General features: G+C 47.6%; 2 protein-coding genes and 1 non-coding gene across 3 annotated transcripts in view; all 3 read left to right on the top strand.

Moving 5' to 3' along the window:
* Positions 1-1,989: 1,989 nt before the first annotated feature.
* Positions 1,990-26,498, top strand: ZBTB43 (zinc finger and BTB domain containing 43). The gene is made up of 3 exons (XM_038745907.1): positions 1,990-2,057; positions 17,559-17,639; positions 24,993-26,498. The coding sequence occupies exon 3, from the start codon at positions 25,016-25,018 to the stop codon at positions 26,417-26,419; it is 1,404 nt and encodes a 467-aa protein (XP_038601835.1). The 5' UTR covers positions 1,990-2,057; positions 17,559-17,639; positions 24,993-25,015; the 3' UTR covers positions 26,420-26,498.
* A 22,506-nt stretch (positions 26,499-49,004) lies between these two features.
* LOC119927797 lies at positions 49,005-49,142 on the top strand. Its single transcript, XR_005450767.1, has one exon. It is a non-coding gene; the product is annotated as a small nucleolar RNA SNORA7 (small nucleolar RNA).
* Positions 49,143-54,967: 5,825 nt separating this feature from the next.
* Positions 54,968-60,948, top strand: part of ZBTB34 (zinc finger and BTB domain containing 34) — a 17,155-nt gene continuing 11,174 nt past the window's right edge. The window contains exon 1 of the mRNA XM_038745482.1: positions 54,968-55,005. The gene's annotated coding sequence lies outside the window, so the exon portion shown is untranslated. The remainder of the gene's footprint in view (positions 55,006-60,948) is intronic.

The raw sequence follows: 60,948 nt of genomic DNA, 5'->3' as shown, positions 1-60,948 counted from the left end.
ACAGTAAGCACTCAATCACTATGGTTGAATGAATGAATGAATGAGTGAATGAATGAATGACTGAGACTGTGAGCCCGTTGCTGGGTAGGGACCGTCTCTATACGTTGCCGACTTGTCCTTCCCAAGCGCTTAGTCCGGCGCTCCGCACACAGTAAGCGCTCAATCCATACGATTGAATGAATGAATATGATTGAATGAATGAATGACCGAGACTGTGAGCCCGCTGTTGCTAGGGACCGTCTCTAGGTGTTGCCAACTTGTCCTTCCCAAGCGCTTAGTCCAGTGCTCTGCACACGGTAAGCGCCGTCTCTAGGTGTTGCCAACTTGTCCTTCCCAAGCGCTTAGTCCAGTGCTCTGCACACAGTAAGCGCTCGAGCAATACGATTGAATGAATGAATGAGTAAGTGAGTGAATGAATGACTGAGACTGAGAGCCGGCTGTTGGGTAGGGACCGTCTCTAGATGTTGCCAACTTGTCCTTCCCAAGCGCTCTGCATACAGTAAGCACTCAATAAATACGATTGAATGAATGAATGAATGAATGAATGAATGAATGACCGAGACTGTGAGCCCGCTGCTGGGTAGGGACCGTCTCTAGATGTTGCCAACTTGTCCTTCCCAAGCGCTTAGTCCAGTGCTCTGCACACAGTAAGCGCTCGAGCAATACGATTGAATGAATGAATGAGTAAGTGAGTGAATGAATGACTGAGACTGAGAGCCGGCTGTTGGGTAGGGACCGTCTCTAGATGTTGCCAACTTGTCCTTCCCAAGCACTCTGCATACAGTAAGCACTCAATAAATACGATTGAATGAATGAATGAATGAATGAATGAATGAATGAATGAATGACCGAGACTGTGAGCCCGCTGTTGGGTAGGGACCGTCTCTCTATGTGGCCGACTTGTCCTTCCCAAGCGCTTAGTCCAGTGCTTTGCACACAGTAAGCGCTCAGTAAATATGATTGAATGAATGAATGAATACGATTGAATGAATGAATGAATGAATGAATGAGACTGTGAGCCCGCTGTTGCTAGGGACCGTCTCTAGATGTTGCCAACTTGTCCTTCCCAAGCGCTTAGTCCGGCGCTCTGCACACAGTAAGCGCTCAGTAAATACGATTGAATGAATGAATGAATAAATAAATACGATTGAATGAATGAATGAATGAATAAATACGATTGAATGAATGAATGACTGATTCTGTGAGCCCGCTGTTGGGTCGGGACCGTCTCTAGACGTTGCTACAACTCGTCCTTCCCAAGCGCTTAGTCCAACGCTCTGCACACAGTAAGCGCTCAATCCATACGGTTGAATGAATGAATGAATGAGTGAGTGAATAAATGAATGACTGAGACAATAAATACGATTGAATGAATGAATAAATACGATTGAATGAATGAATGACTGAGACTGTGACAATGAATGAATGAATGAATGAGACTGTGACAATGAATGAATGAATGAATGAATGAATGAGTCTTTTAGACTGTGAGCCCACTGTTGGGTAGGGACTGTCTCTATACGTTGCCAATTTGTACTTCCCAAGCGCTTAGTACAGTGCTCTGCACATAGTAAGCGCTCAATAAATATGATTGATTGATCGATACTGTGAGCCCGCCGTTGCTAGGGACCGTCCCTATACGTTGCCAACTTGTCCTTCCCAAGCGCTTAGTCCAGTGCTCTGCACACAGTAAGCGCTCAATAAATACGACTGAATGAATGAATGAATATGATTGAATGAATGAATGACCGAGACTGTGATCCCGCTGTTGCTAAGGACCGTCTCTCTACGTTGCCGACTTGTCCTTCCCCAGCGCTTAGTCCGGCGCTCCGCACGCAGTAAGCGCTCAATCCATACGACTGAATGAATGAATGAGTGACTGAGTGAATGAATGACTGGATGGATGGTGGCGCGCGCGCGCCTGAGGGGGCGCCGCCGGCGGGCGCGGAAGTGCGCGTGCGCGAAGGGGCGGGGCCGCGGGGAATCGCTTCCGGGTCGGCGCGGGGCAGGGGCAGCGGGCGCCGCGGGAAGGAGCGATGTGAGCACGGCGCCACCAGGTGAGGCCGCCCGGCCCGGTCCGGTCCGGTCCGGAGGGAGAGCCCGGCTGAGGCCCCGGAGCCCCCGGGGAGGCCCGCGCGCAGGCGCGCCGGCGCGCGCCGGCCTCCGGATTGGGCGGTTGGGGCGGGCGCCCCGCGCGCCGCAGCGCCCCCCCTCGGCCGCCGGCCGCCTCTGCAGACGCCCGCCGCCGCCGCCGCCGGAGGGAGGGGGGCAGGGCCGGACCCCCAGGGCCCCCTCACCAGCCGGCCTCTAGTCATTCCATCCTATGGATTGAGCGCTTACTGTGTGCACAGCACTGGGCTAATAATAATAATAATAATAATACTAGCATTTATTAAGCACTTACTATGTGCAAAGCACTGTGCTAAGCGCTGGGGAGGTTACAAGGTGATCAGGTTGTCCCACGGGGGGCTCACAGTCTTCATCCACCCCCCCCATCTTACCTCCTTCCCTTCCCCACAGCACCTGTATATATGTTTGTACATATTTATTACTCTATTTATCTTGTACCTATCTATTCTATTTATTTTATTTTGTTAGTGTGTTTGGTTGTGTTCTCTGTCTCCCCCTTTTAGACTGTGAGCCCGCTGTTGGGTAGGGACTGTCTCTATATGTTGCCAACTTGTACTTCCCAAGCGCTTAGTCCAGTGCTGTGCACACAGTCAGCGCTCAATAAATACGATTGACGATGATTGATGATGCAAAGCACTGTTCTAAGCGCTGGGGAGTTTACAAGGTGATCAGGTTGTCCCACGGGGGGCTCACGGTCTTCATTTCTCCCCCTCGCCCCCCTCTCCATCCCCCCATCTTACCTCCTTCCCTTCCCCACAGCACCTGTATATATGTTTGTACATATTTATTACTCTATTTACTTATTTTACTTGGACCTATCTATTCTATTTATTTTATTTTGTTAGTATGTTTGGTTTTGTTCTCTGTCTCCCCCTTCTAGACTGTGAGCCCGCTGTTGGGTTGGGACCGTCTCTCTGTGTTGCCGACTTGTACTTCCCAAGCGCTTAGTCCAGTGCTCTGCACACAGTCAGCGCTCAATCAATACGATTGATGATGCAAAGCACTGTTCTAAGCGCTGGGGAGTTTACAAGGTGATCAGGTTGTCCCACGGGGGGCTCACAGTCTTCATCTCTCCCCCTCTCCATCCCCCCCATCTTACCTCCTTCCCTTCCCCACAGCACCTGTATATATGTTTGTACATATTTATTACTCTATCTATTTTACTTGTACATATCTATTCTATTTATTTTATTTTGTTATTATGTTTGGTTGTGTTCTCTGTCTCCCCCTTTTAGACTGTGAGCCCGCAGTTGGGTAGGGACTGTCTCTATGTGTTGCCAACTGGTACTTCCCAAGCGCTTAGTCCAGTGCTCTGCACACAGTAAGCGCTCAGTAAATACGATTGATGATGATTGATGATGCAAAGCACTGTTCTAAGCGCTGGGGAGTTTACAAGGTGATCAGGTTGTCCCACGGGGGGCTCACGGTCTTCATCCCTCCCCCTCGTCCCCCTCTCCATCCCCCCCATCTTACCTCCTTCCCTTCCCCACAGCACCTGTATATATGTTTGTACATATTTATTACTCTCTCTATTTATTTATCTTACTTGTACCTATGTATTCTATTTATCTTATTTTGTTAGTGTGTTTGGTTGTGTTCTCTGTCTCCCCCTTCTAGACTGTGAGCCCGCTGTTGGGTAGGGCTGTCTCTATGTGTTGCCGACTTGTCCTTCCCAAGCGCTTAGTACAGTGCTCTGCACACAGTAAGTGCTTAGTAAACACGATTGATTCATCCTCATTTTACAGATGAGGGAACTGAGGCCCAGAGAAGTGAAGTGACTTGCCCAAAGTCACCCAGCTGACAATTGGCAGAGCTGGGATTTGAACCCATGACCTCTGGCTCCAATGCCCGGGATCTTTCCAGTGAGCCACACAGCTTCTCCAAGCACTTGGCTTGGAGAAGCGCTTGGAAAGGACAAGTTGGCAGCATATAGAGACGGTCAATCAATCAATCAATCGTATTTATTGAGCGCTTACTGTGTGCAGAGCACTGTACTAAGTGCTTGGGAAGGACAAGTTGGCAACATAGACGGTCAATCAATCAATCATATTGATTGAGTGCTTACTGTGTGCAGAGCACTGGACTACGCTTGGGAAGGACAAGTTGGCAACATATAGAGACGGTCAATCAGTCAATCAATCAATCATATTTATTGAGCACTTACTGTGTGCAGAGCACTGGACTAAGCGCTTGGGAAATACAAGTTGGCAACAGATAGAGATGGTCCCTACCCAATAGCGGGCTCACAGTCTAGAAGGGGGAGACAGAGAACAAAACCAAACATACTAACAAAATAAAATAGAATAGATATGTACAAGTAAGATAAATAGAGTAATAAGTATGTACAGACATATATACATATATACAGGTGCTGTGGGGAAGGGAAGGAGGTAAGATGGGGGGGATGGAGAGGGGGACGAGGGGGACGAGACGGTCCCTACCCAACAGCGGGCTCACAGCCTAGAAGGGGGAGGCAGAGAACAAAACAAAACATATTAACAAAATAAAAGAAATAGAATAAATATGTACAAATAAAATAAATAGAGTAATAAATCTTAAGAGCTTACTATGAACCAAGCACTACGATGGATACAAGCATATCAGGTTGGACACACGCTGTCATTCATTCAATCGTATTTCTGGAGTGCTTACTGTGTGCAGAGCACTGGACTAAGCGCTTTCTAGACTGTGAGCCCACTGTTGGGTAGGGACTGTCTGTATATGTTGCCAGCTTGTACTTCCCAAGCGCTTAGTACAGTGCTCTGCACACAGTAAGTGCTCAATAAGTACAATTGATTGATTGATTGATTGGGAAGTACAAGTTGGCAACAGAGACGGTCCCTACCCAACAGCGGGCTCACAGTCTAGAAGGGGGAGGCAGAGAACAAAACAAAACATATTAACAAAATAAAAGAAATAGAATAAATATGTATGAATAAAATAAATAGAGTAATAAATATTAAGAGCTTACTGTGAGCCAAGCACTACGGTGGATACAAGCAAATCAGGTTGGACGCAGGCTGTCATTCATTCAATCGTATTTCTTGAGTGCTTACTGTGTGCAGGGCACTGTACTAAGCGCTTGGGAAGGACAAGTCGGCAACATATAGAGACGGTCCCTACCCGACAACGGGCTTACAGTCTAGAAGCGGGAGACAGACAACAAAACAAAACATGTAGACGGGTGTCATAATCGTCCCATGTGGGGCTCACAGTCCCCACCCCCACTTTACAAGATGAGGCAACTGAGGCAGAGAAGTGACTTGCCTAAGGTCACACAGCAGACAAGAGTGACCTTGGGCGTTGCCTCCCTAACCTAGGCTCCTTCCACTAGGTCATGCGGACTGTCTAAACTATGAGCTCCTTGTGGGCAGGGAACACTTCGATCAACTCGACTGTATCGTTCCATCCCGGACACCTAGTCCTAGTTACCCGGTAAACACTCCAGTTCCATCAGCCAATTCCATTGCCTCTATCTGGTGCCAACTTGTCAATCAATCAATCAATCGTATTTATTGAGCGCTTACTGTGTGCAGAGCACTGGACTAAGCACTTGGGAAGGACAAGTCGGCAATGTATAGAGACGGTCCCTGGCAACAGCGGGCTCACAGTCTCATTCATTCATTCAATTGTATTCATTCAATCGTATTGATTGAGCACTTAAGTGTGCAGAGCACTGTACTAAGCGCTTGGGAAGTCCAAGTTGGCGCCATATAGAGACGGTCCCTACCCAACAGCGGGCTCACAGTCTAGAAAGAGTCCGTCCCAACCGCTTAGTCCAGTGCTCCGCACACAGCGCTCGATCAAGACGATTGGGATGAATGAATAATAATAATAATGATGATGGCATTTGTTAAGCCCTTGCTATGTGCAGAGCAATCAATCAATCGTATTTATTGAGCGCTTACTGTGTGCAGAGCACTGTACTAAGCGCTTGGGAAGTACAAGTTGGCAACATATAGAGACAGTCCCTACCCAACAGTGGGCTCACAGTCCAGAAGATAATTATGGTATTTGTCAAGCACTTACTATGTGCCAGGCACTGTTCTGAGCGCTGGGGTGGATACAAGGTTGTCGGGTTGACACAGTCCTGCTCCCTTATAGGGCTCACAGTCTTAATCCTCCTTTTATAGATGAGGGAACTGAGGCACAGAGAAGTTGTGACTTGCCAAAGGTCACACAGCAGACAACCGGCAGAGCCGGGATTAGAACCCATGACCTGATTCCCAGGCCAGTGCTCTATCCACTAGGCCACACTGCTTCAGTACTGTTCTAAATGCTCGGGGGAATACAGATGATCAAGTTGGACGGTTGGGACGGACCCCTTCTAGACTGTGAGCCCGCTGTTGGGTAGGGACCGTCTCTAGATGTTGCCAACTTGTACTTCCCAAGCGCTTAGTACAGTGCTCTGCACACAGTAAGCACTCAATGAATATGATTGATTGATTGATCAAGTTGTCCCACGTGGAGCTCACAGTCTTAATCCCCATTTTACAGAGGAGGGAACTGAGGCTCAGAGAAGTTAAGTGACTTGCCCAAGGTCACACAGCAGACGTGGCGGAGCGGGATTCGAACACATGACCTCTGACTCCAAAGCCCATGCCCTTTCCACTGAGCCACGCTGCTTCTCTATACTATAATAATAGTAATGATGGTGATTCATTCATTCATTCAACCGTATTTATTGAGTGTGGGATGGGGCAGGGGATGGAGCAGAGGCGTGGGATTCATTCATTCATTCAATCGTATTTATTGAGCACCGACTGTGTGCGGAGCACTGGACTAAGTGCAAGTACAAGTTGGCAACGTATGGAGACGGTCCCTACCCAACAGCGGGCTCACAGTCTAGAATGGGGAGACAGACAACAAAACAAAACATGTTAACAAAGTAAAATAAATAGAATAAATACGTACAAATAAAATAAATAGATTAATAAAGACGTACAAACATATATACTTATATGCAGGTGCTGTGGGGAGGGGAAGGAGGTAAGGCGGGGGGAATGGGGAGGGGGAGGAGGGCGAGAGGAAGGAGGCGGCTCAGTCTGGGAAGGCCTCCTGGAGGAGGTGAGCTCTCAGTAGGGCTTTGAAGGGATGATGATGATGGGGTGATGATGATGGGATTCGTTAAGCGCTTACTGTGCGCCAAGCAATCTAATAAGTGCGGAGGTAATAACAATAATGGTATCTGTTAAGAGCTTCCTATGTGCTAAGTGCTGGGGTAATAATAATGGCATTTGGTAAGCGCGTACTATGTGCTAAGTGCTGATGTAATAATGATAATGGTATTTGAAGCACTTACTGTGTGCCAAGTGCTGGGGTAATAATGGTATTTGTTAAGTAATAATGATGGCATTTATTAAGTGCTTACTATGTACAGAGCACTGTTCTACATGCTGGGGAGGTTACAAGGCAATCAGGTTGTCCCACTGAGGGCTCATAGTCTTAATCCCCATTTTACAGATGAAGTAACTGAGGCCCAGAGTTGTTAAGTGACTTGCCCAAAGTCACACAGCTGACAATTGGTGGAGATGGGATTTGAACCCATGACCTCAGACTCCAAAGCCCGTGCTTTTTCCACCGAGTCATGCTGCTTCTATGTGCTAAGTGCTGGGGTAATAATAATAATAATGGTATTTGATATTAATGATGGCATTTGTTAAGCACTTACTATGTGCAACGCACCGTTCTATGCGCTGGGGAGGTTACAAGGTGATAAGGTTGTCCCAAGGGGGGCGCATAGGCTTCATCCCCGTTTTACAGATGAGGGAACTGAGGCCTAGAGAAGTGAAGTGACTTGCCCAAAGTCACACAGCTGACAAGTGGCGGAGCAGGGATTTGAACCCATGACCTCCGACTCCAAAACCCATACTCTTTCCACTGAGCCACGCTAAGTGCTTACTGTGTGCTAAGTGCTGGGGTGATAAGACTGTGAACCTGTTGTTGAGTAGGGACAGTCTCTATATGTTGCCGACATGTACTTCCCAAGCGCTTGGTACAGTGATCAGCATACAGTAAGCGCTCAATAAGTACGATTGAATGAATGAATGAATAATGGTATTTGTTATGTGCTTACTATGTGCCAAACACTTATAAACGCTGAGCTAATAATAATAATTGTATTTGTTAAGCGCCTACAGTGTGCCAAACACCCTTCTAAGCGCTAGGATAATAATAATGATACAAGGTCATCAGGTTGTTCCACATGGGGCTCATAGTCTTAATCCCCATTTTCCAGATGAGGGAACTGAGGCCCAGAGAAGTAAAGGGACTTGCCTAAAGACACACAGCTAAGTGGCAGAGCCAGGATTAGAACTCACGACCTCTGACACCCAAGCCCGGGCTCTTTCCACCGAGCTATGCTGCGTCTCAGATACAAGGGAATCAGGTTGTCCTACATGGGGCTCACAGTCTTCATCCCCATTTTACAGGTGAGGTCACCGAGGCCCAGAGAAGTTAAGCGACTTGCCCAAAGTCACGGAGCTGGGATTAGAACCCATGACCTCTAACTCCCAAACCCGCGCTCTTTCCACTAAGCTGTGCTGCTGCTTTCCGGCCTTGGCGGGGCACCGACTGGAAAACGGGCCCGGGAATGGGGCTGCTCCGGAGCTGGGATGGGGGAGAGAAGGAAACTGACCCCCTGCCCGAGCGCTTGCAGTAAGAGAGGAGAACTACTGGCCAGAAACCGTCGCCACGGATTGGCACCTGGATTTCCGTGGCATTCCGTAACTGGCAACCACCGGGGCTGCGTATCCACAGGGAGAACTTCTCGGGAAGTTTGCTGGTGAAAAAGGGTCGCTTTCATGAAAAACCGCCGATTGGCCCCTTAGTAGTAATAGGGCCCGGGTTCCGGTACTTGCAGTAGAGTATGAACTGCTTGCCAAAAATCCGTAGCGACGGATTTCCATATCAATCAGTACCTGGGACCACCAATGATAAGGATCTACAGGGAAAACTTATCGGGAAAGTTGCTGGTGATAAAGGGTTGCTTTAATGAAAAACTGCCGATTGGCCCCTTAGTAGTAATAGGGCCTGGGTTCTAGTGCTTAGAAAAAGATACGAATTACCAGCCAGAAATTGTAGCAACGGATTGACACCTGGATTTCTGTATCATTCAGTATCTGGTGATCGCCGGTGCTAACTCGGATTGACACCCGTATTTCTGCACCGTTCAGTAACTGGTGAATACGATTGCTCAATAAATACGATTGATGATGATGATGATGATGATGGTGATCACCAGTGCTAAGTATCTACAGGGAAAGACTTCTCAGGAAGGTTGCTGACGATAAAGGGTCGCTTTCAATCAATCAATCGTATTGAGCGCTTACTGTGTGCAGAGCACTGTACTAAGCGCTTGGGAAGTACAAGTTGGCAACATATACAGTCCCCACCCAACAGTGGGCTCACAGTCTAAAAAACCTGTTTTTCATGAAAAACTGCCAATTGGCCCCTTAGCAGTAATAGGGCCCGGGTTCTAGTACTTGCAGTAAGGTATGAATTGCTGGCCAGAAATTGTAGCAACGGATTGACACCTGTTTTTCCATATCATTCAGTACCCGGTGACCACCGGTGCTAAGTATCTACAGGGGAAGACTTTTGAGGAAGGTTGCCGGTGATAAAGGAAACTGCCGATTGGCCCCTTAGTAGCAATAGTGCCTGTGTTCTAGTACGGGCAATAAGAGAAGAACTGCTCACCAGAAATTGTAGTGACAAGTTGACACCTGGATTTCCATATTTATTCATTCAGTCGTATTTATTGAGCGCTTACTGGGTGCAGAGCATATCATTCAGTAACTGGTGACCACCAGTGCTGTCTACAGGGAAAACTCATCAGGAAGGTTGCCGCTGATAAAGGGTAGCTACATGAAAAACTGCCGACCCAATTGGACCCTTAGTAGTAGTAATAATAATAATAATGGTATTTAAGTGCTTATTATGTATTGTTGTAAACGCTGGGGTAGATACAGGGTTATCAGGTTGTCCCATGTGGGGCTCACAGTCATAATCCCCATTTTACAGATGAGGTAACTGAGGCACAGAGAAGTGAAGTGACCTGCCCAAAGTCACACAGCCGATAAGTGGTGGAGCCGGGATTAGAACCCATGACCTCTGACTCCCAAGCCCATGCTCTTTCCCCTAAGCCACGCTGCTTCTCAAAGTAATAGGGCCCGGGTTCTAGTATTTGGAATAAGATGCAAACTGCTAGCCAGAAATTGTTGCAACGGATTGACACCTGGATTTCTGTATCATTCAGTATCTGGTGATCACCAGTGCTAACTTGGATTGACACCCATGTTTCTGCACTATTCAGTAACTGGTGATCACCAGTGCTAAGTATCTACAGCGAAAAACTTCTCAGGAAGATTGCTGACGATAAAGGGTCGCTTTCATGAAAAACTGCCAATTGGCTCCTTAGCAGTAATAGGGCCCGGGTTCTAGTACTTGCAGTAAGGTATGAATTGCTGGCCAGAAATTGTAGCAACGGATTGACACCTGTTTTTCCATATCATTCAGTACCCGGTGACCACCGGTGCTAAGTATCTACAGGGGAAGACTTTTGAGGAAGGTTGCCAGTGATAAAGGAAACTGCCGATTGGCCCCTTAATAGCAATAGTGCCTGGATTCTAGTACGGGCAATAAGAGAAGAACTGCTCACCAGAAATTGTAGTGACAAGTTGACACCTGGATTTCCATATTTATTCATTCAGTCGTATTTATTGAGCGCTTACTGGGTGCAGAGCATATCATTCAGTAACTGGTGACCACCAGTGCTGTCTACAGGGAAAACTCATCAGGAAGGTTGCCTCTGATAAAGGGTAGCTACATGAAAAACTGCCAACCCAATTGGACCCTTAGTAGTAGTAATAATAATAATAATGGTATTTAAGTGCTTATTATGTACTGTTTTGAACGCTGGAGTAGATACAGGGTTATCAGGTTGTCCCATGTGGGGCTCACAGTCATAATCCCCATTGTACAGGTGAGGTAACTGAGGCACAGAGAAGTGAAGTGACCTGCCCAAAATCACACAGCCGATAAGTGGTGGAGCCGGGATTAGAACCCATGACCTCTGACTCCCAAGCCCATGCTCTTTCCCCTAAGCCACGCTGCTTCTCAAAGTAATAGGGCCCGGGTTCTAGTATTTGGAATAAGATGCAAACTGCTAGCCAGAAATTGTTGCAACGGATTGACACCTGGATTTCTGTGTCATTCAGTAACTGGTGACCACCAGTGCTAAGTATCTACAGGGAAAAACTTTTCAGGAAGGTTGCTGATGTTTGGTTTTGTTCTCTGTCACCCCCTTTTAGACTGTGAGCCCACTGTTGGGTAGGGACTGTCTCTGTATGTTGCCAACTTGGACTTCCCAAGCGCTTAGTACAGTGCTCTGCACACAGTAAGCGCTCAATAAATACGATGGATTGATTGATAAAGGGTAGCTTTAATGAAAAACTGCTGATTGGCCCCTTAATAGTGTTGGGAGCCCCCGCCAGCTCCTACCAACCAGGACCTTCCCGGACCGGGGGAGCCTCGGTGACATGTAGTAGAAGTCAAATCATATCTATTTACATATCTATTCTATTTATTTTATTTTGTTAGTACGTTTGGTTTTGTTCTCTGTCTCCCCCTTTTAGACTGTGAGCCCACTATTGGGTAGGGACTGTCTCTATATGTTGCCAACTTGTACTTCCCAAGCGCTTAGTACAGTGCCCTGCACACAGTAAGCGCTCAATAAATACGATTGATGATGTTGACGATGATCTCTGATCGCCAAGGTTACTGTGGAAGGTTTTTACTTAGTTTTACCGATGTGCAAGGGAGTGACATCCACACACTCACTCCGCCAGTTGTCCAATACCAATCGGTGGTCAAAGGAGCCCATTCTGCCAATGCTGCTGCTTTCTGCTTCGGTGCTGCCTTCTCTGTGTGTGCCTCTGTGTACCTTACTTCTACTGTTCTCTTGCCTTCCTACATGCCGCTGCTCCTTCTCTCGCTACTTCTGCATGTGCTGCTTCTCTGCATGCCCCCCTTGCCGCTCAAAACGAGCGCAGCAATCACCTGCCTCAGGTAGAGCCCATCAGTGCCTTCACCAGTCTCTTCCTTGTTGTTGCTGCTATGGTTGTTGTTCACGGAATCACAGTCACTAATAAGGCAGCTTGTTGTGGGCTCACCACAAATAGTAGTAGTGCTCGGGTCCTAGTACTTGCAAGAAGATACGAACTGCTTGCCAGAAACTGTAGCCACGGATTGACAGCTGTATTTCCCTATCATTCAGTTAGTGGTGACCACCAGTGCTAAGTATGTACGGGAGAAGACTTTTCAGGAAGGTTGCTGGTGAAAAGGGGTAACTCTAATGAAAAACTGACGATTGGCCCCTTAGGAGTAGTAATAGAGTCTGGATCCTAGTACTTGCAGTAAGATAAGAGCCGCTAGCCAGGAATTGTAGCAACGGATTGACACCTGTATTTCTGTAGCATTCAGTTACTGGCAATCCACCACTGCTAAGTATCTCTAGGGAAGACTTTTCAGAAAGATTGCTGGTGAAAAAGGGTAACTTTAATGAAAGACTGCCAGTTGGCCCCTTAGTAGTAATAGTAGTTCCAAGCCCCGGGAGAGGCGACCCAGGTGGGGATTAGACCTGGGCCCTGTTCCTCTGGGGGCTCACAATCTAAGAAGGCAGTATCATAATTTCTGGTAGTAACGATCTGTTTGGAACTCCGAAGCATCAAAGTGATTAGTTTTTTCTAGTTAGTCATATTTACTGAGTGGTTACTGTGTGCAGAGCGCTGTACTAATTACTTGGGAGAAGACAATGTAAGAGTTGGTAATAATAATAATGGCATTTATTAAGCGCTTACTATGTGCAAAGCACTGTTCTAAGCGCTGGGGGGTTACAAGGTGATCAGGTTGTCCCCCAGGGGGCTCACAGTCTTAATCCCCATTTTACAGATGAGGTCACTGAGGCCCAGAGAAGTTAAGTGACTTGCCCAAAGTCACACAGCTGACAATTGGCGGAGCCGGGATTTGAACCCATGACCTCTGACTCCCAAGCCCGTGTTCTTTCCACTGAGCCAAGCTGCTTCTCTAAATGTGGTAGACACATTCCCTGCCCACTGCGAACTTCTAATCATCTGAATTATAGCTGTGCTCCAGTGGTGTCATGGTGCCATGACTAGTAACAAATAATGCTTAACAAAAGAGAGATCCATGTGTATTAATTTGAGGAAACTGTTCATCCCTCAGTTGCATGAATTTCCAGGTGGACTCTTCTGTGGATTAACAGAGTGTGGGTGTGTGGATCCTGCCCATGTACTGTGTTAATCTGTATCGGGGGCCAGACTGTACTCTTCCTAATGGCAGGCATTTATTTCCATGTTTATGGTGCTAATTTGGTGATCTCCATGTGCATCAGATTTTTCTCAGGAAGTTTTACTGGAAAGGGAAAGGTTTAATAGAGCCCACGTAGGACTCACAGTCAGAGTTGCACACAGGCTCTGGAACTGGTGTCACTAAAGAGTTAAAATTCAGACCAATGAAATGGGTTTCCTCCAAATTCAAATGCAGAAAAATGTGGCATGTAACACAAGTGCCTTCAGACACCTCCTCAAAACTCTGAGACTTTATTGATAAAGCCAAACAATATTCTGTTTATAGCTCATATTTCTCCAGTCATTTGGAATTCAGTAAGGCATTTGAGATTTCCCTTATGACGTGGCTCTTTCCCCCATTAAGGAGAAATTATTTTTCTGTTTGCAAAGGTATTTTTGTCACCACACTAACACCCAGATTTATGACGAGTGCCAGTGTTCACTAACAAGACCCCATGCCCTACATCTGAGAACCAAGAGGTGTGTGTTAGAGCAAGGGACGGGGACACAAGGGAAGCACATTCAGTCACAGATAGTTCATACTTCCCTGGACAGTCCCCCCGGGCGCCAGGAGAAGGTCAGTGATTCCACAGCCAGGTGCTGCCCCCTCTTCTGCCTCAGGCTGGCCAGAATTCCCAACAGGGAGCTGGGAAGGGAGGAGAGACTGGGCAGCCAGCTTCTGGGACAACCGCTCCGACAGGCTGGAGTTTCACCAACTCTTTCCTGCCACATCTGTGTACTGCTCTATGCTGAGAAGGTTTATTTTGGCATGTGTGTGTGTTTGTGTGTGTGTGTTTGTTTGTGATTGGGGTGGAGGGTATCCAAGTGAGTCAGTGTACATGTGTGTATGAGTCAGTGTGCGTGATTGTGTGTCTGAGTGAGTCTCTGCTTGTATGTGTGGTAGGTGTAGCTACCAGCTGAGCAAGAGGGGCAAAACCGGAAAACGTTCCCACAGGGGCTATCTTCACCGAAGCCTGTCCCTTTTGGGAACAGGATAATAGTAAAATAATAATAATGATTATGATTATTGTGATATTTATTAAGTGCTTACTATGGGCCAGTAACTGTACTAAGCGCTGGGGTGGATACAGGCTGCTCAGGTTGGACACAGTCCCTGTCCCACATCGGGCTCAATCCCCATTTTACAGATAAGGTAACTGAGGCACAGAGAAGTGAAGTGCCTTGCCCAGGGTCACGTAGCAAAGTGGCGGAGCCGGGATTAGAACCCACGATCTCTGACTCCCAGGATATCAAGATCTCAAAATACGTTGGGGCATTCCAGGAAGCCTTAAATACATGAGGCAATTGCCTCAATATTTATTGATCTTTGTCCCTTCTCAAACTTGCCTTTTCCTCCTCTTTCATTTTAAGTAGTGCTTATGTATGGTGCCTTCCATGCGCGTACAACATCACTTTTTAGATAATGATTGTATGTCTTAAAAATAATGACAAATCCCATCTTTATCTCTCGTGCGTTATAGACTTTGTGAGTGGGACATAATATCAGAAACACCATTACTGGGTGGGTCCAATATTTATTGTCTGATTGTGGCAACAGAACATTTGTAGGAACAGGACTGTTGGTTATCTGGTTAGGGATCTAAGAGCTGTAGCTTTTCCTCTTCCTATGTAACTTTCTAATCCTTTATCTCCTCTATGAATTTATTCAGCCTGTCTGGCACCTTGTGATGTCTTGCAACCTGGACCAAGTTCCCGTGGTTACAAATTACACATCCTATTGCATTTGTTGGGTGAAGAAGTGTTTCAATTCGTTTGTTTGGAGCCTGGCATTGTTAAGCTTTAATGAGGGCCTTCTCTGCCCTAGTACTTTGGGATTGAGAGAATACTATAATAATAATAATAATAATAATAATAATAATAATAATTGGCATTTGTTAAGCGCTTACTATGTGCAAAGCACTGTTCTAAGCGCTGGGGATGATACAGGGTGGTCAGGTTGTCCCACATGGGGCTCACAGTCTTAATCCCCATTTTCCAGATGAGGTAACTGAGGCCCAGAGAAGTTAAATAATAATAATAATAATTGGCATTTCCGCATGCATCCTTTCTGCATCTTTTGTAAACTTCACGGCTTTCCTCTTTCCAGGCTGAAAAGTCCTAATCTTTTTGGCTGTCCACTCATAGAAGCTTCTTCATCCTCCTGATCATCTGGATTTTCGATTTTCAACAATGCCGATTAGAGCGGCGGTGTTCGTGGACACCATAACACTGCTCACTTGTTCTGTACAGCGTAGCCCAGTGGGAAGAGCACGGGCTTGGGAGCCAGAGGATGGGGGTTCTCATCCCAACTCTGCCACTTGCCTCCTGTGTGTGACTGTGGACAAGTCACTTAACCGCTTGGTGCCTCAGTTGCCTCATCTGTAAGATGGGGATTCAATACCTGTTCCCCCTCCTACTTAAACCCCGAGCCCCATGTGGGACAGGCCGTGGTTATTGTGTATCTGCCCCAGTGTTTAGTGCAGCGCTTGGCACTTAGTAGGCACTTAACAAACGTCTAGATTATTTTTCTCAACCGTAAAGATGATGATCATTTAATGAGTCTACTCGCCGGAACAACTAAATCCTTTTTGTATGAAGAATATGTTGTATTTCTTGTTGGCTTTTACCTTTTATAGAGGTAAAATTTACTCACTCTTTGAAATTCTTTTATTCTAGATCGTGCATTTAGGTAGAAGCATGCAGCGTGGCTCGGTGGAATGAGCGTGGGTTTGGGAGTCAGAGGTCATGGGTTCTAATCCCGACTCCCCCACTTGTCTGCTGTGTGACTTTGGGCAAGTCACTTAATTTCTCTGTGCCTCATCTGTAAAATGGGGATTGACACTGGGAGCCCCACGCAGGGCAACCTAAGTTAGCGGGGCTCACAGTCCAAGTAATAGGGAATAGGGTTTAATCCCCATTTTACAGTTGAGGAAACTGAGGTACAGAGCGGTTAAGTGACTTGTGATTACCTTGTAGCCCCCCTAGCGCTTAGAACATTGCTTTGCATATAGTAAGCGCTTAACAAATGCCATTATTATTATTAAAATATGTAGTCCATGCCTGTTAAGGGGTAAAATAGGTCAAATTTTGCTCCTAGTTATGTCCACTCAGCTCTTAGAAAGACCAGTATAAGCAGCAGTTTAGAGCCCAGTTTTCCTAAATATGGTAAACATTTCTAATAGTTTTTTATGGTATATGTTAAGTGCTTACTGTGTGTCAAGCACTGTTCTAAGCTCTGGGGTTACAAGTTTATCAGGGTGGACACAGTCACTGTCCCACCTGGGGCTCACAGTTCAAGTAATAGGGAATAGGATTTAATCCCCATTTTACAGTTGAAGAAGCTGAGGCACAGAGCGGTTAAGTGACTTGTCCATGGCCACACAGAAAGCAATTGGCAGAACTGGGATTTGAACCCAGGTCCTCTGTGCTCTTTCCACTAGGCCATGCTGCTTTCAATTTTTGGTCAAAACAGTAGTACCAAAATTACATACTAACTTTAGACCAACTAAAATGCATCAAGGAGAGAAAGCTTGAACATCGGTGGAGGAAGGATTTTACAAGAAAATCCAGTGAATGGGGAAAAGTATAAAATAGTCTGATGAGATCTAGCACTTAAAGGTACTTTTCAGAGGTAATTTAATTTTCGCCAAAATATCTTGACAGAAATGAACAGAGGCTTGTTTGGCTGCTTATTGATATTTTTTCAGTATATCTGTCTATGCGTATATGTAGGTCTATATAAATGCGTAAAGCAGCATAACTCAGTGGAAAGAGCCCGGGCTTGGGAGTCAGAGGTCATGGTTTCTAATCTCGGCTCTGCCAGTTGTCAGCTGTGTGACTTCGAGCAAGTCACTTCACTTCTCTGTGCCTCAGTTACCTCAGCTGGAAAATGGGGATTGAGACTGTGAGCCCCACGTGGGACAACCTGATCACCTTGCATCCTCCCCAGCACTTAGAACAGTGCTTTGCACATAGTAAGCGCTTAACAAATGCCATCATTATTTTCTATGTATGTTATGTATATGTAAAAACTTTGTGTTTTTTTATTTAACATTTCAGAGCTGGCTGTGTAATTCTTGGAAAAAGGTTGGGCGAACATGTTACAAGGAACTTTGTCCCAGGGATACGACTTCGCATTGGGTGAGTTTTAAAGATGCTAATAGTATAACCAGTTTCATAATGAAAGTCTCCCAGCTTTCTTTTAATGAAACCAAATGTAATCCCCATTCTTCATTCATGACCAACACTGTCTGCAGTTTCTTCATCCCATTGTTTGTCTCATTTGACAAAATGACTAAGGCTCATCACCTCCACTTTGGATTGAAATAAAGACGAATGCATGTTAGATGAAGACACTTTGGATTTTCTGAAGTTTTTTCTTCCCCATTCGCACTTATAGAAGTATTCATTTTCTCATATTAGCCTGTAGGTTTTGTCATGTTGTTCCTCCCTGACACCAATTTTTGCAAAATTGTCTATGGAAAGGATTTGGGATATTTAATTTTGGGGGCAAATGGTGATTCCAAATGATGATTTCCCCCCTTCTAGACTGTGAGCCCATTGTTAGGTAGGGATTGTTTCTGTTGGAAAGGATTTGGGATATTTAATTTTGGGGGCAAATGGTGATTCGAAATGATGATTTCCCCCCTTCTAGACTGTGAGCCCATTGTTAGGTAGGGATTGTTTCTGTTGCTGAATTGTACTCTCCAAGCGTTTAGTACAGTGCTCTGTACACAGTAAGTGCTCAATAAATATGAATGAATGAATTCTAAAGCAACCATGCAAATGCACCAACTGGGGTTAAAAAAACAAATTAGTTGGTGGATCTATTGTTCTCAGCCGGTAGTTCAACACAAATTCTAATCCACTGTGCTACTCAGTCACTCAGTGGTATTTATTGAGTGACAAGCACTGTACTAAACACTTGGGAGTATGCACCAGAAGCAAGAAACAGCTTCCCTGCCCTTGTGGAATTATTTACAATCTAACTGGGGAGACAGACAAAAAGTGGGAGCAGAAGGAAGGACCCCTTTCCACATCCCCCCTCTAGCCTGGAACTCTTTCCTCCACTTTATACACCAGACCATCACTGTCCCCACCTTCAAAGTCATATTAAGATCACACATCTTTTAGACTGTGAGCCCACTGTTGGGTAGGGACTGTCTCTATATGTTGCCAATTTGTACTTCCCAAGCGCTTAGTACAGTGCTGTGCACACAGTAAGCGCTCAATAAATGCGATTGATGATGATGATCTCCTCCAAGAGGCCTTCCCTGATTAAACCCTCTTTTTCCCTGCTCCCTCTCCCTCCTACATCGTCAATGGACCTGGATCTGTGACCTTTGGACATTTGATATTCGTCCCACCCTCAACACCACAGCACTTATATCTTTTGTACATAATATCATTGAATTATTTATATTAATGTGTGTCTCCCCCTCTAGACTGTAAGCTCACTGTGGAAGGGGAACATGTCTACTAACTCTGTTGTACTGCACTTTCCCAAGTGCTTAGTACAGTGCTCTTCACACAGTAAGTTCTCAGTAAATACTCGTGATTGACTGATTGAAAGTTCTGAAAGATAGTGGTACAGATATGTCAGGGAGAACTACTTGGATAAATAGTTAAATGTACATAGGTGTTTGGACAGCTTGATGTGACGTGGGTGTGGTGAATTAGGCAGATTTTCTGAAGGTGTGATTTTTTTAGAAGGGCTGTTAAAGACAAAGAGAGCTGTTTTCTGACAGATTTGGGAGCAGGAGGGGAGTTCCGTCGGGGAACAACCTGAGCCAGGTGTTGGAGGTGCAAAAACACAGAGCAGGCTGCGGTCAGAAGATGAATGTGGGAAGAAGTGGTGAAGAGAGCCGGGATAGAAAATGGAGAGCATTGAAGCCACCTGAGAGAAATTTTGGCTAAATGTGGATGGCGGTAGAGGGGTAGCTACTGGCGGTTTGGGTGGAGTGGAGACTATAAGCTCACTGTGGGCAGGGGGCATGTCTACCAACTCTGTTATATTTTACTTTCTTAAGCACTTGGTACAAGTGCTCTGCACACAGTAAACAGTAAATATGATTGATTGATTGATTGGGAAGACAAACGATATTTCCAAAAGATAATGCAGGCATCTCCACCTTCAAAACATTATTGAGGTCACATTTCCTCCAAGGGGCCTTCCCCGATTAAGCCCGCTTTTCCCTGGCTTGCTCTCCCTTCTGCGTCATCTACGCACTTCGACCTGTGACCTTTGGACACTTGATATTCCCCTCACTCCCAACTCCACAGTACTTATGTATTTATTCTTAAATTATATATTATTATTAATAATAATGGCATTTATTAAGCGCTTACTATGTGCAAAGCACTGTTCTAAGCACAGGGGCAGTTACAAGGTGATCAGGCTGTCCCATGGGGGGCTCACAGTCTTAATCCCCATTTTACAGATGAGGTAACTGAGGCACAGAGAAGTTAAGTGACGTGCCCAAAGGCACACAGCTGACAATTGGTGGAGGCAGGATTAGAAATTATGTATTCATATTAAGGGCTGTCTCTCCTTTCTAGACCGTAAGCCTGTTACGATCGGGATGTGTTGTATTGTACTCTCCCAAGCGCTTCGTACAGTGTTCTCAGTAAATACGTGATTGATTGATCAATCAGAAAAGAGTCCGAGCTGAAGTGGAGAGAGGCTGCAGTCAGGGAGACTGGCGATGAGGCTGACTCAGTAGCGTAAATGCAAATGTTTGAACTAGAGTGGGAGCTGTTTGGGCAGATCCAGGAAATGTCGTCAAGGAAGAACCAACAAGATATAACAGTTTATCAAACGTGATAGCTGAAAGACAGAACAGAGTTGAGGAAGGCCCCAAGGCTGCGGACTTCTAGGGCAGGGAGGAGGATCCCGTTGTTGGGGAGGGACCGTCTCTATACGTTGCCAACTTGTACTTCTCAGGCGCTTAGTACAGTGCTCTGCACACAGTAAGTGCTCGATAAATACGATTCAATGAGTGAATGAATGATGGTGATGTTAACAGGAGTGGGAAAGTTAGGAGGAGGGGTATGTTCGATTTGAGGTGCTGCCTGGGCTTCCAGACTGAAAATGCCCTGCAGGCAAGAGGAGATGCAGAATTGTAGATTAGGTGAGAGATTGCCATTGGAAAGGCGCCTTGGAGGATCACCTGCCTAGTCATCCCAGTATTTCCAATTTGAATTCAGGAGGCAAAGCAGCGTGACTTAGTGGGAAGAGCCCAGGCTTGGGAGTCAGAGGTCGTGGGTTCTAATCCCAGTTCCTCCACTTGTCAGCTGTGTGACTTTGGGGAAGTCACTTAACTTCTCTGTGCCTCAGTTACCTCATCTGTAAAATGGGGATTAAGACTGTGAGCCCCACGTGGTACAATCTGATTACCATATATCTACCCCAGCGCTTAGAACAGTGCTCGGCACGTACTAAGCGCTTAACAAATACCATAATTATTAATTATTATTATTACCTGTTTTTTTTCTTGAGTGCTTACTATGTGCCAGGCACTGTACTAAGTGCTATGGTAGATACAAGCTAATCAACAGGTTAGATACGGTCCATGTCCCACTTGGGGCTCACAGTCCCATACAGTTCCCGTTTTGCAGATGAGGGAGTTGAAGCTCAGCAACGCTGTGACTTTCCCAAGGTCACACAGCAGATAAATGGCAGAGCTGGAATTAGAACCCAGGTCCTCTGACTCTCAGAGGCCCATGCTCTTTCCATTAGGCCACGCTGCTTTGCCATGATTCCACCAACATGCTTGTGTTTCTTTAGTCACTAGAGACTATTACTAGACTAGTAATAATAATAATAATTGGCATTTATTAAGCGCTTACTATGTGCTAAGCACTGTTCTGTGCGCTGGGGAGGATACAGGGTGATCAGGTTGTCCCACGTGGGGCTCACAGTCTTAATCCCCATTTTACAGATGAGGTAACTGAGGCCCAGAGAAGTTAAGTGACTTGCCCAAGATCACACAGCAGACATGTGGCGGAGTCGGGATTCGAACCCATGACCTCTGACTCCAAAGCCCATGCTCTTTCCACTGAGCCGTGCTGCTTCTCTACTAGGGCTCATGGTTATAAACGTCAAAGTACGAGTGGGCTGGTCGGGATTTTTGGTGAACCTTTAGATTTTTTTGTGTGTAAGTAGATCTCCAAGGGCGCCCAACAGAGTTTCGTGATTTGATCTCCAGTGTATGTAAATCCCAGAGAGCGCTACCTTTTAGGGATTGAACTTTCAATCCCGCTGCGGGTTCCAAAGTAAGTAAGGAATATTTGTGTGGTTTCCTTTTAAAATCAATCAGTGAGAACCTTTCAGCGCTCTGAAGTGGGGCAGTGTTTCCTTAGCAAGTTCATTCCCGTGTATCATGTTCCGTGAGCCCTTGAGGAAGAGCCTCACTCCCCGATATGGCATGAGTGGTGTTAGGAGGGGCTCAGGACTGAACCAGCAGGGGTTGGCCTTAGTCAGTAGCAACTGATGGAAGGCAGGACAGTCGGGAAGAAGCCATTTCTGCCCACCTCCTGCCTGGATTGTATTCATTTCACTCTTATGCCCAATTAGAAAAAGAAAAAAAGTTAAACCTCTTGATGAAATGCCCTGTGATCTTTAACCCGACTTGGATCACCTTGGCAATGTGAAGGAGGAAGGTAACCCACCATCGATAATGAAAACTCCCTTTCTGAAGGTCTGGCTCTCTGCCAGGCAAAAGTTCACAAAGGTGAGGTCTGGCCTCATTTTGGGAAAAGCTTTGAATCGGAATCTCTTTGCCATTCTACTCATTGTGGTTTCATAAACCGCTCCCCCACCCCATTAAATTAAATAGTTGGACATTTTGCCTTTCCTCCATTTTTGTTTAATTTTCTTGTGAATATAAGATGAGGGATGTGAGCTCATTTCTGCCGTTGCGTGTGTTTTCACTAGGTTTTTTGGCTCGAACGTTGTTGGGGAGTCAGGAAGCATTCACCTGACTGTGTGGGTCTGTTAGAGGCAGCATGGCCTAATGGAAAGAGCTTGGACTTGGAGTCAGAGGTCCTGGGTTCTAATCCTGCTTGGGTGCATGTATGTGATCAGGCAGAAACTCCTCACCCTGGGCTTCAAGGCTGTCCATCACCTCGCCCCCTCCTACCTCACCTCCCTTCTCTCCTTCTACAGCCCACCCCGCACCCTCCGCTCCTCTGCCGCTAATCTCCTCACCGTACCTCTTTCTCACCTGTCCCGCCATCGACCCCCGGCCCACGTCCTCCTCCGGGCCTGGAATGCCCTCCCTCTGCCCATCCGCCAAGCTAGCTCTCTTCCTCCCTTCAAGACCCTACTGAGAGCTCACCTCCTCCAAGAGGCTTTCCCAGACTGAGCTCCTTCCTTCCTCTCCCCCTCGTCCCCCTCTCCATCCCCCCCATCTTACCTCCTTCCCTTCCCCACCGCACCTGTATATATGTATATATGTTTGGACATATTTATTACTCTATTTTACTTGTACCTATCTATTCTATTTATTTTATTTTGTTAGTATGTTTGGTTTTGTTCTCTGTCTCCCCCTTTTAGACTGTGAACCCACTGTTGGGTAGGGACTGTCTCTATATGTTGCCAACTTGTACTTCCCAAGCGCTTAGTACAGTGCTCTGCACACGGTAAGCGCTCAATAAATACGATTGATGATGATGATGATGATGATGTTGGAATGGGTGAATACTCCAGCCCAAACATCAGGCTGTTTCCCAGGTCATTTTTCTACAAAAGAGTTCAGTCCATGTTTCCCCACTCTTCAGGAATCTCCAGTGGTTGCTCATCCTCCTCCTCATCAAACAGAAACTCTGTAACATCAGTTTCAAAGCACTCAGTCACCTTGCCCGCTCCTACCTTGCTTCATTGCTTTCTTACTGCAACCCATCCTGCACACTTTGCTCCTCTATTGTCATCCCTGCGCACTGTACCTTGGTCTCATCTGTCTCCCCACAACCTCTCAACCACATCCTGCTTCTGGCCTGGAACACCCTCCCTTCAAATCCGATAGACAGTCACTCTCCTCACCTTCAAACCTTATTAAAAGCGTTTCTCCACCCAGAGGCCTTCTCTAACCAAGCCCTCATTTCCTCTTCTACTTCCTTCTGTATCACCCTGATTTGCTCCCTTTATTCACTTCTTCTTCAGCTTCACAGCTCTTATGTACATATCTGTAATTTATATTGTCTGTCTACCCCTGAAGCTCGTTGTGGGCAGGTAACTTGTCTACCAACTCTGTTATACTGTACTCTCCCAAGTGCTTTGTTCAGTGCTCTGCACACAGTAATTGCTCAATAAATACGATTGATCGATTACTACAGGAGGAGTTTTCCTTAATTAGAAGTTTAGCAAGAACACAACCTTCACCTTGTAGGAGAACTGGGTGAATCGGTGTATCTGTGTTTTTTCCTTATCTTCTAAACGCTTCTGATTCATGGTGTAGGCGGGGGTGGGGTGGGGGAGAGGATTTGAGTTTACTCATGGACGCAGTTGATAAATAATGCAATCAAACTTTTTTTATGAAGCCCAGGATGATTAGTAAATAATGCAGTCATTCTAAACTCACACGGATAAAATATATTTAATAGGCAGGTTAAAGTATAGTCCTTGCATCAATTTTAAAGACTCAGTAGTAACACATCAAATTAAGATGTGGAGTGGCTATTCTGCTGTCTCAGCATCTGACTAAGAAGTCACCCAATGGGAAAGATTAATAAAGAAAACACTCGGGTTTTCACCTAGGCATAAAGCAGAGGATTTGCTTTTACTCAAATTGGCCTTCTAGAAGATCCTTTGGGAATATTGGTTTTGTTCATTTCCAACTTAAGCAAGGAGAACACTGACTTTGTCGGCTTCAAAGTGAAAACATTTTTAGTTGTTGTTTAAATTTTTTTATCTCCATGAGTCGCTCGTTTGACCATCAACAGCTTACTATTAAAATTGATGTCATTTTGTGTTTGTATTTTTACAGTGTACAGGCAGGCACCTGGGCTAATCTTGGTTGTAATGGGGCAACGAGGGCAAGTGTCTTTTGCTCCACCAACAGGGCACTTGGTAATTGGGAAACGAGAAGCCAGTCACCAAGGCCGCTTAGAGGGGAGGACCCCTAGAAAGTCTTGCAGTTTCCAGTCTACCTCCGTGGGGATTTGGTCCTGAACCATGTCCAGCCTGCTGCGTTTTTAACCGAAAGTGTACAATTTAGTCTCAGGTCTGTCTGTCAAACCCCTTTTCCATGCCCACGTGCAACCGGCTCTCTGGGAGGGTCAATGAAATGAAATACCTGTTGGTCAGGATTGGGAAAGAGAGGAAAAAAGCCTCCTGTGCGGTTGGTGCCGGAAGCATCTTGTTTTCTGCAGGACGTAATGAAGATCCTTAGCGGCTCAAAAGGGGTGTCTCGTGTTTAGGTGAAAATATGAGAAATGGGTGGTGGGGCTGTTTCATTAACTTGGAATTGGAAGTAATTTTCTTTTCTCTTGCAGCCCTGCTCTAGATCTGTAATGAAATGGAGTCTGGAACCAGCTCTTTTCGAGTGGAGTTTCCCGATTTTTCTAGTACCATCTTGCAGAAACTAAACCAGCAGCGCCAGCAAGGGCAGTTATGTGATGTGTCCATCGTTGTCCAGGGCCACCTCTTCAGGGCTCACAAAGCCGTGCTGGCAGCCAGTTCGCCTTACTTCTGTGACCAGGTTCTCCTGAAGAACAGCCGGAGGATCGTCCTGCCCGACGTGATGAACCCGCGAGTCTTTGAGAACATCCTCCTCTCTTCTTACACGGGGCGGCTGGTGATGCCTGCCCTGGAAATCGTCAGTTACCTGACGGCGGCCAGCTTCCTCCAGATGTGGCACGTGGTGGACAAATGCACTGAGGTTTTAGAAGGGAACCCCACCGTCCTCTGCCAAAAGCTCAACCACGGCAATGACCACCAGTCCCCGAGCAGCAGCAGTTACAGCGGCCTCGTGGAAAACTTTGAGCTGGGCTCGGGCGGGCAGCCCGATTTCCAGAAAGCCCAAGACCTGCGGGACGGGGAGAATGAAGAAGAAAACTCCAAAGACGAGCTGTCCTCCCAGTTAACCGAGCACGAGTATCTCCCCAGCAACTCCTCCACCGAGCACGACCGTCTGAGCACGGAGATGGCGAGCCAGGATGGGGAGGAGGGGGCCAGCGACGGGACGGAGTACCACTACACCCGCCCCATCTACAGCAAGCCCAGCATCATGTCTCACAAGCGCTGGATCCACGTGAAGCCGGAACGGTTCGAGCAGGACTGCGAAGGCGTGGACGTGCACGCCGCCTTTGACGAGCACCAGGTCTCCGAGTCGGTCAACACCATGCAGACGGACCACGCGATGCCGTCCTCGGGCGCCGACGAGGACTTTCACGTCGGCGACAAGAAAGCGGAGGCCGAGTTCGACGAGCAGGCCGACGACGGTAACTATGACGAGCAGGTCGATTTCTACGGGTCGTCCATGGAGGAGTTTTCCGGGGAGAGGGCCGACGGGAGCCTGAGTGGGCCCAGGCAGGAGGCGAGCGTAGCGGCGGGCTACGGGGACGCCATCGAGATGGTGCCGGGGATTAAAGAGGAATCTTCCCACGTGGGGTTCTCTTCCGCTGACAAACTGTACCCGTGTCAGTGTGGGAAGAGTTTCACCCACAAGAGTCAGAGGGATCGGCATATGAGCATGCACCTCGGCCTCCGGCCTTACGGCTGCGGAGTCTGTGGTAAGAAATTCAAAATGAAACATCACCTCGTCGGCCACATGAAAATCCACACAGGCATAAAGCCCTATGAGTGTAACATCTGTGGGAAGAGATTTATGTGGAGGGACAGTTTTCATCGGCACGTGACTTCTTGTACCAAGTCGTATGAGGCTGCAAAAGCCGAGCAGAATACTACTGATGTTAACTAAAAATAGGACCTGGGGAAATTTTCTTTCTTTTTTTTTTTTTTGTGGTGTGCACAAAAATAAACCATTATAATTATGCAAATCTTGTGCACAGATGATGTGTGGTACTTGCTATTGTGAGACTAGCTCAAATGGAGGATATTTCTGATAGCTTGGATGTAAGTAGGCCAGATTTTTTTAAATTTAATTTCTTAAAACCAGGATGCTTCAGACTCGGCCAAAGGGATCGCCTCTAAAGCGAGACGGGAGCTCGGTTTCTGCCGCCTGCCTCGAAAATTGCAAACTTGAAAGGCCAGTTGGATTCCACTGGGGTTTATTGTTTTGTTTCATTTTGTTCTTTTACTGTAGCCACCTGCGCTTGGAACTGGACTGAGACCGTCGATTCATTTTAAAGAGCAACGACGTCGAGTCGTCGATAACGTGGTCAAATTTTAAAGTCATTTTTGCTTTTACCACTAAAGCTTTGGGTAATCAGTGGAGTTTTGGTTTTGATAACTACCTGCTCTGCGAAAGCCGAAAGAAATAAGGGTGACACACGAGAGATGGGTTTGAGCTTTTGGTTCAGGTGGGATCTCTCTAAAGGGCATTTGAACAAAAACTGCAAAGAAAAGACACAGCATAAGTAACATTCGAACGCGAGATGAAACTGTAATTTATGGTACAAGCTTCAACTTGCATGAGATCGTAACTACAATACACGATGACAGAGATTTGTATTTTAGTACCGAAGTTTTGTTTTAAAATTTCTAGGCAATCTGAATTCAGTTGGTGTGGCCCTAGCTCTCAGAGACTGGTGCGTTAAACTCGTCGGTGGGAACAGTACTTAGCCCACAGTTTAGGTCCTTGTCTGTGGCATGATTCTGGCCTTGAGTGGGCACCCCGCTGCCCAGGGGCGGTGAGGCAGCCCCGTCGCCACTTAAGGAAATGGAACAGTGCCCACCCCAGCAGCGGGCAAATGGGAACAAAAATCGGGAGCGGAGTTCCAGTTTACCGAGAGTGGCGGCATCAGGCTAAGCCCTCTGTCCAGTGTTTGGCATTAGGAACGAATGTTGGAGGAAGGGCTATGGGTCGGGTGTGTTCCCGGCTGTGGAGTGGCACCACAGACAAGGCCATGCTTGGCAGGTGGAGAAGGGAGGGCCGCAGCCATCGAGGAAAGGAAGATGGGTGTCGGGAGGAGCCGAGAAGGGAGTTCACAGGCTGGGTGGACAGCTTTTTGCCTTTGTCACTCAAAACCAGCCACCTGGCTTCAGCCCGAGGACTGCCTAAGAGGGGAGGGAAGCAAGTTAGCTGGCAGAAGACTTGAGGCTGCCTGGAAGTAAGAGCAGGGCTGACTGAGCTGGGTTTTAGGATTGGTTCTTTTTTTGTTCCTTAAAAAAATCACACTCAGAATCATGTATTTACATTAGAGGGGCTACTGTCCTAACCCACTGGACGTGTGTAGAGAACAGGAGGGAAGCAGCCACTCCCGAGTCCTCTTTCTTGCTCCATTGGCTGAGCAAGACAGCTGGGAATCCATCAGAGAGCACTCTCAGGAAGCCCTAAAGCCGTCTGGGACACCGGGGTTGATAGCTGGGGGAAGGGCAGGGTGCTACTAGTATATAGTAACTTTCCTTTTGACTTGGCTGTTCCTTCTCAATTTTCAGTGGAAACAGCATCTTCAGAAAAAGAATAGGGTGACTTTGGTTCCTTGGACTCTTGGTGAAATTTTGAGTGGAAAAATTGGATTTTCCCAAATGCGGGCCCCATTGCTGGCAATGGACAGCCTCAAATGGCTGGCCCCAAGGAGTTCCAGTTCTAGACACTGAACGGTGAAAGGGAAATAGCACTTAGTTACTGCATCCCCCTCCTTGAAATCACGGTAACTCAACAGGGATCTATTCACTAACACTGTATCCTTTTCCGTATATAGAAGCACTTTGTATTTAAATCTCTTTATGCATATATATATATATATATATTGTTTTTTAACTTAGGAACTATATGTTACCTCCTGATTGCCACATTAATATTTTCTCTCTTAAAATGGAATCTTCCGCTGGTTGCCAGTTTTTTCCTTGTTTACATGACTGAACGTGTGTAGAGGTGATTATACAATCCAACTCCGCTCCTTGTCCCCACTTGTTTTTGTTTTCTAGGCTATCAGATCTTCTGCCGATTCTAGTAGTCCTGTGAGAAGGAAAAATGCTTTAAGACTCCCATTAACTTACATACCGATAAAGGGAAGCACTTCATTGCTGTCAAATGCTGACCACTGCAGAGGTATTAGCAAAGCATATTTCTCTGACAGCTTTGTTCTTCAGTTTCCTTTGAACGAACCATTTCAGATGGAAACGATTAGGAAAATTTGAGGAATTTGAGCTTTAAAAGGAAATTCACTGCTGGGGCATTGCCTCTGTCTATATTGAATCCAACTGAAGGAGTCTGTTATTTAAAGATTTTTCAGTATAAATGGATCCTACTACTACCGCCTCTCTCCCATTCTTCATCCCTTCCCTCTCCATGATGGTCTCTGAACGCAGCCCCTCATGTGGGGACCTATAAGTTCCTCCACAATTTATTCTTTCCAAAGAGATGGGTTCTTTTTTGTAGACATCCCAGTGGGCACACCAATTTCTTAGTTTGTAATTTTTTTAAAAAGAACCTGCCCTGTCATTTCACTTAGTTTTGTATTCACCCCGGTGCTTAGTATAGTGCTCAGCACATAGTAGGCCCTCGGTAAATGCTATGACTACCCTTAGTTCATATTTTATGCATCACTATTGGTTTCAAGAAACGAGTGTGGAAGCAGACTGAACCAGATCTTTCAACTACTGGGATATTGGGGTTCTGATCAGAACAACAGAAAGTCCTTCTGTCTGAGGGTGGGGTCAGTCAGTACATTAGTGGTATTTATTGAGCACTTACTGTGGGCAGAACATTATTCTAAGCGCTTGGGGAAGTCCAATGCAATAGAGTTGGTAAACACGATCTAGCGGAAAGAGCGCAGGCCTGGGAAGTCAGAGGACCTGAATTCTAATCTCTGCTCTGCCACCTGTCTCCTGTGTGATCTTGGGCAAGTCATTTCACTTCTCTTTGCCTCAGTTACCTCATCTGTAAAACTGGGGTTAAGACTGCGAGCCCCTTGTGGGACATGGCCTGCGTCCAACCTGATTAGCTTGTATCTTCTCCAACGCTTAGTAGGGTGCCTGTTGCACAGGAAGCACTTAACAAATGCCATTTTTTTTTTTTTTAAAAAAAGGAGCTTACAGTCTAAGGGGAGCTTACAGCCTACCCATCACCTTAATATAGACAAAGGGGCTGCCTTGTAAGGGAAGATGATTGTCAACCCCGTGGAATTATGTTCTTTCCACCTTTTCCAGTGCTTAGAACAGTGCTTTGCACATACTAAGTGGTTAATAAATGCCATCATTATTATTATTATTTTCCAGGCAGCATTGTCCCCTAGTCACCCTGAAGGAAAGTGCTTCCTCACCTGTTCTGCCAGGGTGCCCCTGCCGAGGATTGCCTTTAGAACAACCTTTCAAAGCTGTCAGTCTCTAGATTGGCATGCCTTGGGCAAAATCACCTGCGGTATTCACACTTGCTTTTCTGAAGTTGAATTTCGGTTTCCCCTCCCTAATGGTAAATAGTTGGAGCTTAATTAGGACTGTGAACCTAGAGCATGATATTACTAATGCTAACACTTGTATCATGCTTTTAATTTTAGACGTGCTAGCTTTAAAATATTGCACCTGGTAGGGAAGCAGCCTTCCCCTGTGACTGAGGAGATCAGTGGCCCTGGAAGAGTTGGTCAGCGTCAGGAGTTTTTGTATCCCAGGCCTTTCCCTCATTTCCCTCAATTCAGCCTTTCCTCAGCTTCCTTCTCAGAGAGCCTGGGAGAGTGTTAGGGGTCTCTTTGTTGTGATATTGTACTCTCCCAAGCACTTAGTACAGTGCTTTGCACACAGCGCTCCATAAATACCGACCGAATGAGTGAATGAATGAATGAAAGGGGCTGTCCGAGACCGAGAGGGAGAGAGAGCTTTCTGTCTGCTTTCAGTTGGGAAGGTGACGACCAATTTGGGGGCCCAACCCCTGCAGTAGTTCTGAAAGCTGTAAGGACACAGTTCTTGCCTCCCGTGGGCTGCGTACCCTCCAGAGAAATCGTTTGGAAGGGAAATCAAACTTAGGTGACCCTCAGGACCTGTGGGGATAGGAGAGCTCTCAAACTGCCAAGTTAGGGTCCGTTTTCCCAGTGGTCCAATGAATTAGAAGTCCCGAAGCACAAGGAAAATCAGTCTTCCTGCCTCTGCCAGCCCTGTAAAATGTGCAGAGAGGTGCAATGAACCAGTTTCTTGTATAAGGTGTTTTCCTGGGGAATGTTGAGCTCCCAAAAGGTTCAGTCATTTAATTCACTGAAAACAGGGGTTTTCTTTGAAACAGTTGTTGGCTATTTATTTCATGGATTTACAATCGCTCTACTGAATTAGTGCCCTAAGGGAAGATGCTGGAACCCATCTTTAAAAAAAAAAAAGTGACATTACAGACCTGGATTATTTTGCTTGAAGCTTGTAAAAGTCAGTTGCTGCTGCTTCTCCCCCACCTCCCCGGCGTGGTTCCTGATCATTCTTCCGGAAAACTTCCTTTTTAATTTATGCATCAGGGGAATCTTTTTCCTTAACAAGTTACACAGTTATTTTTATTCTAAACAAATTGTCATTTAAGATTGCCTATCTTATTGATATTTTGTGAGGTGTTATGCCTGTATTGCATAAAGAGTTTTGTCTTTAATATTGCTGTCTTCATTGTACAGCATGATTTTACTTAATTTAATGTTACTGTTTAATATTTTCTTCTTATAGAAGAGCCAATGCCCTTTTATATAACATGTTTTAATAAATGTTATCTGTCAACTTTGTAAAAGTTTTTGTGTCCACTTTTTGGTAAATCAGATTTTGTGCATCTTCATTATCTTTCTGGCTTTGGGGAAAAAATATGTAAGATTTCAGAACTTTGAAATGATGCCAAGAAAGAATAGTCAGTAGTACAATAAAGTTGATGAAATTGAATATACCGAATGATGCATTTCAGCTTTGCCTCTTCTTTTCCAGGTCATCTGAGCCCTCTCCCGACCTCTCTGCTTTTGCCACTTGGCTTTCCCCTTTATTCCTCCATCTCACCTTATTGTACCTCCTCCTTCCTTCTCTTCTTGCCTCCTGCTCTTCTTTCATCCTCCACTGTCTGGACTCACTTTGCTCCTCCGTTCTCTTTTTCTCTCTCTCCCCTTCTGTGTTCTGAGGAAGTGCTGTTCTTTTTGAAATGTGCTTCAGGCTGGCGAACCTGCAAATTATAGCACTGAAAGCCCCGGCAGCCTACCTCAGCCGCAGCTCATTACACAAGATCTCTCTCGTTTTAGACCTAAACTTCCCACCATCCCACACAAACCTGCTGTTATCACCGTCGTGGGGTGTGAGGTTGGTTTTTTTTTTTTTCTTTTTTCTTTTTTCTCCCCTTGCTGAATGCTTAAGCTGCAGCCTGTGGCCCCGGTTGGCCCTACCCTATTGGGGAGAAATTGCCAAAAATGACTGGGCTACTTTCCTGATTTTCCAGTCAGGCCAAAGGAAATGCAGGGCATCTCAACAGCTCCAGCAGAGGCCAAATAAGTACCATTGCCTGATTGATTGAAACTGCCTTTGTTTTCTTCCGCCCAGCCTTCCTACCTCACCAACAGTGATGCAGAGGGCAATCTAGGGTGGGCTCTGGAGATGCATGCAGGTCACTCCAGAATGAAAAGCTCTTGGGCTCTAAAGTGAGAAGCTCCATCTATCTCCATAAACCCCAAAGGGGGGGGAAATGGAAATTGTTGAAGCAGCTATTTGTATGAGGGCGGTTAGCCATCTGGAGCATTTCACACCTGTGCAATTTATTTAGGTTTCCTCATAGTTAACTTAGGGCCGCTTTGCCTTCCCACCAAGCATGTGAGAAGCAGTTTGGCCTAGTAATAAGAACACAGGCCTGGGGGTCAGAGCACCTGGATTCTAATCCCAGCTCCGCTACTTGTCTGTTCTGTGAACTTGGGCACCTTGCTTCACTTCTCCGCCTCAGTTCCCTCATCTGTAAAACGGGGGTTAAGACTGTGCGCCCATGCGGGACAGGGACTGCGTCCAACCTGGATTATCTTGTATCTAACCCTGGTGCTTAGTGCAGTGCTTGGCACATAGTAAGAGCTTAATACCATAAAGAAAAACCAAAAAGTTTCTCCAAGCAATTAAGTCCCTGAAAAACTAGCCTGGGTGGCCATCTCTTACTCTGTCCGCCACTCACAGAAATTGCAGGCCCATTTCCATATCAAAAATCCCAGCTCTGCCACCTGTGTGCTGTGTGTAACCTTGGACAGGTCGCTTCACTTTTCTGGGCCTCAGCTCTCTCATCTGTAAAATGGGAATTGAGACTGTGAGCCCCATATGAGGCAGGGACTGTGTCCAACCTAATCACCTTGTATCTACCCCAGTGCTTAGAACAGTGCTTGGCACATGTTAAGCACTTATCATGCCATTATTAATAATAATAGTAAACAGTTTTAACAGGGTAAAATGTAACTTCCTTGTTGAAACTGAAGCTGGAGTGGCTAGATAAATCTTACCGCTGGCCAGGGGCCAACCTAGACTGTTCAACCACCATGTGGAGTGGACTTCAGAGCCATGGGTCTTCTCAGTTAATAATAATTATGATGGTATTTGTTAAGTGCTTACTATGTGCCAAGCACTGTTCTAAGCGCTGGAGGGGAATTCAAGGTAATCAAGTTATCCACGAGGGGCTTACAGTCTTAATCCCCATTTTACAGATGGGGGAACTGAGGCACAGAGAAGTGAAGTGACTCTTCCAAAGTCACACAGCTGGCAAGTGGCAAAGCTGGGATTAGAACCTGCGACCTCTGACCCTCAAGCTCGTGCTCTTTCCACTGAGCCACACTGCTTGCTGGACTTGCTGCAGGAATATGAGCTTTTGAGCTTTTTTTTTAAATGGTATTCATTAGGTGCTTATTATTTGCCAGGCACTGAACCAAGCACTGGGGGAAGACTTCAAGGCCCTACTGAGAGCTCACCTCCTCCAGGAGGCCTTCCCAGACTGAGCCCCTTCCTTCCTCTCCCCCTCGTCCCCCTCTCCATCCCCCCCATCTTACCGCCTTCCCTTCCCCACAGCACCTGTATATATGTATATATGTTTGTACATATTTATTACTCTTTATTTTACTTGTACATATCTATTCTATTTTATTTTGTTAGTATGTTTGGTTTTGTTCTCTGTTGCCCCCTTTTAGACTGTGAGCCCACTGTTGGATAGGGACTGTCTCTATATGTTGCCAACTTATACTTCCCAAGCGCTTAGTACAGTGCTCTGCACACAGTAAGTGCTCAATAAATACAATTGATTGATTGATTGAAGATGCATACTAATCAGGATGGCCACTGTGCACGCCCCACAAGAGGCTCACAGAATTAATCCCCATTTTACAGATAAGGAAACTGAGGCACAGAGAAGTTAAATGATTTGCCCAAGTCACATATACAAGTGGTGGAGCTGGAATTGGAACCCAGGTCCTCCTGACTCCCAGAGCCCTGCTCAATCCACTAGTCCATGCTGTTTTTAGTTGAAGTCTGCCGATCAATCAGTGGTATGTAGTGATTGCATACTTCATGCTGCACATTGTACATTTTGCTTTTGGTGAATGGAGATGGGGGCTGAAAGGAATTGGCCCCAGGCTATTTTATTTTTAATTTTTCCCACTCAGCTGAGAGTGAACCGATATTTCGAAGTCTTTTTGGGGAAACCAAAACCGAACTGAAGAATCATCCAGGGCTTTTTTTCCAATATGAACTGGCTGGAATCGAAACAAAAATGGAATTCATTGCTGTGATGCCCTGAGGATACCACTTTTAATTGCTCCAAATTGGAAAAAACATCAATTCAGTGCAATACGACCAGAGGGTGCAGTTCCCCAGTGGAATTGCCAGAGACAAGCACTTTAGAAAGGAAGGGAATGGGCCAACCAGGTGAGAGGGCCAGGGATGTTCAGGCTGGAAGCTTGGGTACCCAGGAACCATTCATTCATTCATTCATCCATCCATCCATCCATTCATTCATATTTATTGAGTACTTACTGTGTGCAGAGCACTGTACTAAGTATGTGGGAGAGTACAGCCAAACAATATGCAGACATGTTCCCTGCCTACAAGGAGCTTACAGTCTAGAAGGGGAGACAGACATTAAAGTAAGTATAAATAAATTACAGATATGTGCATGAGTGATGTGGGGCTGGGAGCGGGGGATGAGTAGAGGAAGCAAGTCAGGTCAACGCAGAAAAAAGTGGGAGAAGAGGAAAGGAAGGCTTAGTCAGGGAAGGCCTCTTGGAGGAGATGTGCCTTCGATAAGGCTTTGACCCTCTTTCACTAGACAGGAAGGAGCTATACCAGGGACGGGAGGGAGGAGAGTTGGGGTATCCTGTATGCAGGAGAGCACATGATAGTGTGAGTTTACAGGATCATAATTCTTTTAGAGGTCAGTGGCATTTCATTCACAGCATAGTGACTGAGAGGCGGTCATCTTTCCTGATCAGTTTTCTAAAAGGGAAACAACAGAAGCAGCGTGGTTCAATGGAAAGAGCCCGGGCTTGGGAGCCAGGGGTCGTGGGTTCTCATCCCGGCTCCGCCACTTGTCAGCTGTGTGACTTTGGGCAAGTCACTTCTCTGTGCCTCATTTGCCTCATCTGTAAAATGGGGAAGAAGACTGTGAGCCCCACGTGGGACAACCTGATCACCTTGTATCCCCCCCAGCGCTTAGAACAGTGCTTCGCACACAGTAAGCGCTTAACAAATGCCATCATCATCATTATTATTATGGGTTGAAGTTTTGTGGGACAATTTGGACTCCAAAGTTTTCCAACCAGATGCCATGAAGCTGTGGCTCAGGACAGCAGAAAGAATAGTAATAATTATTATTATGGTATTTAAGTACTTTCTGCCAAGCACTGTACTAAGAACTGGGGTAGATACAAGATAATCAGATACCATATGGGCTTCACACTCTAAGAAGGAGGGAGGATGGGATTGAATCCCCATTTCAAAGATGAGGGAAGTGAGGCAGAGAAGTTGTGAACTGCCTAATGTCACACATAAGGTAAGTGGCAGAGCTGAGATTAGAACCCAGGTCCTCTGTCTCAACCCTGTGCTCTTTCCTTTCCCAAGCTCTTAATACAGTGCTCTGCACACAGTAAGAGCTCAAAAATATGATTGATTTCCAACATGGCTAAAATCCACCCTGTCCTCTTCATCCAGACTGCTACTATGCTGATCCAAGTATTCATCCTATTCCCCCTTGACTACGACTGTGAGCCCCACGTGGAACAGGGACTGTGTCCAACCTAATATGCTTGTATTTACCCCAGCGCTTAGAACAGTGCTTGACACCTAGTGCTTAACAAACACCACAATTATTATTATTATTACTACATCTATCTCCTCACTGACCTTCCTGACTCCCTGTCTCTCCCAACTGCGGTCCATAGCTCACTCTGCTGCCCCGATCATTTTTTGAAAAAAAGGTTAGTCCGTGTGTCCCCACTCTTCAAGAACCTCCCGTGGTTGCCCATCCACCTCTGTATCAAACAGAAACTCCTTTCCACCATCCTTAAAGCACTCAATCAGCTTTCCCTCTCCTACCTTACCTTGCTGATCTTCTTACAGCCCAGCTCACGCCCTTCGCTCCTCTAGTGCCATCTTGCTCACTGTGCTCTGATCTCATCTATCTCACCGCCAACCCCTTGCCCACATTCTCTCTCTGACCACTCCCTCCTTCCTCCCTGACAGGCCACAACCCTCCCCACCTTCAAAGCCCTTCTAAAATCACATCTTCTCCAAGAGGCCTTCCCTGACTAAGCCCTTATTTCCCTATTTGCTCTTCTTTCTGCCATTGCCTGGGCACGTGGATCTGAACCCTTTACGCACTTGATATTCACCCCACTCTCAGCCTCACAGCCCTCACATGCGTATCGATGATTCATTTTGGTCTCTCTCCCACTCTGGGCTGTAGGCTACTTTTGGGCTGGGAGCATTTCTGCCGGCATGGTACAGTGCTCTGCACTCAGTGAGTGCTAAATGAATACCATTGATTGATTGAGATAAGCATGTGGGGAGTGGAAGGCCAGGCATTTAAAAAATAATAGCTATGGTAGCTTTATATGAGCTAAGCACTGGGGTAGATAGAGGATAACCAGATTGGACACAGTCCCAGTCCCACACAGAGCTCCCATTCTAAGGAGTAGGAACAGCGTGGATCTCACCCACATTTTACAGATGAAGAAACTGAGGCCCAGAGAGGGCGACTTGCCTGGCTCACACAGCTGGCCCATGTGGTAGCGTTGGAACTAAAACTCAGGTCTCCTGACTACCAGTCTAGTGCTCTTTCCTCTGAGACGTGCTGCGTCTCATCATTCCCACATCTTTATTGCTTCCCCTACTTGTAATTTATTTTAGTGTCTGTCTCCCCTTGACAGCTTGTAAGCTGTTTGAGGGCAAAGATCAGCATAGTTTAGTGGAAAGAGCCCAGGCTTTGTGAGTCAGAGGTCCTCTGTGGCTCTGCCACTTACCAGTTGTGGGACTTTGGACAAGTCACTTAACTTTTCTGTGCCTCAGCTACCTCATCTATAAAATGGGGATTAAGTCTGTAAGCCCCACGTGGGACAACCTGATTACCTTGTATCTACTCCAGTGCTTAGAACAGTGCTTGGCAGTAAGTGCTTAGCAAACACCATCATTATTATTATTATTATTATGTCTACTAACTTAGTTGTATTGTAATAATAATAATAATCATGATAATGATAGTGGTAGGCACTGTATTAAGCACTGGAATGTATACAAGCAAATTGAGTTGGACACAGTCACTGTCCCGTGTGGGAGTTCACAGTCTTAATCCCCATTTTACAGATGAGGTAGCTGAGACACATATATGAAGTAACTTGCCCAAGGTCACACAGCAGACAAGTGGTGGAGCTGGGATTAGACCCATGACCTTCTGATTCCCAGACCTATGTTCTATCCACTCCACCATGCTTCTCTCCCCAGGGCTTAGTACAGTGCTCTGCACACAGTAAAGTGCTCAGTCACTGAAGGATCATTAATTGATTAAAATCACTTTTGGTCTGGAAGAACAAGCCCCTCCTTCAAAGCTTAAAAATATTTCACCACTAAGCCATGAGAGGTTTCTCCCCTAACACTACCAGCTGAGTTACTTTCTTCAGTGAGCAATGTTCTGCACCTTGATACTAATCCCAGCGCTGTAGCATTTACATTCCTATATCCTTATTCTCTATACTGAACTATTTCTCCTCCTGTTATTTGTTTAAATGTCTCTTCCCACAGACTGCAAGGTCCTCCAGGACAGGGATCATTCCTACCAATGCTATTATATTGTACTCCACCAAGCACTTAGTACAGTGCTCTGCACACAGTAAGTGTTCAGTAAATATCATTGATTGATCCATGACTTACATTAAACTGTGCCATTTGGTTAAGGAGCAGTAGAAGCTTGCTTTGCAAGCAGAAAACACAACTGAAAAAACAATCGCTAGCTAATTGTATCAAGTAGTAAGATTAATGAGGCAATCACTAAATTGGGTGTTATAATAGTTCTATATAATAATATATGATAATTTATATAATTTTATATTATTTATATTTATAATACACAATACATAATATAAATATACTATATAATGATATGTAATATAATAACATAAATATAATAATATTTATATAATAATAGTTCTGCTAAAAGGCTTGTTCTGTAATTGTGGACTCTGGGAGCCTATGGTGCATCATAAAATGGATGATGTGTTATTAAAGTCAAAATACCACACCTACAAAGATGGGCAACTATGTCGATGGAAACCTTTTTATGTAGCTCGCCTTCATTTGCCTTTTCACAACAATCTGGCTCAAATGCAGTCAGTCCTGTGGTTGGTAGCCTCCTGTGGTAGCGTACTGTAGTCACGGATGCCCCTCCACAGGGATGACAGGGGCAGTAGGAACATCGGCCCCCTCAGTTTTTAGTCCTCGACTCCAGGCCTTGCTCGTCCCAGGTCTCTGAAAAGAGCCGAGTTTCCAATCAGGGTCAAAACGATCCAAAACAACGACTTACTGGCCTATTCATTTTTTGAAATCTGTTCCCTTCTAGCACAGCCCCTTCTCACCCCTCTCTCCCCTGCCCGACTGCTACCCCAAACCTCTGCCTTTTTGCTCCCTTGTTCATCATGAAGAGTAGACACCTATGGCTGTTACCTTGAGCCCACAAATCTTTGCTAGCAACTTCTTTAAAAGGAATCAAGATGGGTCTATCCTTCCCATGTTTTCTCAGAACAAGACTATTAATTTAAGTGCATTTTAAGTTTAAAGAGGGCAACCGTATTCTTTTGTAAGTGAGCGTAATTCCTCACCAAGGAAATTTCTCTCATAGGGAAAAAGTTTTCATAAGTGACTCCTCCGCAACCGCGACCATTTCCTTTGCAAATTAAAGGGAAGATTTGACTTGTTCTATGCTGACAACATTTTCGGCTAATAAAATCTGAGTCAAGCCTTGTAACTAATATTTAACCTCCAACTTTATGAGAGTTTGTAACCTAACAGTATGAGAAGAGCTGAATCCTCTACCCCAAAGGTGTGATTTTTTTGGTGGGGGGATCAGGTTCATTTTTGGATATGTGCAGGTCACTTCAAGGGTAGGCCAGTTTCCCATTCCCTAAAACCCTAATTTTCTTCAGTTTGGGAATAAAGAGCTCTCCTCAGGCCCTTCTTGGGAGCTCAACGGTTTGTTTCCCTCAGAGGTGTGCCTGTGGTAGGGGAATCCTGTTGGTAGCTTTCCATCCAAACTTCCACAGATCCTGACCCAGCTTCCTCGACACCATGCTCTCCCCGGATTAGTATGATGTTATAGAGTCGCAGTTTCTTTTCTTTCTTCAGCCAAAAACTCACTGAGTTGAGGATTCCAATTGGTGTGTTAGCTAGGGAGGTGATTCTTCCCACAAAGAAGAGCAGCAAAAAACTGATCGTGGCTTTGGTTTTCCTTCCATGGTCCCAGCTGCAGGGAAAGCAGTCTTAACTCTCTAGGTGTTTGTTTTTTTTTCCAATGGTATTCATTAAGCCCTTACCGTATGCCAGGCACTATACTAAATGCTGAGGTAGATACAAGCTAATCAGGTCGGACGTAGTCCCTGTTCTACATGGGACTCACAGTCTTAATCCTCATTTTACAGATGAGGTAACTGAAGCACAGAGAAGTTAAGTGACTTGCCCAAAGTCACATGGCAGGCAAGTGCTGAATTAGAACCCTGGTCCTTCTAACTCCCAAGCCCACGCCCTATTCACTAGGCCATGCTGCTTCTCGAAAATGTTCAGCCCTCCTTCCTCAAAGTCTTACTTTTTAAAATCATTCAGTTAATTTCTTTATATCTTTTAGAAGAGATTAAACCAGCCTTGCAGATAAGGACCAGGGTTTGCCTTCTCACCAGCTTTTTCTTGTTTATTTTTAAATGCCTCCTGCTTCCCCAGACACTAGCTCATACACAGTGCCCCTACCTCTGGAGGTACACAGTGGGTAAGATGAATGAAATCACATGACAAAATTTTTTGCCACAAGTAAAGGAGGAGACTCTAAGCACCAAATGTCACATTGGTACATTAAGGTTTCCTTGAAAGGTCTTGTGCTGGGTTTCTGCACGGTTGTTTGAGAGGGTTGGAGTCGCATTAATTAAGGTGTGGATGCATTTGTGCTCAGTGAGTGCTCATTAAATGATGGCTCATGGTGGTGGGAAGAGACCCTCCCACAACCAAATTCCTGCTCAAGCTTCCCGAGGCTTTGGAAAAGTCCAGCACAACCTCCCTCTGCTCAAAGGAAACTTGCTCAGGGGCTCCCTGAGGGGAGACAGCATTGGATTAATGGGAAGAGAAAAAGTCTAGGGTTCAGATTCGGGTTTCTGGTCCCTTGGGCAAATCGCTTCACCTCTCTGGACCTCAGTTTCCTCATCTGTAATATGGAGACAATAACCCCGACCTTTACCCCTACGTCACAAGGGCTGCCGTGAGGACCAAAACAGGAGAAATCATGGGAAAGTGCTTTGGGGATAAAAAATCTTGCCTTAAAAATGAAGTGGTGTTATCTTAGAGTTGTAACCTTTGGTAAGAAACCAAAACACCTGTACAGCATTGTATAACTAATTAGACCCCCAAACTTTCCCTCGTTAGATCTCGGGATGGTCGGAAGCGCACCTCTCTGGGAAAGCGGTTCTGAAAGGGCGGGAGGAAGCAGATGCAATCGCTCCAGATTCCTGTGGCCAAAGAGGAGCTCCTTTCCCCATGCCTTCTCCCGGAACCTGCCAGGTGGGTCAAGGCAACACGGTGCATTGGAAATGAGTCTAGACTGGAAGAATATCAGGCTACTTAGTTCTGATTTTCCATCCTGGAGGCGAAAATCATTTCACTTAACCTCCCACTCCCACCCTCCCAGGTACCCAGAGTCAAAGAGTTCTATTGAAAACATATCCTTTCCCCAGCCGCGGCCCATCTGGCCTCCGTCCAGCTGTCATAACTCACATTGGTTGCTTAAGATCAGAGTTCAGTGTTTGCTTTCAAAACAAAGCGTAGGCCAGCTTTAGTATCTAATAGGTCATTCGGCCAATCCCCTGAAAAAAATCAATATTCACACCCTCAGCTACTGGGGTTTTCTGTTTCACACCTTTCCCCACTGCCCTGGCAAATTGAGACATAGTACCAATCAACTTTACTTTCTATTTGCACCTAGTAAAATGAAGCAATATAACGGGCTTTTAAAAAAATACAGACTTGGTCTTTGTAGTAAGGGTAGCACACTGTTTTGTGCTGGTGGGAACTGTCCCTTTTAGATTTCTGAGGAGAAATCCGGGTCAGAAAAGCCCCCGTCAAGCCTATAATAATAATGATAGCATTTACTAAGCGCTTGCTATGTGCAAAGCACTGTTCTAAGCGAAGCCTATGACGAGGTAATGCCACACTTGTAATCAGAATGGCCGGGGAAGCATTGCATGCTATGGGATGGAGACCAACACCTAGGTGGACTTGACTCCCCAATGTGGGAACATTCCATTCGGGAGTTCCCAGCAGGGAATTGCACTAACATTGCTACTTTACTGTGGCTTGGGTTACATAGTTAGGCTCTGTTAAGAGACTTCCTCTTGGGAGGAAAGGCGTCCTCCCTCCTGCAGGCTGAAGACCAGAGAGAGAGAGAGTTTTGTTTTCCAGGATCCCAGAGAAAACCTAAGGCCAGCTGGCCCCCCAGATTCCTCCCGCCCTTCCCATTAAAAGCCACGGGGAAAAGTGATACGCATTTTGCAGGCCGAGCCCGGTGCTTTGGTAGACTTTGGTCCTGGCGAAAAGCAAAACTGATAAGATGCCTCCACCCACTGTCCAGGGCAGCTTCTGGGACTGTACTTTCCCTGCAGCCCAGTGATTGCTGCTCAGAAGGGAGCCATAGTTATGTTCCGCTATGCTGCGCAGAAGTGCAGATTTGTCAAAGAAAACAAAGGAAGCTGAGTTTGTCCTCGGCCAATCAGCCCCAGTTCTTGGGGTTTCCTGCTGGGTTCATTTCGATATATATATATATATATATATATATATATATATATATATATATATATATATATATATATATATATATATTTTTTTTTTTAACGTATTTTGTTAAGAGTTTACTGTGTGACAGGCACTGTATTAAGTGCTGGGTAGATCCGAGCTAATCAAGTTGGACACAGTCCCACGTGGGGCTCCATAGTCTTAAAGCCCCATTTTCCAGATGAGGTAACTGAGGTGCAGAAAAGTTATGGGACTTGCCCAAGTTCACACTTGTTCCACTGCTCCCAGTGGCGTGTGGGCCATTTGGATGAGAGCTGAGCTTGAATGGCAGATACAATTTAGATCAAGGACGAGGCAGAGATGGATGACGTGCAGAATATGGGTTTGGACAAGAAGCCCCTCAAATCCACAGCAGGCCCCGAGGCTTCCAGCCCCACAGCACTTATGTACATAGCTGTAATTTATTTATAAATATTAATGTCTGTCTCCCACCCTCTTGACTGTAAGCTTGCTGTGGGGAGGAAATGTAACCATTTATTGTTGTATTGTACTCTCCCAAGCACTTAGTACCGTGCTCTGCACACAGTATGCACTCAATACATACGATTAAATGAGTGAATGAACGAATGACTCCATATCCGTTGATTCTGAAAGAGCCGCAGAACCCTCTAGACTGTAAGCTCGCTGTGGGCAGGGAACATGTCTACCGACTCTATCGTATTGTACTCCCTCGTGTTTAGTGCAGTGTTCTTCACACAGTAAGTGCTTGTGAAATACAATTGATTGAACCTGAGAAACTACGTCCACGCGACTCAGTGAATCGGCAGTCTGCCTGCCGCTGCTAACCTAATCTCTTGGAAGCCACAAGGGCCCAAGATGCCATAAACCATCGGAAAGAGTTTCTCTCAAGCAGGGACAGGGACCCTAGTAGTAATTCATATGCCTCAAATCTAAAGCATTATATGTGTGGAATGTGGCTTGCCTTTTTCCCGAACTGTACCAGCTTCCGCAGAGCAACAGAATATTTTATTACAGCTTTTGAAAAGATAATAAAAGGACCACATCACACAGAACCACAATGTAAACACCCTCTGAATTGCTTACTGCTAAGTACACAGTGGGATGTAACGAGACCTGAGTTTGGTAACACCATATCCCCTGAGCAATTAGAGCCAGCAAAGGGTTATGATTCTAAGAATCTGAGGCCAAGGCCTCGGAATGATCATTTAATAAATCTGGATCCGACGCATATAAGAGAGGTCAAAAAGGGGTTTACTTTGGAAAATGCACCAAAAATTCAGTGTGAGTCATGTAATCACAAAGCAGCCTGAGAATTGAGTATTCTGGCGCCATCTTGGGTGTCTTCAGGGGAGTAGTCTTATTGTGGCAAGAGATGATCTAATCGAGGGAAATTATTGTCATCCTGCCCATTCTTAAACTCAGGAGGTATTAGGGGGACCAATAATAATCATAATAATAATGGTATTGGTTAAGCACTTAATATGTTCTAAGTGCTGGTGTAGATACAAAGTTATTATGTTGGATGCCGTCCCTGTCCCACATCGGGCTCACAGTCTTAATCCCCCTTTTACAGATGAAGTAACTGAGGCACTGACTTGCCCAAGGTCACACAGCAGGCGAGTGGCAGAACAGGGATTAGAACCCAGGTCCTCTGACTCCCATGCTTGTGCCACGCTGCTTCACAAAATTAACGATACCCTTCAAGGGACAGGCCTTGAGCCTGAAGACCAGAGGTTTATCAACCAATCAATCAATCAATCATATTTATTGAGCGCTTACTGTGTGCAGAGCACTGTACTGAGAGCTTGGGAAGTATGAGATGGCAACATATAGAGACAGTCCCTACCCAACAGTGGGCTCACAGTCTAAAAGATCAATCGCCCAAGCAATAGTACTTACTGAGCACTTACTGTGTGCAGAACACTGTATTAAGTGCTTGAGAGAGTACAGTGCAATAGAGTTGGTAGACATGATCCCTGCCCACAAGGAGCTTGCAGTCTAGCAGGGGAGTAAGACACAGAAATAAATTACAGGTAGGGGAAATGGCAGGGAATAAGGATAGCTAATAAGTTCTGGTGGGCGAAGGAGGGGTGATATCAAGTGCTTAAAAGCTACAGATCCAAGTGCATAAATGACATAGAAGGGAGAATGTGTAGGGGAAATGAGGGTTTAGCTGGGGAAGGCCTCTTGGAGACTAGATTTTAGGAGGGTTTTGAAAGTGGGGAAAGTGGTGGTCTATCGTATATGAAGGAGGAAGGAGTTCCAAGCCAGAGGAAGGATGTGGGCAGGGGTTCAATGGTGAGATAGACAAGATTGTGATTCAGTGAGTAGGTTGGCAGAGGAGCAAAGTGGGCAGGCTGGGTTATAGTAGGACTTAAGCAAGGTAAGTTAGCAGGGGGTGAGCTGATTGAGTCTTTTAAAGCCTGTGGTAAGGAGTTTCTGTTTGATGCAGAGGTGGATGGTTGAAAGGTTTGGAAGGGTGGGGAGATGCGGGCTGAACTTTTTTGAGGAAAATGATCTGAGCAGCAGAGTGAAGGAAGGAACTGGAGTGTGGACAAGTCAGTGAGGAGCCTGATTCAGTAGTCTAGGTGAGATATGATAAGTGCTCGGATCAGTGTGGTAGCAGTTCGGATGGAGAGGAAAGGGCAGATTCTAAAGATGTTTGGAAGGTAGAACCGAAAGGATTTGAATATGGGAGTTGAATGAAAGATGAGTGGAGGATGATTCCAAGGGCACGGGCTTGCGCGATGGGAGGATGATGGCATTGTCTACAGTGATGGGAAAGTTGAGGGAGGAAAAGTTTTGGGTGGGAAGATGAGGAATTTTGTTTTTTGACATGTTAAGTTTTCTGTCTGAGATTATTGCAATTGATGCCACTTGCTTTTTAGAGAATTATGGGAAGACAAGTTCCAGACAAATCATTGTGGAACAAGGCTGAAGGGGTCAGAGTGAAAGCCAGAAAAATAGCTGAAGAAAAGGAAAAGAGTTTAGGTTGCCACAAAAGGAGAATGCTGCCATCCAAGCCCAGTGAATTTTCACAACAGCAGTACTAACTTCTGGTTTCATTTAACCCATTCGAAGACTGTAAGCTCCCCGCTCTAGACTGTTGTAAGTTCATCGTGAGCAGCGAAAGTATCTACCAACTCGGTTCAATTGTACTCTCCCAAGCGCTTAGTACACTGTGCAAGGCACACACAAGTAAGTGGTCAATAAATATGATTGATTGATTCGTTGGTGAGCAAGATTCTTCAAAGCACATGGCTGTTGTAGATTAAAAAAAATGGATTTGACAAAAAGATGTCCTGGAATCAATCAATCAAGGGTATTTATGGAGTGCTTCCTATGTGCAGAACACTGTACTAAGCTCTTGGGAAAGTAAAATACAGTAAGCTAATTATCAGAAAAATTTAAAGTTTATAAAAAGTCCTAGGAATGAAGAGGATTATGTCTGGACCTAGACCAGTAGCAGTGATTTTTTCTTTATTAAAGAGTGTGTGAAATTCTAGTGATAAATTTTTATGGGGCAAAGGCAAAAATCAAGTTTGTGTTTCACCAACTGGACAATTTCACCTATGTAAGGATTCTGGAATCCAATTGAGAAGCACCGCGGCTCAGTGGAAAGAGCACGGGCTTTGGAGTCAGAGGTCATGGGTTCAAATCCCGTCTCCACCAATTGTCAGCTGTGTGACTGGGCAAGTCACTTCACTTCTCTGTGCCTCAGTTCCCTCATCTGTAAAATGGGGATTAACACTGTGAGCCCCCTGTGGGACAACCTGATCACCTTGTAACCTCCCCAGTGCTTAGAACAGTGCTTTGCACATAGTAAGAGCTTAATAAATGCCATCATCATCATCAAGTAGGGTTACAGTTTTTAATATTGTATTGCTTTTTGGTTTGTGGCTTCAGTATGTGAACTTCCGTTTCCAGGCATGGTGGTTCATCAGTCTGAGGCAGGAGTGAAGCAGGTGGCACATTTTCCAGAAGGCCCTCAGCTTACGGCATCAAATTTGGGCAGGCCGGTGCCCTGAAAAAGCATAGAAAAGCCCAAATTCTTTTCTATTCACCACAAGAAGTGCTTGTGAATATTTTTTTCATTTGGAGTTAGCACCAGGCAAACTATTGGAGTACACCTCCTCGCAGATAATTTTCAGGGTACAATATGATGAGGTTTCTTGTAGGACCTTGGTGGTCTGAGGGTGAGCTCACGTCAGGATCAGTATGATTTCGGACGCACGAGAATGAAAAACACACACAACCCCCTTCCCCCAAATTAAAGGGTGGCGAAGTTTGATTATCTCCTGGGAGGCCTGGTGACAATGCACTTTAAATGGAGCCCAAGCCAAAGAGACAATGCCACAGCAAGTAGCATGGCCTACTGGAAAGAGCCCAGACCTGAGAGTCAAAGGACCTGCCTCTTGTGTGACCTTGGGCAGTCACTATCCTTCTTGGAGCCTCAGTTTCCTCAACTGTAAAATGGAGATCCAATACCTACTGTCCCTCCTACTTAGATTGTGAGCGTATGTGGGACAGGGAATGTGTCCAGCCTGATGATCTTAGATCTACCCCAGAGTTTAGTACAGTGTAATACTACACTACATGTATGTACAGGCATGTAGTAAGTGCTTAATAAATACCGCATTTATTGTTATCATTTCAGTGGGCTGCTGGCTGAAAGTGGAACAGCATTCCCAAAAGAGTTGATAGCTTTCAACCCAGAAAATGCTATATTATGTTCACTCTTAAAACGTAGAATTCCTCCGCATTTTTGTGTTCCTCAACCCAACATCTACCAATTCTTACCTTTCGACCTGAGATGTTTTTCTCCCGTCCTTCCTCCCTCCCTCCACCCGTATTTCTGGAAGAGTCTGAGAGGAACCTTGGGGTCTGATGGTTCGGAAAGAGAAGAGAGAAGGGAGATTCATTCTAAACTGTAAGCTTGTTGTGGTTAGGAAATGTGTCTACTGATGATGATGATGATAGCAACAGTAATAATAATAATAATGGTATTTGTAAAGTACTTATTAAGTGACATGCACTGTACTAAGTGTTGGGGTAGTTGCAAGATAATCGGTTCAGACACAGTTCCTGTCCCCATAGAGCTCGCAGTCTTAATCCCCATTTTACAGATGAGGTAACTGAGTCACAGAGAAGTTAAGTGACTTGTCCAAGGTCACACAGCAGACAAGTGGCAGAGCTGGGATTAGAACCCAGGTCCTCTGACTCCTAGGCCCTTGCTACATTGTACTTTTATATTGCACTCTCCCTTGTGCTTACAACAGTGCTCTGCACGTAGTAAGCGCTCAATAAATGTTGTTGATTTATTCCACAATCTCCTTTCCATAACATTTTTATTTTCCTAAATCTCCGACTTCTGCTCCAAGTTTTGAATGTAATCTGGGACTGAAGAGTCTGCACAACTGGAGGTTAAAAGAAATCATCCAAGCATGATGTTTTTCTTTTTCTCTCTTGTTCCCTAGCAGCCACTCTACTGGAAGGAAGCAACCAGCTGCTCCTGTTCATGAATTTAATGTGGTTAGAAGAGAAGGCTCCAAGAAGAAAAGGGGAACCCAGATTTTTCACCAGAAACATCAGGAACAGAATATATGCCATGAGAGATATGTTCTCTCCTCTCCCCTCCCCAGCACTCTTGCCCTTCTTACATAATGCTACCCTGCAAAGGCCACATTTTCCTTGCCTGTTCAGTCTTGGGATCAGTCAATCAGTCAATCAATCGACCACTGGTATTTATTGAGTGCTTACTGTGTGCTGAGCACTGTACTAAGTAAGCGCTTGGGAGAGTACAATCCAAAGAGTTGGAAGACACGTTCCCTGCCTACAAGGAGTTTACAGTCGACTGTCCAGTGGTCCTGAGGGAGATTATAATTAATAATAATAATAATGGCATTTATTAAGCACTTACTATGTGCAAGGCACTGTTCTAAGTGCTGGGGGTATACAAGGTGATCAGGTTGTCCCACAGAGGGCTCACAGTCTTCATCCCCATTTTACAGATGAGGTACCTGAGGCCCAGAGAAGTTAAGTGACTTGCCCAAAGTCACACAGCTGACAAGAGACAGAGCCGGGATTCGGACCCATGACCTCTGACTCCAAAGTCCGTGCTCTTTCAGTGCCAAACTGGAATTCATGTAAGAGGAGCTGGAAGTAGGCTGGATCTCTGTTTCTGGTCGCACAGTTGGGTTTGTGAGATTTTACGCCTGTCTCAAGAAGGGTTTAACCCTAAGAGAACAGGATAGTCCCTAAAAGGTGCCGAGTCGGGTGTAAGCAGGAAATTATGTGTGTTGGAGAGTGCAGAGTGCAAGTACTAACAAAGTTAATAGGAAAAAAAATTCTTTAAATCGAAGTTAGTACATTGAATACAGAGCCAGTGGGCCATCTGATGATCATGGAATGAAATGTACTCAGGGATGAAAAGGAGACCATACCCTTTGAGCATTTGGTATTTACCCCACCCTCAGCCCCACAGCACTTTTGTAAATATCCATAATTCATTTACATTAATGTCTGTCTCCCCCTTTAGACTGTAAGCTTGTTGTGGGCAGGGAATGTGCCTACAAACTCTATTGTAATGTTCTCTCCCAAGTGTTAGTACAGTGCTCTGCACACATTAACAGAAACAGTAAATACCATTAATTGATTGATTAAGGCTTTGCCCGAGAAACACATCAGAGAGATTTCCACCCATCAGTTGTTTGTAGCAGGAAGGTCAGAGGTACTGGATCAAATAGTGGTGACTAGATGTGATGTTTGAGATCAAATCGGTAAATGATATGTAAAGAAATCACTGGGGCCGGAAGGCACCCACCCAGGAGTTCTGAAAGAGCTTGGAGAAGAAGTTACAGAACTAATAAATACGTGGATCCTAATTTTACAGTCAATCACTGAATTAGAGGACTGGTGGATCCCCAGTGCCCCTCTCAGGATCGCACCTGGAGAGTTTCCAGTACGCTACCAGTCTCAGCTATGGGACGGAGAGTCAAGCAGAGGCCTACCCATTCCATTCCTGGCTTGGGCAGTGGCTAGCGAGTGGAAGGCAATCTGCTACAAGGCAATCTGCTACACGTGCCGCACAGCAGCCGCATGGGAGAGAGTCGAGGCCGGAGACTCGAGTTTACTGCACGGAAGGCGGCAATGGCAAACCGCTTTTTTTTTTTACCGAGAAAACTCTATGGATACACTACTAGAACGATTGCAACTGGAGAACGGGGCATTCTGGAAGAGATGTGTCCATGGTGTCCCAGTAGGTCAGAAACGACTAGACGGCGTAAGGCAAGACAAGGATTCCCAGAGCAATCTCCATTTCTATGTACAGCGTGACACGGAAGTGAGTCTAGAAAGTACAGGTTGGGAAGTCTCAATTATACTTGGCCAATTAATAGATTCCATAAGTACACTGACATGGTTGATGGCTTCACCTAGCTGTATTGTACTTTATTGCCTGTCTCCCCTGCTAGGCTCTAAGCTCCTTGAAGGGAGGGGACATATCTATCTACTCTAGTACGCTTCCTTGGGCTACCTACAGTGCTATACCCAGAGCAATTCTCAAAACCATTGACTGATTGGGAGAAAATATGCTTTCTGCTAAAGGGTACGTGGTCGCTGTTATGCTGGAGCTCTTTTAAAGGGGTCCCACTAAGTATGCGGATAGAAGAAAACTAGGAGGCTTTCATAAAATTCTACCCCAAAGGCTCTGTAACGGAGCCTCACATTTTCTTCTGCCTTCAGGATATCTCTCTTTGGATATCCCTTGGACATTCATTCATTCAATCCTATTTATTGAGCGCTTACTGTGTGCAGAGCACTGTACTAAGTGCTTGGAAAATATAATACAGCAATAAAGAGAGACAATCCCTGCCCACAACGGGTTTACAGTCTAGAGGCAGGGAGACAGACATCAAAACAAGTAAACAGGCATCAGTATAAATAAATAGAATTATAGATATATACGTATATACATAAGTGCTGCCGGGAGGGGGGGAAGAGCAAAGGGAGCGAGTCGAGGAGATGTGGAAGGGAGGGGGAGCTGAGGAAGAGGGGGCTTAGTCTGGGAAGACTGTTCAGGGGTTCCTGACAATCCTTCCTCTGCCCACTCTCTATCACTCCTCAACTCCGCTGACCTCCTGCTCCACCCCAGCTTGCCCACTCACAACCACTGTGTCCAACCTGATTTGCTTGTATCCACCCCAGTGCTTAGTACAGTGCCTGGCATATAAGAAATACCATTATTATTATTATTATGTCCCATAATTGTAGACAGCACCACTATCCTCCCTGTCTCACAAGCCCATAACCGTGGCATTATCCCTATATTTATTTTAATGGTAAGCTCATACTCTGTGCCAGCCACTACACTAAGCACTGGGGTAGATACAAGCTTAACGGGTTGGGCACAATCCGTGTCCCACACGGGGCTCACAGTCTTAATCCCCATTTTACAGATGAGGTAGCTGAGGCCCAGAGAAGCGAAGTGACTTGTGCCCAAGGTCACAAAGCAGACATGAGGTGGAGCTGGGATTAGAACCAGGACCTCTGACTCTCTTTCCAGTAGGCTGCTCTCATTCTCCTGACTCATCTTCTCATTCAACCCACATGTTCAGTCTGTCATCAAATCCCGTCAACTCATCCTTCACAACTTTAATCTAGAGTCTGCCCTTTCTTTCCATCTAAACTTCTCCCATGCTGATCCAAGCATTTATCCTATCCAGCCTTGACTATTGCATCAGCCTCCTCACTGATCTCCCTGCCTCCTTGTCAGTTCACATCTCCCCCACTCCTCCAGAACCTCCAGGAGTTGTCCACCCTCTTCTCCATCAAACAAAAACTCCTTACCGTCGGCTTTAAAGTACTTAATCGACTCCCTCTCCCCACCTTGCCTTGCTGATTCCCCACTGCAACCCAGTCTGCGATCTTCACTTCTCTAACACCACCTTACTCACTGTACCTCGATCTCCTCAGTCTCCCTGTTGACCCCTTGCCCGTGTTCTCCCTCTGGCCCTTCCCCTCATAAACGCTTAGTACAGTGCTCTGCACACAGTAAGCGCTCAATAAATACGATTGATGATGATGATACACGGCAGACCACCACTTTCCCCACCTTCGAAGCCTTATTAAAATCTCATCTCCACCAAGAGACCTTCTCCTATTAAGCTATTTCCCCTCCTCCCTCTCCCTTCTGCATCCCCTATGCACTTGGATCTGTAACAATCGTATTTACTGAGTGCTTACTACATGCAGAGCACTGTACTAAGCGTTTGGGAAAGCACAGTATAACAGAGTTGGTAGTCATGGTTCCTGCCCACAGTGGCCAGGGAATGTGTCTGTTTACCGTTGTATTGTTCTCTCCAAAGCACTCAGAACGGTGATTTGCATGCAATTAGCGCTCGGTAAATATCCCAAGTGTTAGTACAGTGCTCTGCACACATTAAGAGCACAGTAAATACCATTAATTGATTGGCTAAGGCTTTGCCGCAGAAAAACGCATCAGAGAGATTTCCACACATCAATCGTTTGTAGCAGGAAGGTCGGAGGAACCGGATCAAATTGTGGTGACTAGATGATTGATGGAATGAATGAATGATCTGTACCCTTTCATAATAATAATAATAATAATAATAATGGTATTTGTTAAGCGCTTACTATGTGCAAAGCACTGTTCTAAGCGCTGGGGGGATACAAGGTGATCAGGTTGTCCCACGTGGGGCTCACAGTCTTAATGCCCATTTTACAGATGAGGTAATTGAGGCCCAGAGAAGTGAAGTGACTTGCCCATAGTCACACAGCTGACAATGGGCGGAGCCGGGATTTGAACCCATGACCTCTGACTCCAAAGCTCGTGCTCTTTCCACTGAGCCACGCAGCTTCTCTAGCTCTTGATATTCACCCCACCTTCAGCCCCACAGCACTTATGCACATATCTGGAATTTATTTTAATGTCTGTCTTCCCCTCTAGACTGCGAGCTCCTTGTCGGCAGGGAATGTATTTTTCTTATGGGGTGTATGCGGGCCTATTACGTGCCAGACACTGAACAAAGCACTGGGAGGAACTGGACAGGACAGGGGCAGGGAGTGAGCAGAGTGCTTTGAGGAATCTTGCTCACCAACGAATCAATCAATCATATTTATTGACCACTTACTGTGTGTGCACTGGGGTGGATACAAGCTAATCAGGTTGGACACAGACCACGTCTCCTGTGGGGCTCACAGTCTTAATCCCCATTTGACAGATGAGGTAACTGAGGCACAAAGAAGTTAAGTGACTTGTCCAAGGTCACACAGCAGACAAGTGGCAGGGCTGGGACTGGAACCTCCTGGCTCTCTGGCCTGTGCTCTTATGCTCTGTCATTCCCCGATATGTAACTCATTTTGAGGTCTGTCTCCCTCTTTCCCCTAGACTGTAAGTTCGTTGTGGGAAGGGAGTATGTCTACCAACTCTGTCATGCTGTTCTAGTCTACTCTCCCAAGGGCTTAGTACAGTGGTCTGTGCACAGTAAGCCCTCAGTAAATACAATTGATTGATTGAACCCAGGTTCTTCTGACTCCCAGGCCTATTCATTCATTCAATCGTATTTATTAGCGCTTACTGTGTGCAGAGCACTGTACTAGGCGCTTGGGAAGTACAACTTGGCAACATATAGAGCCGGTCCTTACTCAACAGCGGGCTCACAGTCTAGAAGGGGGAGACAGACAACAAAACATATTAACAAAATAAAAGAATAAATATGTACAAATAAGAGTAGTAAATATGTACAAACATATATACACGTGTCATGGGGAGGGGAAGGAGGTAAGGGGGGGGATCATTTCCCATCCTCATTCATTCATTCATTCATTCAATCGTATTTATTGAGCACTTACTGTGTGCACAGCACTGTACTAAGCACATGGGATAAATACATACAAACATATATACAGGTGCTGTGGGGAGGGGAAGGAGGTAAGGGGGGGAGATCCTTTCCCATCCTCATTCATTCATTCAATCAATCGTATTTATTGAGCGCTTACTGTGTGCAGAGCACTGTACTAAGCGCTTGGGAAGGGCAAGTTGGCAACATATAGAGACGGTCCCTACCCAACAGCGGACTCACCATCCTGTCATCCTTCCTCAACCCCATCTTCCCCCAGACCTCATCAGCCCTCTTCTCCATCCTTCCTTGTCGCCTCCTCTCAGTTAGTGATATTTACTGTTGCCAGCTTGTCCTTCCCAAGCGCTTAGTCCAGCACTCTGCACACAGTAAGCGCTCAATCAATACGATTGAATGAATGAATGAAATGAGTGAGTGAGTGAATGAATAAAACTGAGACTGTGAGCCCGCTGTTGGGTAGGGACCGTCTCTGGACGTTGCCAACTTGTCCTTCCCAAGCGCTCGGCACACAGTAAGCGCTCAATAAATACGATTTAATGAATGAATGAATGAATGAGTGAGTGAATGAATGACCGAGACTGTGAGCCCGCTGTTGGGTAGGGACTGTCTCTAGATGTTGCCAACTTGTCCTTCCCAAGTGCTTAGTCCAACGCTCTGCACACAGTAAGCGCTCAATCCATACGATTGAATGAATGAAAGAGTGAGTGAGTGAGTGAATGAATAACTGAGACTGTGAGCCCGCTGTTGGGTAGGGACCGTCTCTGGACGTTGCCAACTTGTCCTTCCCAAGCGCTCTGCACACAGTAAGCGCTCAATAAATACGATTGAATGAATGAATGAATGAGTGAGTGAATGAATGACCGAGACTGTGAGCCCGCTGTTGGGAAGGGACTGTCTCTAGATGTTGCCAACTTGTCCTTCCCAAGTGCTTAGTCCAACGCTCTGCACACAGTAAGCGCTCAATCCATACGGTTGAATGAATGAGTGAATGAATGACCGAGACTGTGAGCCTGCTGTTGGGTAGGGACCGTCTCTAGATGTGGCCGACTTGTCCTTCCCAAGCGCTTAGTCCAGTGCTCTGCACACAGTAAGCGCTCAATAAATACGATTGAATGAGTGAGTGAGTGAGTGAGTGAATGAATGAATGAGAGCCCGCTGTTGGGTAGGGACCGTCTCTAGATGTGGCCGACTTGTCCTTCCCAAGCGCTTAGTCCAGCGCTCTGCACACAGTAAGCGCTCAATCCATACGGTTGAATGAATGAATGAGTGACTGAGTGAATGAATGAATGAGTGAGACTGTGAGCCGGCTGTTGGGTAGGGACCGTCTCTATACGTTGCCAAGTTGTCCTTCCCAAGCGCTTAGTCCAGTGCTCTGCACACAGTAAGCGCTCAATCCATACGATTGAATAAATATGATTGAATGAATGAATGACTGAGACTGTGAGCCCGCTGTTGGTAGGGACCGTCTCTATGTGCTCAATAATAATAATAATAGCATTTATTAAGCGCTTACTATGCGCAAAGCACTGTTCTAAGCGCTGGGTCAATACGATTGAATGAACGAACCGAGCGCTTACTGTGCGCAGAGCACTGCGGCGCTCCGCTCACAGTCTCCATCCCCATTTGACGGATGAGGGAACTGAGGCCCAGAGAAGCGAAGTGGCTTGCCCCAGGTCACCCGGCCGACAGGCGGTGGGGGTCGGGATTGGAACCCGCGACCTGCGACTCCCAAGGGCGGGCTCTCTCCACCGAGGCGCGCTGACCGGAGGGAGGAGGGAGGGAGGGAGGGAGAGGGAGGGAGGGAGCGGTGCGCAGGCATTAGGCGGTCGGTCGGCGGTGCCGAGGGAGGGTCCGCCCGGTGCCCGCGCCCGTCCCCGTGGCCGTGGCCGTCCCCGTGCCCCGGAAGCGCCGCGGGCGGAGGCGGGGCCGGCGGGGACCGCTTCCGGGCCGGCCCGGGCCCAGGCGAGGCGGCGGAGGCGGCGGCGGAGGGGCGGAGGCGGCGGCGGAGGGGCTGCCGCGCCAGCGGGCGATGTGAGAGCCAAGCGCCCAGGTGAGGCCCTCTCTCTCTCTCTGTGTGTGTGTGTGTCCGTCCGTGTCCGTGTCCCTCCGAGCCCGGGGCCGCGGAGGAGGAGGAGGAGGAGGAGGAGGAGGAGGCCCCGGGGCGGAGGGGGCGGTGGCGCCCGGCCCTCCTCCCGAGGCACAGCCTCCTCCCCAACGGGCCCCGAGCCGGGCCCCCATCGGCCCGGCCCGCTGTGCCGGCGCGGGGGGCACCGCGCCTTGCCCTGCCCCTGCCCCGCTCCCCTCTGCCCCTGCCCCGTCCCGCTCCTCTCCTCCGCTCTCCCCCTGCCCCTGGCCTGTCCAGCTCTGCCCTGTCCTATCCAGCTCCTCTCTGCTCTCTCCCTGCCCCTACCCCTGTCCCGCCTAGCTCTGCCCTGTCCCGCTCCTCCGCCCTCTCCCTGCCCCTGTCCCGTCCAGCCCTGCCCTGTCCCGTCTAGCTCCTCTCCGCTCTCTCCCTGCCCCTGGCCCGTCCAGCTCTGCCCTGCCCCGTCCAGCTCCTCTCTGCCCTCTCCCTGCCCCTGGCCCGTCCAGCTCCTCTCTGCCCTCTCCCTGCCCCTGGCCCGTCCAGCTCCTCTCCGCTCTCTCCCTGTCCCTGGCCTGTCCCGCTCCTCTCCTCTCTCTCCCTGCCCCTGTCCCGTCCAGCTCTGCCCTGCCCCGTCCAGCTCCTCTCCGCTCTCTCCCTGCCCCTGGCCCGTCCAGCTTTGCCCCTGTCCTGTCCAGCTCCTCTCCCGCCCTCTCCCTGCCCCTGTCCTGTCTTGCTCTTCTCTGCTCTACCTCTGCCCCTGTCCTGTCCTGTCCTGCCCTGCCTCTCTCTGCCCTACCTCTGCCCCTGTCCTGCCCCTCTCTGCCCTCTCCCTGCCCCGTCCAGCTCCTCTCTGCTCTACCCCTGCCCTGTTCAGCTCCTCTATGCCGCCCCCCTGCCCGTGTCCTGTTCCTCTCTGCCGTACCCCTGCCTGTGTCCTATCCAGGTCTGCCCCGCCCCTGCCCCATCCAGTTCCTCTCTGCTCTCCCTGCCCCTGTCCTGTCCTGCTCCTCTCCGCTCTCTCCGCTCTCTCCCTACCCCTGTCCTGGCCTGCTCCTCTCCGCTCCCTCCGCTCTCTCCCTACCCCTGTCCTGGCCAGGTCTGCCCCTGTCCTGTCTAGCTCCTCTCCCCTCTCTCCCTGCCCCTGTCCTGGGCAACTCTGCCCTGCCCCTGTCCTGGCCAGCTTCTCTCTGCCCTACCCCTTCCCCTGTCCTGCTCCTCTCTGCCCTCTCCCTGCCCCTGTCCTGTCCAGCTCCTCTCAGCTCTACCCATGCCCTGTTCAGCTCCACCCTGCCCCACCCCTGCCCTGTTCCTCTCCACTCTACCCCTGCCCATGTCCCGTCCAGCTCCACCCCACCCCTGCCCCGTCCAGTTTCTCTCTGCTCTCTCCCTGCCCCTGTCCTGTCCAGCTCCTCTCTGCCCTACTCCTATTCAGCTCCTCTCTGCTGTACCCCTGCCTATGTCCAGTCCAGCTCTGCTCTGCTCTGCCCTGCTCTGCCCCACCCGTCCTGTCCAGCTCCTCTCTGCTCTACCCCTGTTCAGCTCTTCTCTGCTGTACCCCTGCCCTTGTCCTGTCCAGCTGTGCTCTGCCCCACCCCTGTCCTATTCAGCTCCTCTCTGCTGTACCCCTGCCTATGTCCAGTCCAGCTCTGCTCTGCTCTGCCCTGCTCTGCCCCACCCGTCCTGTCCAGCTCCTCTCTGCTCTACCCCTGTTCAGCTCTTCTCTGCTGTACCCCTGCCCTTGTCCTGTCCAGCTGTGCTCTGCCCCACCCCTGTCCTGTCCAGCTCCTCTCTGCTCTACCCCTGTTCAGCTCTTCTCTGCTCTACCCCTGCCCATGTCCTGTCCAGCTCCTCTCTGCTCTACCCCTGTTCAGCTCTTCTCTGCTCTACCCCTGCCCATGTCCTGTCCAGCTCCTCTCTGTTCTCTCCCTGCCCCTGTCCTGTCCAGCTCCTCTCTGCTGTCTCCCTGCCCCTGTCCTGTCCAGCTCCTCTCTGCTCTCTCCCTGTCCTGTCCAGCTCCTCTCTGCTCTCTCCCTGTCCTGTCCAGCTCCTCTCTGTTCTCTCCCTGCCCCTGTCCTGTCCAGCTCCTCTCTGCTGTCTCCCTGCCCCTGTCCTGTCCAGCTCCTCTCTGCTCTCTCCCTGTCCTGTCCAGCTCCTCTCTGCTCTCTCCCTGTCCTGTCCAGCTCCTCTCTGTTCTCTCCCTGCCCCTGTCCTGTCCAGCTCCTCTCTGCTCTCTCCCTGTCCTGTCCAGCTCCTCTCTGCTCTCTCCCTGTCCTGTCCAGCTCCTCTCTGTTCTCTCCCTGCCCCTGTCCTGTCCAGCTCCTCTCTGCTCTCTCCCTGCCCCTGTCCTGTCCAGCTCCTCTCTGCTCTATCCCTGCCCCTGTCCTGTTCAGCTCCTCTCTGCTCTCTCCCTGCCCCTGTCCTGTTCAGCTCCTCTCTGCTCTCTCCCTGCCCCTGTCCTGTTCAGCTCCTCTCTGCTCTATCCCTGCCCCTGTCCTGTTCAGCTCCTCTCTGCTCTCTCCCTGCCCCTGTCCTGTTCAGCTTCTCTCTGCTCTACCCCTGCTCCTGTCCTGTCCAACTCCTCTCTGCTCTCTCCCTGTCCTGTCCAGCTCCTCTCTGCTCTCTCCCTGCCCCTGTCCTGTCCAACTTCTCTCTGCTCTACCCCTGCCCCTGTCCAGTTCCTTTCTGCTCTCTCCCTGTCCTGTCCAGCTCCTCTCTGCTCTTTCCCTGCCCATCCTGTTCAGCTTCTCTCTGCTCTACCCCTGCCCCTGTCCTGTCCAGCTCCTCTCTGCTCTCTCCCTGCCCCTGTCCTGTCCAGCTTTTCTCTGCTCTACCCCTGCCCCTGTCCTGTCCAGCTCCTCTCTGCTCTCTCCCTGCCCATCCTGTCCAGCTCCTCTCTGCTCTACCCCTGTCCTGTCCAGCTCCTCTCTGCTCTCTTGCTGCCCATCCTGTCCAGCTCCTCCCTGCTGTACCCCTGTCCTGTCCAGCTCTCTCTGCTCTCTCCCTGCCCCTGTCCTGTCCAGCTCCTCTCTGCTCTCTCCCTGCCCATCCTGTCCAGCTCCTCCCTGCTCTACCCCTGTCCTGTCCAGCTCCTCCCTGCTCTACCCCTGTCCTGTCCAGCTCCTCTCTGCTCTCTCCCTGCCCATCCTGTCCAGCTCCTCCCTGCTCTACCCCTGTCCTGTCCAGCTCCTCTCTGCTCTCTCCCTGCCCATCCTGTCCAGCTCCTCCCTGATCTACCCCTGTCCTGTCCAGCTCCTCTCTGCTCTCTCCCTGCCCGTGTCCTGTCCAGCTCCTCTCTGCTCTACCCCTGCCCATGTCCTGTCCAGCTCTGCTCTGCCCTGCCCCTGTCCTGCTCCTCTCTGCTCTACTTCTGTCCTCCCTCTGTCCATGTCCTGTCCAGCTCCTCTCTGCTGTACCCCTGCCCCTGTCCTGCCCCTCTCTGCTCTACCTCTGCCCATGTCCTATCCAGCTGTGCCCCACCCTTGCCCCGTCCGGCTCCTCTGTGCTCTCTCCCCGCCCCTGTCCTGTCCAGCTCCTCTCTGCTCTACCTCTGCTCCTCTCTGCTGTACCCCTGCCCATGTGCTGTTCAGCTCTGCCCTGCCCTGCTCCTCTCTGCTCTACCTCTGCCCCAGTCCTGTCCAGCTCTGCCCTACCCCATCCATCTCCTCTCTTGCTCTACCCCTGCCCATGTCCTGTCCAGCTCTGCCCCGCCCCTGTCTTGTCCAGCTCCTTTCTGCTCTACCCCCCGCCCATGTTCTGACCGCCTCCTCTCTGCTCTACCCCTGTCCTGTCCAGCTTCTCTCTGTTCTATCCCTGCCCATGTTCTGTCCAGCTCTGCCCTGTCCTGTCCAGCTCATCTCTGCTCTCTCCCTGCCCCTGTCCTGTCCAGCTCCTCTCTCCTCTACCCCTGCCCATGTCCTGTTCAGCTCCACTCTGCCCCACACCTGTCCTGGCCTACTCCTCTCTGCTCTACCCCTGTCCCAGTGCTGTCCAGCTCTGCCCTGCTCCTGCCCTGTCCTGCCCCTCTCTGCTCTACCCCTGCCCATGTCTTGTCCGGCTCTGCTCTGCCCCTGCCTCTGTCCCGTTCCACTCTTCCCCTCTCCAGCTCCACTCTGCTCCTGTCCTGTCCTGTCCCTCCGGGGGAGTTCTGACGACTTAGCGTCCCTCACCCATCAGTCCCTGGGACCCTGCCCGGGCCTGAGACCATCCCCACTCCTCTCCCGGACCCCACCCGGGCCGAAGAAAAGGGAGGAGGGAGGGGACGGAGATGGGCTTCGTTTGGGAAAACACCACACCTCACACCTCTTGTCTGTCCTGTCCACCGCCTCCCTGCTCTACCCCTGTCCTGTCCACCTCCTCTCTGCTCTACCCCTGTCCTGTGCAGCTCTGCTCTGCCCAGCTCCACTCTGTTCAGTGCCTGCCTCTGCTCTGCCCTGCCAGCTCCTCTCTGCCCTACCCATGTCTCACCCCCTGCCCAGCTCTGTTCCGTCCTGCCTGGGCCCAGCCTAGCTCCACTTTGCCTTGCCCCTGCCCTGGCCCTGTCTTAGCTCCCCAATGTTCTGCCTCTGCCCTCGCTTCTCCCCTGGCCCTGCCCGTCTGTGCCCTGCCTTTGCCCCGGCCCTGCTCTTCTCTGCCCTCCCCTAGGCCTGGTCCTGCCCCTGCTCCTCCCCTCTCCCCAATTCCGAGTCCAGCAGGACCTGGGCGTTCCCAGTTCCCTCAGGGAGGCGGCGTTAGGTGGCTCGGGACGGTGTTGAGGAAGCGGAAAATTCAGCCTTGGACTTGTTCCCAAATTGTTATTAAGAGGGGTGAGGGAGTCAGGGGGCTTCCTTGAGCAGCCCTTTGGGGGTCTGGGCTGTCCTCACGGAGCTGAGGAGGTGTCTGCCTTCTACGCCCCCATCCCACCCCCATTTTGCACAGAACAAGCAAACCTATTCCCTTCCTACGTGGGAAAAGACTGAACCCTTGATTTTCATCCCATATCTTCGTAGCCGACCTGCCTGCTCTGAAATTACCTGACTAGAGCCCTGCTTTCTAACGGTTTGATTTTACAGGGTGTGGTGTCCGAAGTGAAAGAAGTGGCACGGGAGTGAGCTAGTACTTCTCAGCCCCTTGTCGGAGGGGATGCAAAACTCTGGGATTCCCTATCACCTTCCCCCTTGAACCCGGTGCCCTGAGAGCCTTTTCTGGTCTGGAGGCCCCTGTGTGTGAGAAGAGTGGTTGCTGAATGTAGCTTGTCTCTTGCCACTTGCAAATGGGAGGATTGCAGTGGCCAAATCAGAGCATCAGAGCCTCTTTGTGCCCTCATTCCTGGGGATCGAGCCTCCTCCTTGGGGAACTTAAACTTGGTGAAGACTTCCTCCCTCATTTGTGTCGAAAAAGAGAGTTGCCGAGGTCTTGAGTGCAGTTTAATCTGAGGCTTCTGCTTCAGCCACAGTCTTGCCGTGCACAACCAAAGATCATTCTGTACACCAGACCCCGAGTCCAGGGAGAGTTGTCCTTTTCAGTTTAGAGAGGATGGAAAACACATTTCAGTTACACACGTTAATTCCTGCAAGCTCAGACTAGGACCGAAGGTCATGCTATTTCATGATTCAGCTATAGGGTTAGGGAGGGTCATACAACCTGAAACTTTTTTTTCCCCGATATCTCAAGGCATGGGTCCTTTTCGGTATGCCTGGTTATAACTGGCCTTACCGCTCAGTCAGGAGGTACCTGCTGTTTAGTAAGGGCTATATTCTGGGGTCATGGAGTGCCACGAGAAGTTGCAATTGTTGCCTTGGTTTGGTTTAAGACAGGAAGTCGTCGCGCAACTTTTGTGAAATTTTCCTGGCACAATTGTATAGTGGCCTGTTTGTAGCAACTGCAGAATTTCAAAGGTCCGAACATCCCATCGGTGCAGTGTGGTACGTTGGC

This window comes from Tachyglossus aculeatus, chromosome 4 (assembly GCF_015852505.1).
Source record: "Tachyglossus aculeatus isolate mTacAcu1 chromosome 4, mTacAcu1.pri, whole genome shotgun sequence".
NCBI classification, from domain to species: domain Eukaryota; kingdom Metazoa; phylum Chordata; class Mammalia; order Monotremata; family Tachyglossidae; genus Tachyglossus; species Tachyglossus aculeatus.
Note: the sequence above shows the minus strand (reverse complement) of the source record. Positions and strands in the feature narration are given on the sequence as shown.

Excerpts from the sequence above, each read along its gene's own strand:
- ZBTB43 (XM_038745907.1), top strand. The coding sequence starts at position 25,016 with ATGGAGTCTGGAACCAGCTCTTTTCGAGTGGAGTTTCCCGATTTTTCT.